This window comes from Mus musculus, chromosome 7, assembly GCF_000001635.26.
Source record: "Mus musculus strain C57BL/6J chromosome 7, GRCm38.p6 C57BL/6J".
NCBI lineage: Eukaryota > Metazoa > Chordata > Mammalia > Rodentia > Muridae > Mus > Mus musculus.
In genome coordinates this window covers 15,719,279-15,791,367 of record NC_000073.6, presented here as the reverse complement: position 1 = coordinate 15,791,367, position 72,089 = coordinate 15,719,279, and the positions used below count along the sequence as shown (strand labels likewise).

The window sequence follows — 72,089 nt, the reverse complement described above, 5'->3', positions numbered from 1 at the left end:
TTAACTTTAAGTTATTATACTTCAGTGCTCAGAGCTCTGAGGCCAGCTACTTAAATTTTCTTGTGAAGCACTAATGATAAATAATGTGGGCAAAGCTGCCAGGCAGTGACCAGAAAGAATGAAGTTACCCTTAACACAGTAGTTCTGCTAGCTTTCTGTTCCTGCACATTGCATACAACGACTCTCCTAAGAGTCCCAGTGATTTGACTTAGCTTTACTAATATAAGATTTTATATATTCTATACCTGTTTATCGAGGAATCACTTTCAAATGTTTTGAAAAATTTATTTCATAACTTAAATAGTTTTTGGGTGGTGGTGGGCTGATGAAATGGCTCAGAGTTTAAGAGCACCAACTGCTCTTCCAGAGGTCCTGAGTTCAAATCCCAGTAATCACATGGTGACTCACAACCATCTATAATGAGATCAGATGCCCTCTTCTGGTGTTTTCTGAAGACAGCTACAGTGAACTTACATATAATAAACAAACAAACAAACAAACAAACAAACAAATATTTTTTAAAAGTAGGGATTTTTCTTTCTTGGGGTCCCAATGTTTGCTCTATTTCATTCTAATAATTTCCTCAAACTTTATTTGCAATTCAAGCATTAATCTGGAAATACCATTGTGCAGTTATTACATTGTTTCCAAGATGAGAACACACAGCATGCATATGGGCCATTAGGACTGCTGTACTGTGCCCCATGCCTCAATTTTTTTTATTACGTATTTTCCTCAATTACATTTCCAATGCTATCCCAAAAGTCCCCCATACCCTCCCCCCCCACTTCCCTACTCACCCATTCCCATTTTTTTTTTTTTTTTTTTGGCCCTGGCGATTCCCTGTACCGGGGCATATAAAGTTTGTGTGTCCAATGGGTCTCTCTTTCCAGTGATGGCCGACTAGGCCATCTTTTGATACATATACAGCTAGAGTCAAGAGCTCCGGGGTACTGGTTAGTTCATAATGTTGTTCCACCTATAGGGTTGCAGATCCCTTAAGCTCCTTGGGCACTTTCTCTAGCTCCTCCATTGGGAGCCCTGTGATCCATCCAATAGCTGACGGTGAGCATCCACTTCTGTCTTTGCTAGGCCCCGGCATAGTCTCACAAGAGACAGCTATATCTGGGTCCTTTCAGCAAAATCTTGCTAGTGTATGCAATGGTGTCAGCGTTTGGAAGCTGATTATGGGGTGGATCCCTAGATATGGCAGTCTCTAGATGGTCCATCCTTTCGTCACAGCTCCAAACTTTGTCTCTGTAACTCCTTCCACGGGTGTTTTGTTCCCAATTCTAAGAAGGGGCAGAGTGTCCACACTTTGGTTTTCATTCTTCTTGAGTTTCATGCATTAAGCAAATTGTATCTTATATCTTGGGTATCCTAAGTTTTGGCCCATGCCTCAATTTTAACTGTTTAAGAATCATTACATTAAGGAAAATCTAGTTTCACAGAATGTACCAGAGCAGAAGAAAGAAGTAAGAAAGTCAGATATAATAGAACAAGTATGGACTCCAAGGCCAAATGAAAAGCAGTCATGCACAAATGAAACCTATATGACCCTTGTCTGGGCCTAAGGTTAGGAGAAATGGGAACACTTTTTTTTTTTTAACATGCTACTGAAATATCTCCATCCTGGCCTACTACAGGCAGTCCCTATACTTGTATGCTGTCCCCAGCAGACACCTAGGCTATTTCTAATTTCTGACTATTATGAATAGAGCATACACTGTTGATCAAGTGACCTTGTGGTGGGGAAAAGCACCCCTTTGATATATGCCCAGGAGTGGTACAGCTAAATCAAGAGAAAGATCCAACCCCATATTCTGACGAACCACTCCACTGAATTCCAGTGATGGAGGAGTGGCCCCTTGCTCAATAACAGCATAAGACATCAATGGTGTTATTGACCTTCGCTATCCTAATAGGTCTAATATGGAATCTCAAAGTAGTTTTGATTTGTATTTTCCTGACAGTTAATGAAGTTGAATATTTCTTTGTTTCTCAGACATTTGATGTTACACTATTGAGAATTCTCTGCTTGGATCTATACCCCATTTTAACTGGATTTTTGGGGTTTTAATGTCTAGAGTCCTGTGTTCGTTCTAAAATATTTATATTAGGTTTCTATCAGATGTGCAGTTAGCAAAGGTCTTTTCCTGTTTTGTAGGCTTCTGCTTTGTCTGAATGACAGTGTCCTTTGTCTTACAATAGATTTCCAGTTTCATGAGGTCCCGCTTATTGATTGTTGATCTTACTGGCTGCACTATCAGGGTTCTCTTCAGAAAGTCTTCCCCTCTACCAATGACTTCAAGTCTGTTGGAGTCCAGGAGTCACCTAGAAACCACACAAACACTGATCTCAGTCAGACAGGGATGGTCTATTGAACATACACCCTAAGACTGATCAATCAGAGCTGTAGCTCAGAATTCAAGGGCTGAGGCTACAACTGTCAACAATTTTCTGTGCCCTCTTATAAAGGCTAAAACCAAAACAACTACAATGAGCTCACATGCAAGTGCTGGAAGCACTGCTTTGTGGTTCAAGCCATGTTAGACATAGTAGTTGATATAGACTTTTAAAATTTAATTTTATTTGTAATTCATTTTTTACACTCCATATTCCATTCCCCACCCTGCCCCATCCATCTTCTGAGGACTTCCAGGTCTGTGTTCATTCATATAGACATTGAATACAATGGTGCTACATGAAGTCTATACTTGTGGAATTTCTTAAGTTTAACAAACCTCATAACATAAGAAGATAGGGTATGTGGTCAGCATGACCCTGATCTGAGTCTTTTTTTTTTTTGTCTTTGAAAATGACTGGCAGTCATTTTATAGCAACAATATGAAGTAGCTGGCAGGCATGGGACAAAATGTCTACAGCTATGCTTAGGGGGCAGGACTGAACAAATGCTATTCCCCATTTTCTCTTATATCTGGCTCAGTGTATATTGTAGAGATTATGTTCAGATCTATAATCCACTTGGATTTGAGTTTTGTACAGGGTGATAAGTGAGGGTCTCTTTTTTTATTCTTCTACATGTAGGTATCTAGTTTGACCAGCAGTAGATGATGACTTTTTTTTAGTGTGAATTTTTTGCTTCTTTATCAAAAAATAAGGTGTCCATATATGTGTGAATTTATGCCTCGGTCTTAAGTTTAATCTAATTGATAAATGTCTCTCTCTCTCTTTTTTTTTTTTTACAATGCCCACTATGCAGTCCAGGCAAGAAGTTCTCAATGTCACTAGGAAAAGAAAACGAAAAGAATCTATTCCACCCTCTTCTATAGCCCAGAGTCAGAGTTGCTCTAAAACTCCACGTGATGTTTCTGGTCTTTGTGATGTCAAGTTGGTGAAGAAAGCCAAGACTATGATGAAGAAAGCTCAGAAGAAGATGAATTGCTTGGGGAAGAAAGGGGAAGCAGATAGGCATGTGTTTGATATGAAGGCCAAGCACTTGTTTGGGAAGAGGAAAGCTGGTAAACAGGACAGGAGATAATGCCCTCTTCAGTTGTTACAGTTTAACTAGACTCTTGATTATTTTGGGGTGTGGTATGGTGTGTTTATAGAATTTGTAGTCACCATCTGTTAACCAAAAGAAACAAGAGTAATGACATTTATTTATTTATTTATTTATTTATTTAGGAATGGCTTTTAAATGCTTGTTGCTTTGCTGAAAACTGGTAAAGCTGACTAAGTGTGCAGTGCTGTGGTCACTGTGCAGTTCGGATGTTTACATACAGAGCGTTCTGTACTTGATGAGTTTCTTTCAACATTTTACAGAAAAGACTTATTGGTGTAAGGAGGCTGCTTGGGTGGTGGAAAAACTGTAGTGGGATTTTTGTCACCCAAAGTACCTATTTTTGTTAAGAAAGTATCCCTGCTGGGAAGTCTAAGCAGAAGGCTCTCCTCCTTACATTTAGGGTGTGTCAGAGCTTAAACTACTCTCTTAAATTATTTTCTAAACCTGTAGTACAATGTATTATTGTAACTCCAACCATTTTATCCAAAGTAAACATCCAGCAAAAACATAGTTTGATTACTTAACATTTTGTTTGATTTAATTGCAAGACACTTGAGGGCCAAAAGAAGGTGGGGCAGGGAATAGGACTTTGTTTTTTTGTTCTTAGAGCAGAAATACTTTTTATTTAAAAAGGGAATAAGTGGCTAGGGTATGGGTTCAAAACAACAACAACAAAAAAGACTTCTTTCATAAACAATTGCAGAATTAAGATTGATGTCCCAGAAAGTACAGAACCATCTATGAGAGGGACCCTGGTCTTCTTGGAGCTACAGCCTGTTCACAGATTAGAAGATTCTCTTCAAACTGTCAGTACTTCCTCTTAGAGTCACAGCTTCTGACCTTTATCAAAATCCAACAACTTACCAATGTATTACATACTCTATCCTAAAATTATATGGACTCGATTGAGAATTCTTTTTTTTTAGCTTGAAATTTAATTTATTATGAAAGGTGATTACAAAGTTTAGCTTTTTAAAATCTCAAATTCACAAGGCTTAATACTTTTTAAAGTATGAGTATAGAACAATAGTAGTATAACCTTTGGTATTCAGTTCTTGAACACAAATATTGAAATATTAATCTGATCTATCTATCTATCTATCTATCTATCTATCTATATGGTAATTATTTCATTTACATTTCCAATGCTATCCCAAAAGTCCCCCACCTGCTCCTCCATCCACTCCCCCACCCACCCACTCCCACTTCTTGGCCCTTCTTTTTTTAAATTGGTTTTTAATGTGTTTTAGTTCTGTAATGAAATTTATGTCTTGATCTATTTTTTAAATGTCTAGATGAATAAAATCTATAATCATTAAAAAATGTGTCTCTTTTATGATAACACTGTGTTGTTATTGTCATTACTCAGTGTGTAGTACAACTTGCTAGAGGTGAGATCTTCCACAGTTCTTTCATTGTTCAGGAGAGTTTTACATATCCTGGGGGTTTTATCTTTCCATAACTAAGTGGAAATTGTCCTCTCAAGATATTTGTCTTGGCATTTTATTGGGATCGCATTGAATCAGTAGAATCAATATGGAGGTGGATGCTCACAGTCAACCAACCATTGGACTGAGCACAGGGTCCCCAGTGGAGGAGTTAGAGAAAGGACTGAAGGAGCTGAAGGGGCTTGAAACACATAGGAAGAAAAACAGTGTCAACCAAACAGACTCCCCCAGAGTTCCCAGGGACTAAACTACCAACCAAAGAGTATACATGGAGGGACCCATAGCTCCATCCCCAATGTAGCAGAGGATGGCCTTGTTGAGCATTAATGGAAAGAGAGGTCCTTGGACCTGTGAAGGCTCGATGCCTCAGTGTAGGGGAATGTGAGGACAGGGAGGCAAGAGTGGGTGGATGGGTAGGGGCACATTCTCATAGAAGCAGGGAGAGGGGTGATGTGATAGGGGATTTCCAGCGGGGAGGGGGACCAGGAAAGGGGATAACATTTGAAATCTTACTTGCTTAGTTAGAGTTACTGTAAGATATTTCATATTATTTGGGGGCAATGTTAAAAGATGTTTTTCCCTAGTTTCTTTCTTAGTCAAATTCTTGTTTGTGTATAGTTAGGAAGGGTACTGATTTTTCTGAGTTAACTTTGCAATACAGCTAGTCAGTTGAAAGTGTTTATCAATCATAGGCATTCACCAGTGCAATTTCAGTTCAACTACTGAACACTATTATATCAGATGCAAAGAAAGATACTTTGACTTATTCCTTTCCCATATGTATCCCCTATACTTCAAGTAATGTATTGAATAGAAATGGAGAGAGTGGCAGTCTTGACTTTTTCCTTATTTTAGCAGAATGGTGTAAAAGGTAAACCTGGTTCTTCCTCCAAGCCCCATTCTTCCAGAAATAAGACTCAGACTCAAAATAACTTAAAAAATACCTTGACTATATAGCTAGGCTCTTCTTTGATTAGATAATAAATTACATAACTCAATTGTTTTAACCTATATTCTTCCATTAGGGTGGTAACCTGTGCTCAGCTACTATGCATCTGTCCCATCATCTTCCTTGGCAAATGTTCCCATTTTGTTCACTCCCAGAATGTTCTCTACCTACAAGATGTTTCCCCTTCCATTTCGTGCCTATGTCATAGACCACAGACTTTTTAAGTCATGGGTGAAGCATCCAAACATTACACAAGGCACTCACTACAGAATTACTTTGATTTCTGTTCCATTTAAGTTGATGTTGTCGATGGGCTTTTTGTAATCTGCCCTTATTATGTTTAGGTATCCCTTTAATCCCTTAGATCTCCAGAACATTTCTCATGAACAGGAATTGGATTATGTCAAACACCTTTCCTCCATCTATTGAGAAGAGTATTACACAGCTATTAAAAACAATGAATTATGAAATTCTTAGAAAAATGGATGGATCTGGAGGATATCATCCTAAGTGAGGTAGCCGAATCATAAAAGTACACACATGGGCTGGAGAGATGGCTCAGTGGTTAAGAGGGCCGACTGCTCTTCTGAAGGTCATGAGTTCAAATCCCAGCAACCATATGATGGCTCACAACTTCCTTAATGAGATCTGATGCCCTCTTCTGGGGTGTCTGAAGACAGCTACAGTGTACTTACATATAATAAATAAATAAATAAACAAACAAATAAATAAATAAATAAATAAATAAATCTTTAAAAAAAAAGAACACACATGATATGCACACACTGATAAGTGGATATTAGCCCAGAAGTTCAGAATACCCAAGATACAATTTGCAAAGTACATGAAACCCAAGAAGAAGGAAAACTAAACTGTGGATACTTCGATCCTTCTTAGAAGGGGGAACAAAATAGACACGGAAGAAGTTACAGAGACAAAGTTTGGAGCAGAGATTGAAGGAATGGAAATCCAGAGACTGCCCCACCTGGGGATCCATCCCATAAACAACCATCAAAGTCAGACACTATTGCATATGCCAACAAGATTTTGTTGACAGGAGCCTGATATAGCTGTGTCTTGAGAGGCTCTGCCAGTGCCTGACAAATACAGAAGTGGATGCTCACAGCCATCTATTGGATGAAGCTCAAAGTCCCCAATGAAGGAGCTAGAGAAAGTACCCAAAGAGCTGAATGGGTTTGCAGCCCCTTAGGAGGAACAACACTATGAACTAACCGGAACCCTCAGAGCTTCCTGGGACTAAACCACCAATCAAAGAAAATACATGTGGAACTAGTGGCTCTAACTGTATATGTAGCAGAGGATGGCCTAGTCGGTCATCAATAGGAGGAGAGGCCCTTGGTCCTGTGAAGGATCTATGCCCCAGTATAGGGGAATGCCAGAGCCAGTAATTAGGAGTGGGTGGGTTGGGGAGCAGAGGGAGTGGGGAGGGGATAGGAGATTTTCAGAGGAGAAACTAGGAAAGGTGATAATATTTGAAATGTAAATAAAGAAAATATCTAATTAAAAAAGAGGAGATCATGCAGTTCCTTTCTTTCTGATTGTTTGTTGATGATGAGTCACATTTATGAATTTTTTTCAAGACAGGGTTTCTCTGTTTAGCCCTGGCTGTCCTGAAACTCACTCTGTAGACCAGGCTGGGCTGGAACTCAAAAATCCTCCTGCCTCTGCCTCCCAAGTGCTGGGATTAAAGGTGTGCCTGGCCTTTTTTTTTTTTTTTTTTTTAGATTTATTTATTTATTAAGTACACATTGTTCTGCTTGCATTTATGCCTGCAAGCCAGGAGAGGGCACTAGTCCTCATTCCATATGGTTGTGAGCCACCATGTGGATGATGGGAATTGAACTTATGACCTCTGGAAGAGCAGACAGTGCTCTTAACCTCTGAGCCATCTCTCCAGCCATGAATTTTCTCATATTGAAACATCCATGCATCTCTGAGGTGAAAAGCCTACTTGATCATGGTCCATGATCTTTTGGATGTGTTTTCCTAAAAGGTCTGTTTATTGGTTTGACTAGGTTTGCATCCCCCCCATGTTTGAGTTCTTGGCCCATAAGGAGTTTCACTATTAGGAGGTGTGTCCTTATTGAAGGAAGTTGTGAAACAAGGGGAACATGTCTCCACTCCTGGTAAAAGTACAAACATGTACATACACTCTGGAAATCAAGGGTTCCATTGATGGGCATTGGGCTATACACAGACAGTCTGGTTTCCAGTCGACCTGAGGTGTGGAACCCCGGGACCCAGTGGTGATAATTCACCTCCATGGGATGGAAGGAGTTCCCTCATTGCTCATAGAAACCTGGCTCCTGTTGAAGTTACAGCCCCAGTAGCCCCCACAGGAGAAGTGTGGCTAATAGTCACGTAGACAATGTCCCAAGCTTCTGACCTTCAGGCTAACCTCCTCTCCAGTTACCTAGCAGTAAAGATAACAACATACCATAAGAAGGGCTGCTTTTCCCCTCCTCACACTCTTGCTCTCTTGCTCATACTCTCCTTATTCTCCTCTAACTTTCTCTCTCTCTCTCTCTCTCTCTCTCTCTCTCTCTCTCTCTCTCTCTCTCTCTCTCTCTCTTTCTCTTTCTCTCTTTCCCCTTTTCCCCTCCCCTCCCCTCCCCTCCTCTCCTCTCCCTCCCCTCCCCTCCTCTCCCTCCCCTCCCCTCCTCTCTTTTCTTCTTCTTCTTCTTCTTCTTCTTCTTCTTCTTCTTCTTCTTCTTCTTCTTCTTCTTCTTCTTCTTCTTCTTCTTCTTCTTCTTCTTCTTCTCTCTCTCTCTCTCTCTCTCTCTCTCTCTCTCTCTCTCTCTCTCTCTGTCTCTCTCTCTCTTTCCCCCTTTTCTTCCTTTTTTATTTTCAAAATTTAGACTGGCATTTTACATGTCCCTCACTTTCTGGATCCCACTATAATAACAAGCCAGCCCTCAATATCACAGAATCCCACGGCCAATGGGTCCGGAGAAATGGAGTAGTGTGCTCCACAAACCCAATATGGTTACCTCTTCTTGTTGAATTTAGGTCCTGTTTAGTCATAAAGCTGACAAGGTGTCACACTTTCCAGTCAAAATAAAACCACCATGCCTATTTTGGCCACCCCAGACCTCACTTTGGTCCCAAGACCACTGGAGATCTTATTGTGTGTTCATCCTAGTCCTGCATGCCCATTTGAAGGGAAATAAATCAGAGAAACCCCACAGTTTAAACCTCCTCTTGTCAAGCCTCTCCATCTAATGACTCAGGCTTTCTATACAATACAGACCTCAGACCAGTGCCTAGAATTCGGAACAGAGAATCTAGGAGCCTCCTTAAGCTCATTCACAGACTGCTTGAATCCCTGCACCTGACTGATCCTCAGCTCCCAATTTACATATTTTCTGCCTATCAAGCAACCATACAAGCCAAACAGTGTGATCCAAGTTCCCCTTCCACTTTCTCCCAGTATTACCCACCATGACACCCCCTTCACACAACAACCTGAAACACATCATGAGGCCCACTACCTCAACAGGTATCCAGTGGGCTGCTGTATCTTGGCCAATCCGCTATTTGACTTCTTTTCAGAGGACCTGCACTTACATATCTCTCCAAACTCACTCTTTGGAATCTTTGCACCCTACAAACTTTCAAATCCATTATCCGCATTCACATTTGGTGCCACACTGGTTTCAGAGTAACTGCTTAGAGCCCTACTCTTCTGGGTATAATTCTACTTGTTTTGTTGTCTTTTGAGTCAGAGTGTCTCTACTAGTTCAGGCTGTTCTAGACTTACTGAACATCAAAGGGCTCAGGTCTCTTCTTGGCTGGTACAAAAAAAGCACAGTAGCTGGGCCAGCAACATGGGGTCTTACCAGCCGTCTTGTTCTGTCATCTATGAGCCCTGCATGCTTATGTTTTCCAGTGTTAACATCTATGTGGAAACATCTGCACTGCTCCTGCATTTCTCCACACTTCCCACTCAACTCTGGGGATGTGTTGGACCTCAATATCAAAATATATACACCAGCTGCAGAATGATCACAAAAAGCTCTTCATCTGCTAGCTCCCTCTCTCCTCCATGAGATTAGCCACCCACAACATAGCCAACATATACAAAATATATTCAGGACAAACACTCATCTGACAAACACTAGTTCTCTTTATCTTGTTCAGATTTCCTTCTGTTTGTACACTTCTTCAGGGAACAGCCTTATATACCTTGTCTGGGCAGGAACCTCAAAGCTCCACCCACTCTTTGGCTCCTCCCACTCTGTGGACCTTCAAATTCAGTAGATAAACACACCCTTCAGTGCCACTGGGAATTTGGCCCCGCCCTAGGGAGTCCTTGTTTTATTGATTGAATTACTTTTTCATTTTTTTTTTTTGTTTATTTGTAAGTCAGGGTCTGTCACTGCAGGAAGTTGTCTTCACAGTCTATAAGGTGTCTAGTTCTCCCAAGAAAACAAATTCCTGGCTATTTAGGGGAAAACTTCCTACAATACATTGCATCAGCCTTGCTGGAGGTATACCTTAATTCAAAGTACTCAGGAGTTTGAGGCAGGTCATCTCTATAAAACCTCCTTTCTCTACATAACACTTTACAGAACAAATAGAGCTACACAGAATAAAAACCTCAAAATTACAAATATGCATCTAGAGAGATGGATATTTATGTAATCATAATCTTTCTCCTCCCCACGCTCTTATTCACATCTATACCCATCATACTTCAAGAGCATTCTCTTAGCCATTCTGACTGGTGTGAGGTGGAATCTCAGGGTTGTTTTGATTTGCATTTCCTGATGATTAAGGATGTTGAACATTTTTTCAGGTGCTTCTCAGCCATTGGGTATTCTTCAGGTGAGAATTCTTTGTTTAGCTCTGAGCCCCATTTTTTAATAGGGTTATTGATTTTCTGGAGTCCACCTTCTTGATTTCTTATATATATATTGGATATTAGTCCCCTATCTGATTTAGGATAGGTAAAGATCCTTTCCCTATCTGTTGGCCTTTTTTGTCTTATTGACTGTGTCTTTTGCCTTGCAGAAGCTTTGCAATTTTATGAGGTCTCATTTGTCGATTCTCGATCTTAACAGCACAAGCCATTGCTCTTCTATTCAGGATTTTTTCCCCTGTACCCATATCTTCGAGGCTTTTCCCTACTTTCTCCTCTATATGTTTCAGTGTCTCTGGTTTTATGTGGAGTTCCTTAATCCACTTAGATTTGACCTTAGTACAAGGAGATATGAATTGATCCATTCGAATTCTTCTACATGATAACCTCCAGTTGTGCCAGCACCATTAGTTGAAAATGCTGTCTTTTTTCCACTGGATGTTTTTTGCTCCCTTGTCAAAGATCAAGTGACCATAGGTATGTGGTTTCATTTCTGGGTCTTCAATTCTATTCCATTGGTCTACTTGTCTGTCGCTATACCAGTACCATGCATTGTTATCACAATTGCTCTATAGCACAACTTTAGGTCACCATGGTGAATCCACCGGAGTTTTTTTATCCTTGAGCCAAATTTTTGCTATCCTAGGCTTTTTGTTATTCCAGATGAATTTGCAGATTGCCCTTTTTAATTCGTTGAAGAATTGAGTTGGAATTTTGATGTGGATTGCATTGAGTCTGTAGATTGCTTTTGGCAATATAGCCATTTTTACAATGTTGATCCTGCCAATCCATGAACATGGGAGATCTTTCCATCTTCTGAGATCTTCTTTAATTTCTTTCTTCAGAGATTTAAAGTTCTTATCATACTGATCTTTCAGTTCCTTAGTTAGAGTCAGGCCAAGGTATTTTATATTATTTGTGACTATTGAGAAGGGTGTTGTTTCCCCAATTTCTTTCTCAGCCTGTTTATCCTTTGTGTAGAGAAAGGCCATTGACTTGTTTGAGTTAATTTTATATTCAGCTACTTCACTGAAGCTGTTTATCAAGTTTAGGAGTTCTCTGGTGGAATTTGTAGGGTCACTTACATATACTATCATATCATCTGGAAAAAGTGATATTTTGACTCCTTCCTTTTCAATTTGTATCCTCTTGATATCCTTTTTAAAAATTTTTATTATTTTTTTATTAGGTATTTTCCTCATTTACATTTTCAATGCTATCCCAAAGGTTCCCCATACCCACCCCCCAATCCCCTACCCACCCACTCCCCCTTTTTGGCCCTGGCGTTCCCCTGTACTGGGGCATATAAAGTTTGCAAGTCCAATGGGCCTCTCTTTGCAGTGATGGCCGACTAGGCCATCTTTTGATACATATGCAGCTAAAGACAAGAGCTCCCGGGTACTGGTTAGTTCATATTGTTGTTCCACCTATAGGGTTGCAGTTCCCTATAGCTCCTTGGGTAATTTCTCTAGCTCCTCCATTAGGGGCCGTGTGACCCATCCAATAGCTGACTGTGATCATCCACTTCTGTGTTTGCTAAGCCCCGGCATAGTCTCACAAGAGAGAGCTATAACTGGGTCCTTTCAGCAAAATCTTGCTAGTGTATGCAATGGTGTCAGCATTTGGAAGCTGATTATGGGATGGATCCCTGCATATGGCAGTCACTAGATGGTCCATCCTTTCGTCACAGCTCCAAATTTTGTCTCTGTAACTCCTTCTATGGGTGTTTTGTTCCCATTTCTAAGAAAGGGTAAAGTGTCCACACTTTGGTCTTCGTTCTTCTTGAATTTCATGCGTTTGGCCAGTTGTATCTTATATCTTGGGTATCCTAAGTTTCTGGGCTATTATCCACTTATCAGTGAGTACATATTGTGCGAGTTCCTTTGTGATTGGGTTACTTCACTCTGGATGATACCCTCCAGGTCCATCCATTTGCCTAGGAATTTCATAAATTCATTTTTTAATAGCTGAGTAGTATTCCATTGTGTAAATGTACCACATTTTCTGTATCCATTCATCTGTTGAGGGGCATCTGGGTTCTTTCCAGCTTCTGGCTATTATAAACAAGGCTGCTATGAACGTAGTGGAGCTGTGTTCTTCTTACCGGTTGGGACATCTTCTGGATATATGCCCAGGAGTGGTATTGCTGGATCCTCCGGTAGTACTATGTCCAATTTTCTGAGGAACTGCCAGACTGATTTCCAGAGTGGATGTACAAGTTTGCAATCCGACCAACAATGGAGGAGTGTTCCCCTTTCTCCACATCCTCGCCAACATCTGCTGTCACCTGAGTTTTTGATCTTAGCCATTCTGACTGGAGTGAAGTGGAATCTCAGTGTTGTTTTGATTTGTATTTCCCTCATGATTAAGGATGTTGAACATTTTTTCACATGTTTCTCTGCCATTCGGTATTCCTCAGGTGAGAATTCTTTGTTCAGCTCTGAGGCCCATTTTTTAATGGGGTTATTTGATGTTCTGGAGTCCACCTTCTTGAGTTCTTTATATATATTGGATATTAGTCCCCTATCCGATTTGGGATAGGTATAGATTCTTTCCCAATCTGTTGGTGGCCTTTTTGTCTTATTGACGGTGTCTTTTGCTTTGCAGAAGGTTTGCAATTTTATGAGGTCCCATTTATCGATTCTTGATCTTACAGCACAAGCCATTGCTGTTCTATTCAGGATTTTTTCCCCTGTACCCATATCTTCGAGGCTTTTCCCTACTTTCTCCTCTATAAGTTTCAGTGTCTCTGGTTTTATGTGGAGTTCCTTAATCCACTTAGATTTGACCTTAGTACAAGGAGATAGAAATGGATCAATTCGCATTCTTCTACATGATAACCGCCAGTTGTGCCAGCACCATTTGTTGAAAATGCTGTCTTTTTTCCACTGGATGGTTTTAGCTCCCTTGTCAAAGATCAAGTGACCATAGGTGTGTGGGTTCATCTCTGGGTCTTCAATTCTGTTCCATTGGTCTACTTGTCTGTCACTATACCAGTACCATTTGAGTTGAAAATCTTAATTCTCATCTACTCCTATTATCCGTAGGTTTGGTCTTCTCATTGTGTCCTGGATTTCCTGGATGTTTTGAGTTAGGATCTTTTTTCATTTTCCTATTTCTTTGATTGTTTTGCAGATGTTCTCTATGGAATCTTCTGTACATGAGATTCTCTCTTACATCCCTTGTATTCTGTTTCTGATGCTCGCATCTATGGCTCCAGATTTCTTTCCTAGGTTTTCTATCTCCAGCTTTGCCTCACTTTGGGTTTTCTCTATTGTGTGTACTTCCCTTTTTAGGTCTTGGATGGTTTTATTCAATTCCATCACCTGTTTGATCATGTTTCCCTGCAATTCTTTAAGGGACTTTTGTGCTTCCTTTTTAAGGTCTTCTACCTGTTTAGCAGTGTTCTTCTGTATTTCTTTAAGTGAGTTATTAAAGTCTTTCTTGATGTTCTCTACCATCATCATGAGATATGCTTTTAAATCCGGGTCTAGCATGTTGGTTGTGTTGGTGTGCCCTGGACTGGGTGAAGTAGGAGTGCTGGGTTGTGATGATGGTAGTGGTCTTGTTTTCTGTTAGTAAGATTCTTACGTTTACATTTTGCCATCTGGTAATCTCTGGAGTTAGTTGTTATAGTTTTCTCTGGTTACAGATTGTTCCTCTAGTGATTCTGCTAGCCTCTATCCCCAGACCCGGGAGACTAACTCTCCTTTCAGTTTCAGTGGTCAGAGTACTCTCGGCAGGCAAGCTCTCCTCTTACAGGGAAGGTGCACAGATATCTGGCATTTGGACCTCCCTCCTGACCGAAGTTGAAGGCCCAAATCATGACCTGTCCCAGAAGCTGTGTTGCTTTGGCCTATCACAGAAGCTGTTAGCTTCTGTATTCTGCACTCTCACCTATGCAGCATACTCTCCCCGGAATCCCGGAACCACGATGTCTGCTGCTGATGCTCAGGCAAATCGCTCCCGGGCTGGAAGGACCCCTATCCTCTGGCCAGGAAAGAGGCTGGATGTCTGGGGCCCGAAAAGGGGGCTGCCCTAGAAGCTCTGTGGCTCCTGCCTGTCCCAGAAGCTGTTAGCTTCTGTATTCCGCACTGTCACCTATGCAGAATACTCTCGGGAGAGTCTGAAACCATGATGTCTGCTTCCAATGCTCAGACAAAGCGCTTCTGGCCTTTCTTTCATTTTTTGAGAAAGTGTTTCTCTGTGTATGCCTGGCTCACCTAGAAATTGCTCTGAAGATCATGCTGGTCTCAGACTCACAGAGATAGAACTGCCTATTCCTCTCAGGTGCTGGGAATAAAGTCCTCAGCCTCCCCTGCCCAGTCTTTATCCAGATTCTTAGGCTTCTACAAAGACACTGGTCCTACAACTGATCTTGTTATAAGCCAGAGCATTTATATTGTAGAAGACTTGACCAGTGTACTTTCTATTGAAAAAATTCTTACCAATACTTTTATTTTATGTCATGCCTTTCATATCCTAAATGGGCCTCAAAATTGCTGGATAGTTGATGATGACCCTGAGAAACTTGGATGATAGTATGTCTCACCACACAGTAAACTGGCTAGTAAAGATGGTGCTATTTTACACACAGAGCTGCAACACAATCCTTTTTTTGGGTTGATTTGCTGAGGGACCAAGGTGGAGGGATAAGGACATTAAACAATCCATGGAATTTTTTACCCAAAATTTGTCAGGTCTAAAAGAAATTCACGACAAAGATGGACCAGAGGAAAAAAAAAACCAGCCCAATTTGAGACTCATTCCATGGGCAAGGAATGTTAAATCCCTAACAACATTATGCTTGCACACAGGATCTTAGCATAACTCTCTTCTGAGAGGCTCCATCCTGTAGCTGAAACAGAGGCAGAGAACCAGAACCAAACACTGAATAGAGCTCAGGGACTCTAATTGAAATGGTGGGGAAAGATTGAAGGCTCTGAAGGGTATAGGGACTCCAGAGGAAGAGCAACAGAGTCAACAACCTGAATATTTGAGGGCTTCCAGAGACTGAAGCACAAACCCATAGCTACCTTGTGATAGACCTAAACCCTGCACATATGTAACAGATAGGCAGCTTGGATTTCATGCATGTCCCCAAACAACTGGAGGGGAGACTGTCCCTCAATATGTGTTGTATCTGTAGATCTCATTTTCCTAGTTGGGATGTCCTACTTGGCCTCAGTGGGAAAGGATAAGCCTAGTGGGCAGAAATTTGATGTACTGGGTTGTAGTGATCCTCAGTTGGGTCTCCCTCTACTTAGGAGAGCCTAGAAAGAGAGAATGGGGTGAGAAGTTGTGGAATATGTGGAGACTGGGAGGAGGAAGGGGTGATATTTAGGTTAAAAGAGAATAAATAATTAACAATAAAAGAAAGAAAATATCACATTAGAATCAATCTGCAGTACTACCACATATTTTACCCATGGAATGTCAGGTGCTTTCTCTGTCTCTCCTTCTCTCACTTTCTCTATCTCTCTTTCTTAAATCATTTTATTCATTTACATTCCAAATGTTGTCCCCTTATCCTGATCCGCCCTCCTAGAGTTCTTCACTTCTTCACCCCTCACCTTTGGCTCTGAGATGGTGCTCTTCTATCTTTACTCCCTATATGCTCCCAGCCCTCACTTCTCCATTCCTCCTGACACTACACGCCCCTCCCATATTCCCCTTACCTGGGGCATCAATGATCTACAGATCAAGCATATCCTCTCCCACTGAAGCCAGACAAGGCTACTATGTGCCAGGAAATATGGAGCATCACATGTATGCTTTTGGGTTGATGATTTAGTCTCTGAGTCAGGGTTAGTTGACACTGTTGATCTTCCTATGGGGTTACCATCCCCTTTGATTCCGCATGCCTTCCCCTAGGTCTTCAATCGGGGTCCCTGACTGATCTCAGTCCAGTAGTTGGCTGTACATATCTACACATGTCTGAGTCAGCTACTGGTAGATCCTCTCAGAGGACAGCCATGCTAGGCTCCTGTGTTCAAGCACAACCAGACATCAGTAATAGTATTAGTGTTTGGTGCCTGCCCATGGGATAGATGCCAAGTTGGGCTAGTCACTTGATGGCCTTTCCTTCAGTCTCGGTTCTAATTTTACCTCTTTATTTTTTAGACAGGAAAAATTCTGTGTCAAAATTTTTGAAGGTGCCTGGTGGTTCCATCCCTCCACTGAGGGTCGTGGCTCGAGGTGGTCTCTTCTGTTCCCATCTCAGCACTAATGAGCATTTATGCAGAGGTCATCCCCATTGAGTCCTGGGAGCCTCTCACATTCCAGGTCTCTGGTACTTTCTAGAGGTTCCACCCAACTCCTTTAGCTGCATATTTCCATGCATTCTCCTCACCCACTGCGCTTCTCTTCTGTCTTCTCCCATACTGGATTCTTCCCCTATTTCTGCCCTTCACCCTCCCACCAGTTCACCTTCTTCCTTCCATCTCCTGTTATTATTTTGTTACTCCTTCTAAGAGGGATTATAGTATACTCAATGGGGCCTTCCTTTTTTTAAACTTCTTAGTGTCTGTATCCAAGGTATTTTGTAGTTTATGGCTAATATCCACCTATACGTGAGTACATACGATGCATAATCCTTTAGGTCTGTGCACCTTCAGTCAGGTAGATATTTTGTAGTTCCATCCATTTGCTTGCAATATTCATGATGTCCTTGTTTTTTCATATCTGAATAGTACTCCATTTTGTAAATAAACCACGTTTTCTGTATCCATTCTTAAACTGAGGGATATCTGGGTTGTTTCCAGCTTCTAGCTATTACAAATAAGGCTGCTATAAAAATATTGGAATACCTGTCGTTTCGGTATAGTAGAGCATCTTTTAGGTATGTGACCAGGAGTGATATTACTAGGTCTTCAGGTTCCTCTTTCATCACATCCTAGACAGCATGTGCGTGCACTTGAGTCTTTGATCTTAGACATTGTGGTTGCTGTAATGTGGAATCTTATGGTTATTTTAATTTCATTTCCCTGATGACTAAAGATGTTAAACATTTCTTCTCTGCCATTTGATATTACTCTGTTGAGAATTCTGTTTACCGTTGTACCCAATTTAAAAAATAATTTTACTTATTCATATTCCAGCCATTGGGAGAAGACAGGAAGGCCAGAAGAATCAATGAAAGTATGCAGCCTCTGGGTTTAGAATGTACAGGGACCCTCTGGAAAATACCATAGAGGAGGTGAGAAACTCTCAGGACTCAATGGGAGTGACCTTTTCCAAAATGTCCCACAGTGGGCAGAGGGAACTCCAAGAGTTCACCTCCAGTAGATAGTAAGGACCTCAAGTGGAAGGATAGTGTTCCCAACTTCACAGTCAAAATTTCTGACCCCAAATTGTTCCTGTCTAAAAGAACTATAGGGATAAAAATAGGAAAGTAAATGAAGAAAAGGAGGTCCAGTGGTCAGCCCAAATTGGGATCCATCTTATGTGCTGCTACCAATGCCTGACACTCATACTGATGTTATGATGTGCTGACATGGGCCTAGCATGCCTGTCCTCTGAAAGGCCCTACAAGCAGCTGACTGAGGGAAATGCAAATACTTATCCCAACCATTGGACTGAAGTCTGGAACCCCTAAGGTTGAATTAGGAGAAGGACTGAAAAAGCAAAAGGGGAGGGCAACCACATAGGAAGGACAGCAGTCTCAAATAACCTGGATGCTTGAGAGTTCCCCGAGACTGAGCCACAATCATGTAGCAGACATGAGCTTGTTTGAGGTCCCCAGCACATAAGTAGTAAAGGACTTCCTGGACTGGCTTTGCTGGGTGAAAATTAGTTAGATCCTTTAGAGACTTGAAGCCTCAGTGAAGAAGCATGCATTATTTAGCTTTTTGAAATCTAACTTCTTGAATTCTTTATATATTTTGGATATTGCCCCTCTAACAGATGTAGGGTTACTGAAGATGTCCTATTGGCAGAATCTTTTAAATTTCATGAGATTCCATCTGTCATTTTTGATATTAGAGTTTGAGCCATTGGTGTTCTTTTCAGGAAAATTTCCCCTGTGCCACTGAGTTCAAAGCTATTTTACATTTTGTCTTCTATTTGATTCAGTGTATCTGGTTTTATGTTGAAGTCCCTGATCCATTTTGAATCGTGGTTTGTATAAGATGATAAATAAGATAAGATGTACAAATATGGATCAGTTTGCATTCAGGTACAGGCAGAACTCCAATTAGGCCAGCATCACTTGTTGAAGATGCTTCCTATTTTCCCACTGCATGTCTTCGGGTTCTTTGTCAAAGATCAAGTATGCACAGCAGTGTAGGTATATTTCAAGACCTTCAACTGCATTTGATTTATCAACAGGTCTGTGTCTATACCAATACCATGAGGTTTTATCACTACTGCTCTGTAGTACTGCCTGAGGTCGGGGATGATGGTTTCCCTATAAGTTCTTTTATAGTTGAGATAACTTTTGGGTACCTTAGGTTTTTTGATTTGCCATATTAAGTTGAAAATTGTTCTTTTCATGTTTGTTAAGAATTATGTTGGAATTTTGATATGGATTACTTTGAATCTGTAGATTGCTGTTGGTTGTGTTCACCATGTTAATCCTCCCTATACCTGAGCACGGTAGATCTTTCCATCTTCTGAGATCTTCAGTTTCTTTCTTCAGGGATGTGTAGATCTTGTCGTATAAATCTTTCACTTGCATGGTTAGAGTTACACCAAGCTGTTTTATATTACTTGAGGCTATTCTGAAGGGATGTAGATTCCCTAAGTTCTTTCTCAGCACATTTATTATTTGTATCAAGGAAGACTACTGATTAATTTGAGTTAATTTTATAATGAGCCACTTTCCTGAAATAATTTTTCATCTGTAGGTCTTCTTTGGTAGAACTTTGGGGGTTGCTTTTGCATCCTATCATATCATATCATATGCAAATAATGATATTTTGCCTTATTCCTTTCCAATATGTGTCTCCTTTACCTCTTATTGTTCTCTAACTTCTCTAGCAAGAACTGTGGATGCTATATTGAATAGATAGGCATAGTTTGGGTATCCTTGATTGTCCCTGATTTTAGTGGGATTGCTTCACGTGTCTCTTTAATTTTATGTTGGCTGTTGGTTTCCTTATGATTGCTTTATGTTTAGGTGTGTGCAATGAATTCCTAATCTCTGTATGACTTATAACAGGAAAGCATGTTGCATCTTTCCAAAGGCTTTAAAGGCATCTAAAAATATAAGCGTAAAAGTTTTTGGAGTTTATTCATATAGTGGATTGTGTTGATGGATTTTTGTATACTGAACCATCCCTTCCTTCCTGGCATGAGGCCTACTTGACCACAGTGAATGATGTTTTTAATGTGTTCTTAAATTTGTTCTGAGAGAATTTTATTGAGTAGTTTTGCATTGCTATTCCTAAGCAAATTTGGTCTGAAGTTTTCTTTGTTTGTTGGGTCTTTGTATCATTTAGGTATCAGAATAAATGTGGCTTCAAGAAATGAATTAGGTAGTGGACTTTTTGTGTCTGTTTTGTGGAATAGTTTGAGGAGTATTGGTATTAGTTCTATTTTGAAGGTCTGGTAGAATTCTGCCATAAAACCATCTGGTCCTGGGATTTCTTTAGATGACAGGCTTTGAATTTCTACTTCTGTTTCCTCAGGTGTTGTGGAACTCTTTAGATAGTTTATCTGATGTTGATTAACATTGGTAGGTTTTGTCAGTCTAGAAAATGATCCCATTTCTTCTAGATTTTCCAGTTTTGCTGCATATAGGATTTAGTAGGAAGATCTCATGATTCATTGAATTTCCTCAGTTTCTGTAATGTCTCCCCCTTATGATTTTTTTAACTTGGGTACAGTCTCTGTGCTCTTTAGTCAGTTTTGTCAAAAGGTGTATTTATCTGTGAATTTTCTCCCAGAACCATGTCCCAGTTTTGTTGATTCTTTGTATCATTCCCTTACTTTATTATTGGTTGATTCCAGCCCTGACGTTGTCCATTTTCTTCCATTTACTGCTCTTAGGTGTGTTTGCTTTTTTCATAAATATAGGTAAATACAGAATTAAATAAATCATACCCAAAATGTACAAAGAAAAACACACACAGGAATAGAGAGAGGGAAGACAGACAGACAGACAGACAGAGACAGAAGACAGAGGCAGAGAAACTGACATTGTGTCCAATAAACCAACAATTAATGAATTGACCATGGTGCTTACATAACAGGATGTTTCTTATATTCAGTGTTGAACAATCTCTAAGTAACCCTATAGGTAAAACAACAATATGAACTAACCAGTACCCCCAGAGCTTGTGTCTCTAGCTGCATATGTAGCAGAAGTTGGCCTAGTCGGCCATCATTGGGAAGACAGGCCCATTGGTCTTGCACACTTTATATGCCTCAATACAGGGGAATGCCAGGACCAAGAAGTGGAAGTGTTTGTGTACAGGATCAGGGTGGCGGAGGGTATAGGGGACTTTCAGGATAGCATTTGAAATGAAAATAAAGAAAATACCTAATAAAAATTAAAAAAAAATCTCAATAAAATCCTCACAAAGTGAATCCAAGAACACATCAAAATGATTATCCCTCATGATCAAGTATGCTTCATCCCAGGGATCCAAGGATGGTTTACTATAAGGAAATCTATCAATATAATCCACTATATAAACAAACTCAAAGACAAAAACCACATGGACATCTTGTTAGATGCTGAGAAAGCAGTTGACATAATCCAACACCCATCCATGATAAAAGTCTTGGAAAGTTCAGGAAATCAAGGCCCATACCTAACAATAATAAAAGCAATATACAGCAAACCAGTAGTCACCATAAAACTAAATGGAAAGAAACTTGAAGCAATCCCACTAAAATCAGGGAGTAGACTAGGCTGCCTACTTTCTCCCTACCTATTCAATGTAGTACTGAAATTCCTAGCCAGAGCATTAGACAACAGAAGGGCATCAATATGATACTATTTGGAATAGAAGAAGTAAAACTATCACTATTGCAGATGATATGATAGTATATATAAGTGACCCTAAAAATTCCACCAGAGAACAACTTAACCTGATAAACAGCTTCAGTGAGGTTGCTGCATATAAAATTAACTCAAACAAGTCAATGACTTTCTCTACACAAAGGAAAACAGGCTGAGAAAGAAATTAGGGAAACAACACTCTTCACAATAGTCACAAAAATATAAAATACCTTGGTGTGACTCTAAATAAGGAAGCGAAATATCTGTATGGTAAGAACTTCAATTCTCTATAGATAGAAATCGTAGAAGATCTCAGAAGATGGAAAGATCTCCCTTGCTCATAGATTGGAGTGATCAATATAGTAAATATGGCTATCTTGCCAAAAGCAATCTAAAGACTCAATGCAATCCCCATCAAAATTCCAACTCAATTCTTCACAGAGTTAGAAAGGGCAATTTGCAAATTCATCTGGAATAACAAAAAAACCTAGGATAACAAAAACTATTCTCAACAATAAAAGAACCTCTGGTGGAATCAGCATGCCTGACCTCAAGCTGTCCTACCAAGCAACTATGGTAAAAACGTCATGGTACTGGTACAGCGATAGGCAGGTAGATCAATGGAATAGAATTGAAGATGAAGAAATGAACCCACACACCTATGGTCACTTGATCTTTGACAAAGGAGCTAAAACCATCCAATGGAAAAAGACAGTATTTTCAATGAGTGGTGCTAGCTTACCTGACTGTTATCATGTTGCAGAATGTGAATTGACCCATTCTTATCTCCTTGACAAAGCTCAAGTCTAAGTGGATCAAGAAACTCCACCAAAAACCAGAGACAGGGAAACTTATAGAGGTCAAAATGTGAGGAAAACCTTGAAGATATTGGTCAGAGGAAAATTCCTGAACAGAAGAACAGCTGTGGCTGGTGCAATAACATGGAAAATTGACAAATCGGATCTCATAAAATTGCAAAGCTTCTGTAAGGGAAAAAATACTGCCAATAAGATAAAAAGGCCACCAACAGTTTGGGAAAGGATTTTTACCAATCCCAAATCCGATAGGATTATCCAATATCCAATATATACAAAGAACTGAAGCTGAACTCTAGAAAAATCAAATAACCAAATTTAAAAATGGGGCATAGAGCTAAAAAAAGAATTCTCAACTGAGGAATACCGATGGCCTGAGAAGCAGCTGAAAAAATGTTCAACATCCTTAATCATCATCGAAATGAAAATCAAGACAACCCTGAGATTCTACCTCACATCAGTCAGAATGGCTAAGATCAAAAATTCAGGTGACAGCAGATACTTGCGAGAATGTGGAGAAAGAGGAACACTCCTCTATTGCTGGTGGGATTGTAAACTTGTACAACCAATCTTGAAATCAGTCTGGCGGTTCCTCAGAAAATTGGATATAGTAATACTTGAAGATCCAGAAATACCTCTCATGGGCATGTACCCAGAAGATGTTCCAACTGGTAATAAGGACGCATGCTCCACTATGTTCTTAGCAGCCTTATTTATAATAGCCAGGAGCTGGAAAGAACCAAGAGATCCCTCAACAGAGGAATGGGTATAGAAAATGTGGTACCTTTACACAATGTAGTACTGTAGAGCTATTATAAACAATGAATTTAGGTAATTCTTCAGCAAATGGATGGGTCTGGAGGATATCATCCTGAGTGAGGTAACCCAATCACAAAAGAACTCACATAATATGCACTCACTGATAAGTGGATATTAGCCCAGAAACTTAGACCATCCAGGAAACAATTTGCAAAACATATGAAACTTTAGAAGAAGGAAGAACAAAGTGTGGATACTTCGTTCCTACTTAGAATGGGGAACAAAATACAAATGGATGTAGTTACAGAGATAAAGTTTAGAGCTGAGTTGGAAGGAAGGACCATGCAGAGTCTGCCCTGACTGGGGATCCATCCCGTAAACAACCACCAATCGCAGACACTATTGCATATGCCAGCAAGATTTTGCTCACAGGACCCTGATATAGCTGTTTCTTGTGATGCTATGCCAGTGCCTGGAAAATATAGAAATGGATGCTCACACTCATCTATTGGATAGAACACAGGGCCCACAATGAAGGAGCTAGAGAAAGTACCCAAGGAGCTAAAGGGCCTGCAACGCTATAGGTCGAACAACAATATGAACTCGCCAGTAGCCCCCAGAGCTTGTGTCTCTAGTTGGGTATGTAGCAGAGGATGGCCTAATTGACCATCAATGGGAGAAGAGGCCCTTGGTATTGAGAAGAATATATGCCCCAGGACAGGGGGATGCTAGGACTAGGAAGTGGTAGTGGATAAGTTGGGGAGCAGGGTGGGGGAGGGTAAGGGGACTTTAGGGATGGCATTTGAAATGTAAATTAAGAAAATATCTAATAAAAGAGGCTCCTGCCTCTTCAGAGACTAGCAGGTCTCCAAAGAGTGGATTTGAAGGCTTAGTCACCAAAAAGGATGGAGAGTGGATGTGTGCTGTTTATATTGTACAAAATGAGAGCTCTTTCAAAAAATGTGTGGCTTGTGAAGCCTCCAAGCCAACTCATAAACCACATGAAGCTCCTGCAGCTTTCACAGTGGGCTCAAAATCATAGTCAAGTGAATCTGCAGGAAGTCAAGTGGGAACAGAATTGAAAAGTAACTTTCCAGAAAAGAATTTTAAAATTGGCATTTCAGAGAAGAAATTAAATTTGAGCATGTGGATCCAGAAAAAAAAAAACACCTTCTTTTGCCTTTCAGGGTGGCTCTAATTCAGTATTTAAGTCAATCAAGGATGGATTTATTGGAGAGATCAGGAATTTATTTCCCATTTCTAAACATCCTAGAAGCAAATTACTGCAAACAAACATCCAATATCAAATTAAATGTAGAGATACTTGAAGCAATCCCTTAAATCAGGGACAAGACAAGGATGCACTCTCTCCATATATATTCAATATAGTACTCAAAGTTCTAACTAGGGCATTAAGACAATAAAAAGGGATTAAGGGGATGGCAAAGAAGAATTAAAGGTATCACTGATTGCAGATGACATAAGAGTGTCCATGAGTGACCCCAAAAATACTACCAGAGAACTTCTACATCTGATAAACAGCAAAGTGACTGAATGTGAAATTAACTCAAATAAATCAGTAACTTTGTTTATTCCAATGATAAACAGGCTGAGAAAGAATTTAGCAAACAACACCCTTCACACTAGCCATAAATAATATAAAATCTTAGGGTAACTCTAACCAAACAAATGAAAGATCTATATGACAATGACATCAAGTCTCTCAAGAAAGAAATCAAAAAAGTTCTCAGATTATGGAGAGATCTCCCATGCTCACGCATTGGCAGAATTAATATAGTAAAACTGGCCATCCTACTAAAGGTAATCTACAGATTCAATGCAATACCCCAAAACTTCCTGACACAATTCTTCAAAAACATGTAAAGAGAAATTCTCAAATTCATCTGGAAAGACAAAAAACCAAGAATAGCAAAAATAATTCTTTGTTTGTTTGTTTGTTTGTTTGTTTTTTTCAAGACAGGGTTTCTCTGTGTAGCCCTGGCTGTCCTGGAACTCACTTTGTAGACCCGGCTGGCCTCAAACTTAGAAATCTGCCTGCCTCTGCCTCCCAAGTGCTGGAATTAAAGGCGTGTGCCACCGAGCCCAGCTACAAAAATAATTCTTAGAAATTAAAGAAAGCTGGGCATGGTGGCATACACCATTAATCCCAGCAATCACGAGGCAGAGGCAGGCTAATTTCTGAGTTCGAGGTCAGCCTGGTATACAAAGTGAGTTCCAGGATAGCCAGGGACTTAGAGAGAAACCCAGTCTCGCGAAAAAAAAAAAAACCCAGAAATTAAAGAACTTCTGGGGGAATCAACATCCTTGACTTCAAGCTAGACTACACTGAAATAGTGATAAAAAACTGTATTGAGTTGGGACAGAGATAGGCATGTTGAAAAATGAAATAGAATTGAAGATGCAGAAATAAAACCACACACCTATGGACAATTGATCTTTGAGAAAGAAACCAAAAATTTACAATGGAAAAAAGAGAGCAGAGAGCCACAGAATTCTGAGGTGGTGCCAATTTTGGCTCCAGACAACCAGCCACCTTCCTGGTCAGAGCACAGGTGTCCGCTCGGCCGGGAGGCTTCTGTCTCAGGTTCCACGGGAGCCACCTTGGTTCCGGGACTTTGTGGTGGGCAGTATGCAGGTGAGAGTGTGGCATACAGAGGCCAGCAGTTTCTGGGACAGGCGAGAGCCACAGAGCTTCTGAGGCTGCGCCATTTTTGGCTCCAGACAACCGGCCACCTTCCTGGTCAGAGCACAGGTGTCTGCCCGGCCCGGGAGGCTTCTGCCTCAGGTTCCGCGGTAGCCACCTTGGTTCTGGGACTCCGCGGAGGGCAGTCTGCACAGGTGAGAGTGTGGTCTACTGAAACAATGGCTTCTGTGACAGGCCAAAGCAACACAGCTTCTGGGAAAGATCTTGTTTTGGGCCTTCATCTTCAGCCAGGAGGAGGTCCAAATACCAGATAACTGTGCACCTTCCCTGAAAGAGGAGAGCTTGCCTGGAGAGACTGCTCTGACCACTGAAACTCAGAGGAGAGAGCTAGTCTCCCAGGTCTGCTGATAGAGGGTAACAAAATCACCAGAGGAACAATTTCTAAACAGAGGCAACTATAACAACTAACTCCAGAGATTACCAGATGGCGAAAGGTAAACGTAAGAATCTTACTAACAGAAGCCAGGACCACTCACCATCATCAGAACACAGCACTCCCACTTCGCCCAGTCCAGGGCACCCCAACACACCTGAAAAGCTAGACCTGGATTTAAAAGCATATCTCATGATGATGGTAGAGGACATCAAGAAGGACATATATAACTCACTTAAAGAAATACAGGAGAACACTGCTAAAGAGTTACAAGTCCTTAAAGAAAAATAGGAAAAGAGAACCAAACAGGTAGAAGTCCTTATAGAAAAACAGGAAAACACATCCAAACAGGTGATGGAAATGAACAAAACCATACTAGACCTGAAAAGTGAAGTACACACAATAAAGAAAACCCAAAGTGAGGCAACGTTGGAGATACAAAACCTAGGAAAGAAATCTGGAAACATAGATGCCAGCATCAGCAACAGAATACAAGAGATGGAAGAGAGAATCTCAGGTGCAGAAGATTCCACAGAGAACATCAGCACAACAATCAAAGAAAATGGAGAATGCAAAAAGATCCTAACTCAAAACATCCAGGAAATCCAGGACACAATGAGAAGACCAAACCTACAGATAATAGGAGTGGATGAGAATGAAGATTTTCAACTCAAAGTACCAGCAAACATCTTCAACAAAATTATTGAAGACAACTTCCCAAATCTAAAGAAAGAAATGCCCATGAACATACAAGAAGCCGACAGAACTCCAAATAGACTGGACCAGAAAAGAAATTCCTCCCGACACATAATAATCAGAACAACAAATGCACTAAATAAAGATAGAATACTAAAAGCAGTAAGGGAAAAAGGAAAAGTAATATATAAAGGCAAGCCTATCAGAATTACACCAGATTTTTCACCAGAGACTATGAAAGCCAGAAGAGCCTGGAAAGATGTTATACAGACACTAAGAGAACACAAATGCCAGCCCAGTTTACTATACCCAGCCAAACTCTCAATTACCATAGATGGAGAAACCAAAGTATTCCATGACAAAACTAAATGCATGCATTATCTCTCCACGAATCCAGCCCTTCAAAGGATAATAACAGAAAAAAACCAATACAAGGACGGGAAACACTCCCTAGAAAAAACAAGAAGGTAATTCCTCAACAAACCTAAAAGAATACAGCCACAAGAACAGAATGCCAACTTTAACAACAAAAATAACAGGAAGCAACAATTACTTTTCCTTAATATCTCTTAATATCAATGGACTCAACTCCCCAATAAAAAGACATAGACTAACAAACTGGCTATACAAACAAGACCCAACATTTTGCAAGGTAGCCCGGGGCTCGAGTCTCGAGTCGAGCGGAAGGGACTTGTGCCCCAGATCAGGCCCGGTTAGCCTGCTTCCCTATGTACTGCAGTCTCAAGTTCTGCGAGATTGGATTGGGCAGGCGCTGTGTTCCACTCACCAGAGGTCTTAGGATCCCGTGGGGAGTCCCGTGTGGGCCCTTGCGGGTGTTGGGCAAGACTCTGCTGGCAAGGTAGCCCGGGGCTCCAGTCTTGAGTCGAGCGGAAGGGCCAGCATTTTCAACAAATGGTGCTGGCACAACTGGCGGTTATCATGTAGAAGAATGCGAATTGATCCATTTGTAACTCCTAGTACTAAGGTCAAATCTAAGTGGGATAAGGAACTCCACATAAAACCAGAGATACTGAAGCTTATAGAGAAGAAAGTAGGGAAAAGCCTTGAAGATATGGGTACAGGGGAAAAATTCCTGAATAGAACAGCGATGGCTTGTGCTGTAAGATTGAGAATCAATAAATGGGATCTCATAAAATTGCAAAGCTTCTGCAAAGCAAAAGACACCGTCAATAAGACAAAAAGGCCACCAACAGATTGGGAAAGGATCTTTACCTATCCCAATTCAGATAGGGGACTAATATCCAATATATATAAAGAACTCAAGAAAGTGGACTCCAGAAAATCAAATAACCCCATTAAAATGGGGCTCAGAACTGAACAAAGAATTCTCACCTGAGGAATACCGAATGGCAGAGAAGCACCTGAAAAAATGTTCAACATCCTTAATCATCAGGGAAATGCAAATCAAAACAACCCTTCATAGAATTGGGACCAAAACACCCATGGAAGGATTTACAGAGATAAAGTTTGGAGCTGAGATGAAAGGATGGACCATCTAGAGACTGTCATATCCTGGGATCCATCCCATAATCAGCCCCCAAACGCTGACACCATTGCATATACTAGCAAGAATTTACTGAAAGGACCCAGATAGAGCTGTTTCTTTTGAGACTATGCTGGGGCCTAGCAATCACAGAACTGTATGCTCACAGTCAGCTATTGGTTGGAACACAGGGCTCACAATGGAGGAGCTAGAGGAAGTAACCAAGGAGTTAAAGGGATCTGCAACCCCATCGGTGGAACAACAAAATGAACTATCCAGTACCCCCCAGAGTTTGTGTCTCTAGCTGCATATATAGCAGAAGATGGCCTAGAAGGCCATCATTGGGAAGAGAGGCCCCTTGGTCTTGTAAACTTTATATGCCTAAGTACAGGGTAACGCCTGGGCCAAGAAGTGGGAATGTGTGGGAGTGGAGTAGGGAAGGAGGGTTTGGGGGACTTCTGGTGTAGCATTAGAAATGTAAATGAAGAAAATACCTAATAAAATAAGAATTAATTATTTGAATAAACACGACAGTAACTGTCAAAAAAAACCCATTAATGCCCCACTTATTTGTCATGAGAGAAGAGTAAGGAAGTATTCCCTGACAGCTTTGGTCAGTTGTAAAAATACACAAGCTTCTGATAGCACAAGTTCCTTTTCCCAGGTCAGAAAGGTTTCTTTCCAGCTGCATGGTTCTCCCCAATGTTTGACCAACCTTATCAGTTTTGAAGAATATCATTCCTTTACCCTCTCATATAATGCCAAGGCTTGGAAACCCAGCTTGTGGTTTTTCTTTCCTTTATAAAATGCGTTCACTTAGACTTGGCGGTTCACTCAGGAAGGTTGGTGGCCCAAGCTTGAGCTTGAATAAAGACCCTCATGCAATTACAGCAGGTTGTGATTCCTGGTGGTCCCTTCAGGGTTTTTACAATCTGAGCACAACAATAGCAGAGGGGTAATGATTAGAATATACAAAACATCTTTTAAAATGGGGAGTAAGAACAAGTAGCCATCATAGTGTGTGTGGAGGCAGAGGCAAGTAGATCTCTATGAGTTCCAAGCCATCCTGATCTAATTAAAATGCCTAGAAAAGCCAGGGGTACAAAGACAGACTAAGTTTCAAAACTGAGCAATCCATGCCTGATGGTGCATGCCTTTAATCCCATCATTCAGTAGGCAATCTCAGGCTGATCTAAATAGGGGAAAGGTGAGGAGAGCTATGGCTCATACAGGAAAAACCCTGTCCCAAAATAAAAAACAAAACAACAAAAAATAAAGAAAAACCAAGAAAACCAGTAATCAGATTTTTAAAATGTATAGAACTAAAGTGAAATTATTAAAAGATAAACAAAAATCTCTGAGAAACCCTTTAATAAATTTTAAACACGCTAGGATTGTTAAAACAGAGCATTTATCCCATGCCTTAGGAGATATGGACAGGAGGACCATTGTGAAGTTCATTCCAACTTGACTTACCAAAAGAGGTCCAGTACCTCCAGGACTTATTATAGAGAAGCATTGTATCAAAATATCAAACAAGCAAACTTAAAACATGTTTAGCAATCAGAACAAAGCAAATTATAACTAATTGACAAGTTATCTTACCTTGTCAGAATGGTAAAGATCGATAAAACCAATGAAAATTAATGATGGAGTAGTTGTCAGCAAGGAGGAACATTTGTGCACTGCTGGTGGGGTGAAACATAGCCCAGATACTAAAGAAATAATGGGGTTGGTAGGATCTCTCCAGTTTCCTTACAAGGGAACATTGTGCTACAGATTTTTCCCTTGGCACTGCTTTCATTGTGCCCCATAAGTTTGGCTGGTCTAGATGTCTCTGTCTGTACCCTGCCTCCTATGTGCCTTGGGTGTAGCAGAACTCCTGGGAGCACTGCAAACTATGCCGCAGTAAGAGAGAGTGGGAGACAGGCTGATCTCCCCCTAAGCAGAATTTAACAGATGGAAATGAAGAGGAGACTGAGGAAAAGAAGGTTCAGCAACAGGCCCAAAGTAGGCTACAGCTCAAGGGGAGGCCCCAAAGCCTGACATTATTAATGAGTCTATGGAGCACTCACACAAAAGGACCTGTCATGACTGCCTTACAAAAGACCCAACAAGCAACTGAAATTGCCAGATACAGATATTTGCACCCAACAATTTTAGAGAAGCTGCTGACCCCAGTGGTTGAATTAGGGAAAAGCTGGAAGAAGCTGAGAAGGGAGAACCTGTAGGAGGACCAGCAATCTCAATTAACCTGGACCTCCAAGATCTCTCAAGTACTGGACCACCAATCAAGCAGTGTGCACCAACTCATATGAAGCCCCCAACACATATGTAGCAGAGGACTGCTGATTCTGGGTTCAGTCAGAGAAGATGAACGTAATCCTCAAGAGACTGGAGGTCCCAGGGAGTTTAGAGGTCTGGATGGATCCAGGATGATTGGTGGGGACATCATTGTGGAGACTGAGGGGTAGGGAGGAGCTATGGGATGTGAAACAGTCAGAGGGTAGATGAAGGTTGGGAGGGAAATAAAATCGGGAGTGTAAATAAATAAATATATAAATAAAGAAAAAAAGAAGAAAAATTTTAAAAAGAAATAATGGGGTTATTCCTCAAAATCAGAAAAATCAGGTATTGGTTCAGATCTGGAAGACCAGCCACTCCAGGTTGAGGAAGCCAGAAAGCAAATCGAGGCAGGCTTGTTAGGTCAGTGAGACCCATATCAAAGTAAACAGCAGCAGTGCAGGAGGTCCCTACAGGTGGCTCCTGTGGTCAAGCATGTTCCTACAATCCCTGAACTTGTGTTCCAGCCTTGAGAGTAACAAGGCTGAAAGAGAAAAATAACCCCTGCCAATTTTCCTCTGACCTCTTATTCACATATAATTGCAATTAGTGCTGAAAATAAACAAAATTATTTTGTACATAAGAAATGAGATATAGTTCTATGGGGAGGTGGCTCACAGTATTTATTTATCAGATTTATTGTTTTTCTATTATATGATTGCATGTTCTACATGTATATGAGGGTTCCTGTTGCATGTAGTGACCTTTGAAGCAAGGAGAGGGCTTAGGAACTCATATAACTTGAGTTAGACTTGATAGTGGGTCCCTATGTTGCATGAATACACAGCCACCCCAAATATATACTAAACAAAGTATCATTTTCTACCAATGGACTCTGAATTATGTGTTCTTAGAGTGATTACTCCACATGATTTATATCATGCAGATGATCAGAGTTGACTTCCAAACGAACACCTGTGAGAATGCCACTGTCTATAGTGTCACTCCAGGAGAGACTACACTCTTTTATGACTCCAACTCCAAAGACACTTGCATACATGCATTCTTGCCTTTGCATGCATAAATATTAGAGGAAGATGTCTGACAGAATGGGTTGGATGTGGAACTCTGGGTCAGGGAGACTAAGGGAGTAATGACTGCAAAAATGAATAAAATAATGAATTAAAAGAAATTTAAATTTACTATTTTCTCCTTTTATTTAATGAACATATACTCTAACAATAAAAAAATAATAGGCTAAACTGACTTTAAAACAATCGCACTACATAAAACACAGTGGTATGTTGCTTCTACAGATAAGACTGGTTATTTCTCCAAATACTGAGAATAAAGGTGTGTATAACACACTGCTCCATGGCTGTAAGGCCTGGACTCATCAAAGACCTGAAAGGTGTCAGCTGGGGTGGAGGGGTTTCTCAGAGTAAGCCAGTCATCTGATATGTCAAAAGTCTTCAAGGATCCTTTGCCAGAGCTCGTCTGCAGATGGACCGGAATTGTGAGCATCCTCTGGGGCTTGGGCAGCATATGCCAGCCTGACTGGAGCTTCAGCTACTGCTATGTCAGTCTGATATTCAACTGCTGCTGATTGACCAGAGTTCCAAGCTGTAACAGGGGCATGGCCATCAAGCAGGTATTCTTGTGGACAACACATGTCCCCATCACAGGCCTGAAAACAATACAGGGAAGATTCCTGGCTGCAGTTGAATTTGGGCATGGAATCCTCACCAAATGTGCCTGAACACATGGACTCTCCATTGTCAGAGGCAACAACAGGTATGGAACCAGGAAAATGGGTTGACTCAGAAACCGCTTTAGAGATTCCATTTGACTCTGGCAGTGCTTGTTTAATATTCTGGAGGTTCATCCGCCTGTACTTAGCTCGGTTGTTCTTGAACCATATCTGAAAAACAAAGCAAACATCAAAAGAGTACCTCTTTGCCCCCAACTGGACCACAAGGTGAAACTTTTGAATCAGATTTTCTATAACAATACTTCACAAGTCACCAGGAGAAAGCATGAGACTCAAGATCCCTAGGAGGTTGTAATAAGGTAGACTGTGTATGAACTGACATCCCCCCTCTCAAAAAACAAACAAACAAACAAACAAACAAACAAACTGGGGAGATTGAGCTAGTATGCCCTGTGTTTTAGTAGGATATCTGATATCTAGGTCACTGAGACCCTACATGGGAATAATGTTCTTTGATACTGGTACTCGGTTACTGGAGAATGGATGCATCAATATACACCACCTATATCTGTCCACCCTCCCCTAAGCCTTTCAGAAGCACACAATACAAGTGCCTAATGAGAAAGGGGACATTGCTGCTGTTGGATTGAGGAAAAAGAGAAAAGCTAACCTTGATCTCCATCTTTGTAACACCAACTGATACTGCCAGCTCCATAATTTTCTTCTCGTTTGGGTACTGGCACTCATCAAAATGTTTTTGCAGCAGGCGCTGCTGTTCTTTGGTGTACACAGTGCGTTCTTTTCGAAACTTTCTTGAAGCCATTGGGCCAGTTTGTTTGTTAACATATTTATCTGACAGTGGCATAGAACCTATGGGAACATGCAAACAAGAATTCACTGAGGGTCTTTTAAGTATCTGTTGACTTGGATGCCCTGAGAGTCTTCTCAGAGTTGGTAAATATGGCCCCTTACAGCACCTGGTTTCATTTGGATACCTGATTGTCTTGATGATCCTTCAGACTCTTGCTGAAGTAGGTTCCTTTCAGGGACTGAAAGACTTGATTGCATTGTACTTCCTGGGGTCACTAGGGGACTCTGACTCATTTGAAAAGCTAAGTTCCTTGCCGGTTCTTGAGGTATTTGGGATCTGATTTCTATGGGTATATTTGAAGCCACTTGAAGTTTTGGATGCAAGGAGGGACCTTCTGCCATATGTGTGTTCTGAACTTATTGGAGTATGTTCCTGTACTGGAGAACCTGGTAAAAGGAAACACAAGAGAAAAGCTCCAGATAACCCCCATTTACCCATCATGCCAGCCAGCATTTGTTGTGGACATTTTGGAGCAGGAATCCATCAGGAACCTCATTCTTTCTGAACAACTGCCTCTGTTTCTCAATCTTACAAGTATTTTCAGTATTGCAATAAATATGCATTAAACAGCAGTGTTAATAAGAGACTGTTAGTTCAGATGGGCTGACAATTGGATGTTCTCCCCCTATGTTTAAATATTCTAGCTCCTGCCCTTCTGGCAGGCAAATTCTGCTAAGGCAGACCACCAACTAGTCTGCCCCTTCCATGTAAAAACACAGCCTGAAGGCATCCCAAGAGTTCCTGTGCATGCAGGGAACTCCCACCAGCTTCTCTGCTCTACTGAAAACACCATAGCCTAAAGACATCTCAGAAGTTCAACTGCACACAAAACAACCGATAACCAGCTCATCTGCAACCCACCCCTGAAAAAACACAGCCTGAAGTAATCCCAGGCATTGTGCTCAAAACACAGTCACTGACACAAATGACTAATCACATCCCAGGAGTTCTTCTAAAAAAAAGCCAACATCAATGGGGAAACTGAATAACACTCTTCTCAATGATACCTTGGCCAAGGAAGGAATAAAGAAATATATTAAAGACTTTTTAGAGTTTAATGAAAATGAAGCCACAACATACCAAAACCTATGGGAAACAATGAAAGCATTTCTAAGAGGGAATCTCATAGCTCTGAGTGCCTCCAAGAAGAAACGGGAGAGAGCACATACTAGCAGCTTGACAACACATCTAAAAGCTCTAGAAAAAAAAGGAAGAAAATTCACCCAAGAGGAGTAGACGGCAGGAAATAATCAAACTCAGGGGTGAAATCAAGCAAGTGGAAATAAGAAGAACTATTCAAAGAATTAACCAAACGAGGAGTTGGTTCTTTGAGAAAATCAAGAAGACAGATAAACCCTTAGCTAGACTCACTAGAGGGCACAGGGACAACATCCTAATTAAGAAAATCAAAAATGAAAAAGGAGACATCCAAAACACCATTGATCCTTCTACAAAAGGCTATACTCAACAAAACTGGAAAACCTGGACAAAATGGACAAATTACGAGACAGATACCAGCTACCAAAGTTAAATCAGGATCAAGTTAACGATCTAAACAGTCCCTTATTCCCTAAAGAAATAGAAGCAGTCATTGATAGTCTCCCAGCCAAAAAAAGCCCAGGAGCAGATGGGTTTAGTGCAGAGTTCTACTAGACCTTCAAAGAAGATCTAATTCCAGTTCTGCACAAACTATTCCACAAAATAGAAGAAGAAGGAACTCTACACAACTCATTCTATGAAGCCACATTTACTCTGATACCTAAACCACAGAATGATCCAACAAACATAGAGAACTTCAGACCCATTTCCCTTATGAATATTGATGCAAAAATCCTCAATAAAATTCTCGCTAACCAAATTCAAGAACGCATTAAAGCAATCATCCATCCTGACCAAGTAGGTTTTATTCCAGGGATGCAGGGATGTTTTTAATATATGGAAATCCATCAACGTAATCTATTATATAAACAAACTCAAAGACAAAAACCACATGATAATCTGGGTAGATGCGTAAAAAGCATTCGACAAGATCCAACATCCATTCATGATAGAAGTCTTGGAAAGATCAGGAATCCGAGGCCCATACCTAACCATGATAAAAGCAATCTACAGCAAGTCAGTAGCCAACATCAAAGTAAATGGTGAGAAACCTGAAGCAATCCTACTAAAATCAGGGACTAGACAAAGCTGTCCACTCTCTCCATACCTATTCATCATTGTACTTGAAGTCCTAGCCAGAGCAATTAGACAACAAAAGGAGATCAAAAGGATACAAATTGGAAAAGATGAAGTCAAAATATCACTTTTTGCAGATGATATGATAGTATATATAAGTGACCCTAAAAATTCCACCAGAGAACTTCTAAACCTGATAAACAGCTTCGGTGAAGTAGCTGGATATAAAATTAACTCAAACAAGTCAATGGCCTTTCTGTACAAAAAGAATAAACAGGCTGAGAAAGAAATTAGAGAAACAACACCCTTCTCAATAGTCACAAATAATATAAAATATCTTGGCGTGACTTTAACTAAGGCAGTAAAAGACCTGTATAGTAAAAACTTCAAGTCTCTGAAGAAAGAAATTAAAGAAGATCTCAGAATATGGAAAGATCTCCCATGCTCATGGATTGGCAGGATCAACATTGTAAAAATGGCTATCTTGCCAAAAGCAATCTACAGATTCAATGCAATCCCCATCAAAATTTCAACTCAATTCTTCAACGAATTAGAAAGAGCAATCTTCAAATTCATCTGGAATAACAAAAAACCTAGGATAGTAAAACCTCTTCTCAAGGATAAAAGAACCTCTGGTGGAATCACCATGCCTGACCTAAAGCTTTACTACAGAGCAATTGTGATAAAAACTGCATGGTACTGGTATACTGACAGACAAGTAGACCAATGGAATAGAATTGAAGACCCAGAAATGAACCCACATACCTATGGTCACTTGATCTTCGACAAGGGAGCTAAAACCATCCAGTGGAAGAGAGACAGAATTTCAACAAATGGTGCTGCCACAACTGGTTGTTATCATTTAGAAGAATGTGAATCAATCCATTCTTATCTCCTTGTACTAAGGTCAAAACTAAGTGGATCAAGGAACTTGATGGGGGGACTTTTGGGATAGCATTGGAAATGTAATTGAGGAAAATATGTAATAAAAAATATTAAAAAAAGCTGGTTGTTTGAGAGAATAGACAAGATAGGTAACCCCCTAGCAAGTCTAACAAAGGGCACAGAGACTGAATTCTAATTAAGAAATTCAGAAATGAAAAGTTAAACATAACAACAGAAACTGAGGAAATTCAAAAAGTCATCAAGTCCTACTACAGATGCCCATACTCAACAAAACTGGAAAATCTAGATGAAATGTATAGTTTTCTAGACAGATACCACATTTCAAAGTTAAATCAAGGGTAAGTAAACCACTAAACAGACCCACATACCCTAAGGAGAAAGAAGAAGTAGTTAAAATCTCCCAACCAATAAAATCCAAAGTTCAGATGGCTTTAGCCCAGAAGTCTACAAGACATTCAAAGAAGAACTAATAACAATATTCCTCAAACTATTCCATAAAATGGAATAGAATGAACACTATAGAATTCATTCTAGGAAGCTAATTACTCTAATACATACACCACACAAAGACACACTTAACAAATGGAACTTCAGTCCAATTTGCTTCTGAATATCTGTGCAAAATTACTCAATAAAATTCTAGTAAACTCAATCCAAGAACACATCAAAACCATCATTCACCATGATCAAGTAGGCTTCAGCCCTGGGATGCAAGGTTGGTTCAATATGTGAAAATCCATTAATGTATACTACTATTTAAACAAACTCAAAGAAAAAAATCACATGATAAGCTCTTTAGATACCCAAAAAGAATTTGACAAAATACAACACACCTTCATGTTAAAATTATTAGACAGATCAGGAATTCAAGACCCATTCCAAAAAATAATAGAAGCAATTTACTGCAAATCAACAACCAATATCATATTAAATGGAGAGATACTTGAAAGCAATTCCACTAAAATCAGGAACAAGACAAGGATGCACATACTCTGAATATGTATGCATTCAATATAGTACTCAAAGTTCTAGCTAGAACAATAAGACAGCCAAAATGGATAAAGAGGATACAAAATTGGCAAAGACATATTAAAGGTATCACTCTTTGCAGAGTGTGGCAGTATACATGAGTGACCCCCAAAATAATACCAGAGAACTTCTACAGCTGATAAACTTAATTAAAGTGACTGGATAAGAAATTAACCGAAATAAATCATTAGCCTACCTTTATGTCGATGATAAACAAGCTGAGAAAGAAATTAGGGAATCAACACCCTTCACAAGAGCCACAAATAATATAAAATATCTTGGAGTAAGTGACCAAACAAGTGAAAGATCTGTATGACAATAGCTTCAAGTCTCTCAAGAAAGAAATTGAAGAAGATCTCAGAAAATGGAGAAATCTCCCATGCTTATGGATTGGAAGAATTAACTTTTTAAAAATGGCTATCCTACCAAAGGCATTCTGTAGATTCAATTCAATCCCCATCAAAATCCCAACACAATTCTTCAAACAAATGGACAGGGAAATTCTCAAATTCATTTGGAAAAGAAAAAAAAACCCTAAGAATAGTGAAAATAGTTTTTAAAAATAAAAGAACTTCTGGGGGAATCATCATCCCTGACCTCAAGATACACTACAGAGCAATAGTGATAAAAACTGCATGGTATTGGTACAGAGCCATACATATTGATCAATGGAATAGAATTGAAGACCCAGAAATGGAACCACACACTTATGGACACCTAATCTTTAACAAAGAACCCAAAAATGTACAAGGAGAAAAATGAAAGCAACTTCAATAAATGATCCTGGAGTAACTGGCAGTCTGTATGTGGAAAAAGGAAAATAGATACATATTTGTCACCATGCACAAACCTCAAGTCCAGGTAGATTAAGCACCTCCATATAAAATCAAACACACTGTATCTAATAGAAAAGAAAGTGAGAAAGCCTTGAACTCATTGGCACAGGAGAAAATTTCCTACAGAGATCTCCAAACGCTCAGGCTCTAAGATCAAGAATTGATAAATGGGACCACTTGAAACTGGAAAGCTTCTGTAAGTCAAAGGACATAGTCAATAGGACAAAACAACAACCTACAAATTGGGGAAAAAAACTTCTCTAATACCACATCCAATAGATGGCTAATATCCAAAATATAAAAGAACTCAAGAAGTTAACTACCAGAAAAACTGAACAACCCAATCAAAAATGAGGTATAGAAGTAAACCGAGAATTCATAACAGAGGAAACTCGAATGACTGAGAAACACTTAAAGAAGTGTTCAAATTCTTAGTGATCAGGGAATCGCAAATCAAAGTGACCCTGAGATTCCACCTTACACAATCAGAGTGGGTAAGTTTAAAAACTCTGGTGACAGCAATGTTGGAGAGGAACACGCTTCAATTGCTGCTGGGAATGCAAACTGGTCCAACCATTCTGTAAATCAATCTGGGCTTTCCTCAGAAAATTGGAAATAGATCTACTTGAAGATGCAGCTATACCAATCTTGTACATATACCCAAAAGATGCCAGACCAAGGCACAGGGACACATGCTCCACTATGTTCATGAAAGCCTTATTTGTGATAGTCAGATATTAGAAACAACCCAGATGCCCCACAATATAAGAAAGGATACAGAAAATGTGGTTCATTTACACAATAAAATACTACTCAGCTATTAAGAACAAGGACATCCTGAGTTTTGCAGGCAAAAACAAAAAGGAAGGAACTAAAAATTATCATCCAGAATGCCATAAATCAGATCCAAAAGGGTATGCACGGTATGTAATCACTAATAAGTGGATATTAGCCAAAAAAAGTAGAGAATACCCAGAGTACAATCCACAAAACTCAAAAAGTTTAACAAGCCAAAGGGCCAAAGTGAGGATGACTCAATTCCACTTGGGAGGGAGAAGAAACATTCACAGGGGGGGTGAAGGGTGGACCTGGGTGAGAGAGTGGAAAGAGAGGGGAAGAGGGGAACATGATCAGGTATTGGGTTGGGAGAACAGGACTGAAACCCTGAGGACCAGCAAAAGAATGGAAAGAGGTAAGCTTGGGAGGTAGGAGCTAGGGGGACACTCCAGAATAGCAGAGGCTTGGGAGTTTAGAAACTCTTAAGACTCAAATGGAGGGACTGTAGATGAATTACCTACAGTGTGGGAACTTGTAGAGCCAACCTCCAGCAGAAAGATAGGGCATCAAGTGAGGGAAGGTGTTGTTTTTCCACAGCTGACACAGACTTGTTCTTGTCTGAGAAAACTGCAGAAACAAAAATGGCGAAGAGCCTGAGGAAAAGGGGATCCAGTTACAGGGCCCGAATTGGGATCCAGCTCAAGGGGAGGCACCAAGGACTGACACTATTACGAAGAACATGGTGTGTTAAAAAAAGGAGGCCTATCATGACTGCCTCCCAAAAAGACCTAGCAAGCAGATGAAAGATTCAGATGAAGATATTTATACCCAACAAATTGACAAAAGCTGCTGACCCCTGAGGTTGAATTAGGGAAAAGCTAGTAGAAACTGAGGAGGAAGAGGGCAACCCTATAGGAAGTCCAGCAGTCTCAACTAACCTGAACACCAGAGATCTCACAAAAAATTGGGCCACCAATAAGGCAGCATACACCAGATGATGTGAGGCCAACAACACATATTTAGCAGGAGACTTCGGGTCTGGACACAGTCAGCAAAGACACGCCTAACCCTCAAGAGACCGGAGGACCCAGGGAGTGGGAAGGTCTTGTAGGGTAGGGAGCGGGGATAAGGGACATCCTTTTGGAGAAGGAAAGAAGAGGTATGGGATACAGAACAGTCAGTGGGTGGAACAGAAGGGGGATAAAATATAGCCTAAAAATCTTGGTAAAAAAGTTTAAATAAAATTTATTTTTTTAAAAAAGGAATATTATAGTAAATGTAAAAAAAAAAAAAAAAGGAGAGAGAGTCCTAGATTCTCCTTCTTTCTTCTGGACAATCTGTTTCAAAACAACTAATGAAGGGCCATGAAACTGGCAAGATCCAATAGATCCCATTCCACACTCATCCATCTAAGTGCTTTGATGATTTAATTACTCTGGATATCAGAAGACTCTTACACCTCACCCAGATAACCCCTGTTATTGAATTTCAATAAAGTCAAATAGCCTTAAATGAATCTCCCTATATAGGACCCTCCCACAGGCTCTACCTTTCATCCTCTCACAGCCAGGAGACATTCACACCTAGTGGCCACACCCAGTCTTCTGCCTATGCACAGGGCAAATTTTAGGCTTCACCAATCAAAAACCCATACAAACTACAAAAACTTACCAAGGCTCCAACATGATATCCCCTTCACACAGCAACCTTAAATATTTCACGCAGTCCACCAACTCACCAGGAATCCAGAGGGTTGCTATAACTTGCTAAATCCTATGTCTGTTTTAATTCTACTCAGAAGACCTGCCCTTATATATCTCTGCAAACTTGGAATTCAATGCTCCTCCTTCACGTTGGCTCCACCCACTTGCAATATTCAAATCCTTAATTCTCACCCACCATTTGATGCTCTGAAAGTTCCTGACAGAATGTAAAAAGTCACAGCAGCTCAAATTGTCAAGATAGATGTCACTGTTAGCAGAACTAGCTTCACTGTTTTAGAAAAATAGAGGTGCACAATGCTCTGGCCATTCCAAGAAACTTTGTGTCTCCCAATGTTTTGACCGTTCCTTGAACCCATGTGTGTGCCCACTGATGAAGCCCATTGCCAGGTGTTTATGATATTGGTTGCTGAGAAAGAGTCAGAAAATCTCCCCAGCAACCACAGCCCTCCCACTCCTGAGTTGCTACACCTGCACCAGACTCTTTCCTTGAACCCTTCCCATACCCATTTCTTGAGAATAGACATCGTTCAGATCTGGAAATCTCCTACTCCCCCCTTCTCCTTTCTCCCCTGAGGGCCTATAAAAACTGGGACCTCTTTCCTCTTGAGGTCGACCTCTCTACCCCAGCTTGGGATTTGAGTTGTCCCTTCCACTAGGAAACTGTTTCCATCTGTGTACCAGTTTGGAACACCTGGCCATGGCTGGTCCCGTAGATCACTTCGAATCCCAATTTCCTCCCAAAGGATGTCTGCACAGCTGTGAACGGGTGAGGAATCATCCATTTCAGGCAGGAAGGTAGCAGAGTTGAGAATAGCAGGAGGAGCAAACACTCCCCGTTCAGGCAGCAGCAGACTCTGGTAGTGAGTCATCTGGGCATTTGTCATCCATCAGTCTGGGGGCTGACGGATAATGCCAGTTCTGCTAGCACTCTCTTGGTCCCCTGCCAGCATTCTCTCTCTGTGGCTGCAGCATAGTGCAAGTCATCAACATATTGAAGCAGAGTAATCTGTGAGTTTTCAGCTCAGAAGGAGGCTAAATCTCGATGTAAAACCTTATCAAAAAGGGTGGAGGAGTATTTGAACCCCTGGGGTAACCGAGTCCAGGTCAATTGTCCTGTTTGTCCAGTGTCAGGATCTCTCCACTCAAAGGCGAATATGGGCTGACTGGAGGGATGTAACTTCAGGCAAAAGAAAGCTTCTTTTAAATCAAGCACTCTGTACTATTTTTTGCTCTGGGGGGAGTGAGCTGAGGAGGTTATATGGATTAGGAACAGTTGGATGTATATCTTGGACCCTCTTATTGACCTTTCTTAGGTCTTGGAATGGTCGATAGTCACTCGTGCCAGGTTTCGTTACCAGCAGTAGAGGAGTATTCCAGGGTGACTGGTAAGATATCAAAATACACAGTTGTAATAGTCTCTGAATATGTGGCCTGAGTCCATCTCTTGCTTCAGGGCTCATTGGGTATTGTCGCATATCTATAGGGTTTGCATCCATTTTCAGTCCCACAACCACAGGGGGAAATCATACAGCCATTCCCATACCTCCAGTCTCTGCCCATACTCTAGGGAAAGCAATCAACCAATCTTTTAGGTCTGGCACCTCCGTTTGCTTTATGCCTTCATGCAATCTGTATTCTTCCTCAAGCTGCAGGGCTAAGACTACGGAGCTGGGAGATTCTCAAATTACTCTCGGCCCTTCTTGGGTAAATATTATCTGGGCCTTTAATTTAGTCAGAAGATCTCTTCCTATAAGCATTGCGGGACACTGAGGAATGACCAAGAAGGAATGACTCACTTGGCCTTTCCCCAGATCTACAGTGCGCACAGTGGTCCAGGGGTATTGTTTCTGACCAGTGGCTCCAATCACTATGGTTCTTTTATTATTTAATTTTCCCAGTGGATGTTTCAACACAGAATGCTCTGCCCCTGTGTTAATTAAAAAGTCCATGGGAGTCCCCTCCACTATCAGGGTTACCCTAGGCTCCAGGAGGGGTTCCAAGCCCTGTCTCCCTTATTCATCATCTTTCAGAGTCAGGACATTATGGGCCCTTCCCTTCTTCTTTGGGCATTCCCGTGCCCAATGTCCTTTTTCCTTTCAATAGGCACATTGGTCCTTCTCTAAAAGCTTCTGGACAGATCTTCCTCCTTCAGGTCTGTGTTCCTGGTTGCCCAGGTAGCCTGTCTGTCTATTCTCTGGCTTGTTCCTTCCTTCACGTTCCCCTACTACTGCAGCCAAAATCCTGCTTGAATTCCTCTCCTGTCTTCTTTCCCTCTTATTCTCCCTCTCTTGTGATACACCTTTTCTGCCTCCCTGACTAAATCTTGTAAAGCCATGGCATGTAATCTTTAAAAGCAATAGCAACCTCGACTTGTTGGTTAAAAGAGTATAGTATCTATAAGCTTCTATCAATCTTTCTAGAAAAACAGACTGAGGCTCTGTAGGGCCCTGCATCACTTCTCTTACTGGAGCCAAATTGGTGTGGAGTCTCATCACTCCCTTTTGGGGTCCATTTGCTTGCATAACCTTTTCTAATTTTTTTACTCTGAGATAGTCTATCTTTGTTGGTTGGAATCTAAAGAACATCCCTATTGATATTGAATGTCTACTGCTAGGACTTGGCTGTAATTGAATCTCCACTTAGGAAAATCTCAGCAGCTCCAATTTCATCCCTGAATATCCAGTGGATACTCTCCCTGTCCCATTGTGTGGCCCCACTATGTATGGTCAAGGTGAGGACATCAATCTTTTTTTGGTTTTTGGTAGTTTTCTATTTATTTGTTTCTTTCCTGTTTGTTCTTTTTGAGAGGGGATTTCATTGGATAAACTCCCTGGCTGTCCTGTAACTCAATTGATAGAAAGGGCTAACAAGGAACTCAAAGATCTGCGCACCTCTGATTCCTCAGAACTGGGATTAAAGGTGTGATCCACCACATCTGATTTTGAGGACATCATTATTACTTCAGCAGACATACTCAATTCAGATTTGATTGTGTCTGAGAAAATATCACAGCTTTTGCCCCATCATTAGGGGTTTCCAGTTCAGTAGAAATTAGGCCTTCCCTCTTCAATAAATGAATCGAGAAATGGGTGTCATCTCATTCTGTCATGCAGGGGTTTCTTGCCCACTGGGGTCACCTCTTAATTTTTCCCTTCTTTCTAAACAGTTCATGTAGTCGTCAACTCGCCAGGAAACAAGTGGTCTGCTCCAGCTTCCCCAGTCCTGTCTGTTTGAACTCTACTCAAAGAACCTGCACTTAAATATCTCTCCAAGCTTGAAACTCATTTTTTTCTCCCAATATTTCCATCCACCCACTCCACAGAACCTCAGACTGTCATGCTTACCCACACTTTGGTGCCATTCAGGTTTCATCCTTACCTCATGTAGGCCTAGTCTTGTAGATTTAATTACTCCTGCTTATTTTCCTTTGTTTTTGTTTTGAGACAGTCTTTCTGTTATTATAGCCCATTCTACAGATGACCTGGGGTCAGCCTCCTGAGTCCTAGTTGTGGGTCAGGACAATGTTCAAGACTTAATCATTGTTCCAGAGCAATTATAGGGTGACAATGGGTTCGTGTAGAAATTGAAAATTAAGGGAACATTGGCATTTGTCTCATGAAGATCCAGCCTGGTAGACACTGGGGCTGCATCTCTAGTTACTTTCTCAGGAAATAGATTTCTACATAGTCTACTTCCTTGGTTCCTACCCTTTATTCCTCATAGTAAGCACCTATCCTTAGAGGCCAACATCCTGTTCAGTGTTCAACCACCTTTTTTGCCCCCCTTATTCAAGCTCCCTCTCCATCCTGGGCAATCTCCAATATCTAAATGGCCCTTGGAAATCTCTGTTAACATTGTGGTATTTATGCAGATGCTTCACGGCTCCTCAACAGAGGGCTGAAGGTTTTGAGATTTTGGTGCGTAGGTCTCTGCTCCCAGATTGTCCCCAGGCTAGATAGCATTAACTAGAAAATGCTGGTGTCTTTTTGTGAAGGAATGAACTGTTTTTAAATCAATGCCTAGGAAACTCAGCTTGTTTCCCAGGAGTCCAGCTACTCACAAGTGGAAGAATACAGAATCTCCAGCTGGTCCTTTACTTATTCTCAAAACTTGTCTTTGGGATGACCTTACATTGCTAGGCCAAACCCTGGGAAGCTTTCTTGACATATACAAAGGATTACAATTAATCACAAAAGCAACTGCAAATTCTCCAAAAAAGGATAAGGTGAGGTCTTTGTCATGGTATTGGCCTACATCTTCATGAGATTCTAAGAACAAAAGTCAATATTTTGAGGGAACAAGAGGAAAAATAGGAAGTTATTTTTTCTTATGCCATGTCTTATTTTGTGTATGACTTTGGTCTTGATCTTACCAGGGTCCTCGTGTGGATATTAGAAAAGAACATTTGGAAACTGGTTTTGCCTTTGCACTATGTGGACATAAAACTCGGGGTTGATGGTTCAGTCTTTGGTTGTGTTATCACACCAGCTTCAGATTTTTTTTTTTTATTTTTAGGATGAGCTCAAACTCACTGTATGACTGAATTTCTCATTTAATTCCTGAACAAATGGTGCCATTAGAGATCAAGATCTCTTGCTTGAGCCTTTATAATACCTTTTCCCTTATATTGAGTATTTCATGGTGACATTCTGCCTATATGAATAGTTCATTTCTTTTTGCTTAGAAAACTTGTGCCTTCAGGGGACAATTTGTCCTGCATACTTTTATTGTCACTGTGTCTTTGTCTCTGTCCCTGTATCTGTCCCTGCCCCTTTCTGTTTTGTTCCTTCCTTTTTGTTCCTTCCTTCCTCCCTCCCTCCCTCCTTCCTTTCCTTCCTTCCTTCCCTCCCTCCCTCCCTCCCTCCCTCCCTCCCTCCCTCCCTCCCTTCTTTCTTTCTTTCTTTCTTTCTTTTTTTTGAGAAAGTGTTTCTCTGTGTATGCCTGGCTCACCTAGAAATTGCTCTGAAGAACATGCTTGTCTCAGACTCACAGAGATAGAACTGCGTCTTCCTCTCAGTTGCTAGGAATAAAGTCTTCAGCCTCCCCTGCCCAGTCCAGATTCTTTGGCTTCTACAAAGACACTGGTCCTACAACTGATCTTGTTATAAGCCAGAGCATTTATATTGTAGAAGAATTGACCAGTGTACTTTCTATTGAAAAAAATTCTTACCCATACTTTTATTTTATGTCATGCTTTTTATATCTTAAATGGGCCTCAAAATTGCTGGAGAGTTGATGATAACCCTGAGAAATTGGGATTATAGCATTTCCCACCACACAGTAGATTGGCTAGTAAAGATGGTGCTATTTTACACACAGAGCTCCAACACAATACTTTTTTTTTTTGGTTGATTTGTTGAGGAACCAAGGTGGAGGGATAAGGACATTAACCAACCCATGGAATTTTTTTACCCAAAATTTGTCAGGTCTAAAAGAAATTCACGACAAAGATGGACCAGAGAGGAAAAAACCAGCCCACTTTGAGACTCATTCCATGGGCAAGGATTAAATCCCTAACAACATTATGCTTGCACACAGGATCTTAGCATAACTGTCTTCTGAGAGGCTCCATCCAGTAGCTGAAACAGAGGCAGAGAACCAGAACCAAACACTGAATAGAGCTCAGGGACTCTATTAGAAAAGGTGGGGAAAGATTGAAAGCTCTGAAGGGTATAGGGACTCCAGAGGAAGAGCAACAGAGTCAACAACCTGAATATTTGAGGGCTTTGAGAGACTGAAGCACAAACCCATAGCTACCTTGTGATAGACCTAAACCCTGAACATATGCAACAGATAGGCAGCTTGGATTTCATGCATGTCCCCAAACAACTGGAGGGGAGACTGTCCCTCAATATGTGTTGTATCTGTGGATCTCATTGTCCTAGCTGGGATGTCCTACTTGGCCTCAATGGGAAAGGATAAGCCCAGTTCTGCAGAACCCAGTCCTGCAGAAATTTGATGTACTGGGGTGTAGTGATCCTCAGTTGGGTTTCCCTTTTTCCAGGGGAGACTAGAAAAAATGAATTGAGTGAGAAGTTGTGGGATATGTGGAGACTGGGAGGAGGAAAGGGTGATTTTTAGGTGAAAAAAGAATAAATAATTAACAATAAAAGAAAGAAAATATTACATTAGAAAAAATCTGCAGTTCTACCACACATTGTACCCATGCAATCAGGTGCTTTCTCTCTTTCTCGCTCTCTTCCTCTCTCACTTTCTCTATCTCTCTTTCTTAAGTCATTTTATTTCTTTACATTCCAAATGTTGTTCCCCAATTCTGATCTCCCTCCTAGAGTTCTTCACTTCATCACCCCTCACCTTTGGCTCTGAGATGGTGCTCTTCTATCTTTACTCCCCATATGCTCCCAGCCCTCACTCCTTCATTCCTCCTGATACTACATGCCGTTCCCATATTCCCCTTACCTGGGGCATCAATGATCTACAGATCAAGCAGTTCCTCTCCCACTGAAGCCAGACAAGGCAGTCCTCTGCTACTATGTGCCAGGATATATGGAGCAGCACATGTATGCTTTTGGGTTGATAATTTAGTCTCTGGGTTAGGGTTAGTTGACAATGTTGAGCTTCCTATTGGGTGCCATCCACTTTGATTCCTCATGCCTTCCCCTAGCTCTTCAATAGGGGTCCCTGACTGATCTCAGTCCAGTAGTTGGCTGTCCATATCTACACATGTCTGAGTCAGCTACTGGTAGATCCTCTCAGAGGACAGCCATGCTAGGCTCCTGTGTTCAAGCACAACCAGACATTAGTAATAGTATTAGGGTTTTGTGCCTGCTCATGGGAGAGATACCAGTTGGGATAGTCACTTGATGGCCTTTCCTTCAGTCTCTGTTCTAATTTTACCTCTTCATTTTTTACACAGGGAAAATTCTGTGTCAAAAATTTTGAAGGTAGGCTGGTGGCTCCATCCCTCCACTGAAGGCCGTGCCTGGAGTTGGTCTCTTCTGGTCCCATCTCTCCACTATTGAGCATTTCTGCAAAGGTCATCCCCATTGAGTCCTGGGAGCCTCTCACATACCAGGTATCTGGTACTATCTAGAGGTTCCACCGAACTCCTGCAGCTGCATATTTCCATTCATTCTCCTCACCCACTGGGCTTCTCTCCTGTCTTCTCCCATACTGGATTCTTCCCCCATTTCTGCCCTTCACCCTCCCACCATTTCCCTCCTTCCTTCTACCTCCTGTTATTATTTTGTTCCTCATTCTAAGAGGGATTGTGGTATACTCACTAGGGCCTTCCTTTTTAAACACTTCTTAGGCTCTGTATCCAAGATATTTTGTAGTTTATGGCTAATATCCACCTATACGGGACTACATACCATGCATACACTTTTAGGTCTGTGCTCCCTCAGTCGAGTAGATATTTTCCTGTTCCATCCATTTGATTGCAAAATTCATGATGTCCTTCTTTTTCATAGCTGAGTAGTACTCCATTTTGTTAATGAACCACGTATTCTGTATTCATTCTTAAATTGAGGGGCATCTGGGTTGTTTCTAGCTCCTGGCTATTACAAATAAGACTGCTATAAAATAGTGGAATACCTTTCTTTTTGGTATAGTAGAGCATCTTTTAGGTATATGACTTGGAGTGACATGACTAGGTCTTCAGGTTCCTCTTTCATCACATCCTAGACAACATGTGCTGGCACTTGAGTCTTTGATCTTAGACATGCTGGTTGCTGTAATGTGGAATCTTAAGGTTATTTTAATTTTCATTTCCCTGATGACTAAGGATGTTAAACATTTCTTAAAGTGCTCTCTGCCATTTGATATTACTCTGTTGAGAATCTGTTTACCTTTGCATCCAATTTTAAAAACAATTTTATTTATTCATATCCCAGATAGTGGGAGAAGACAGGAAGGCCAGAAGAATCAAAGGAAGTATGCAGCCTCTGGGTATAGAATGTACAGGGACCCTCTGGAAAATACCATAGAGGAGGTGAGAGACTCTCGGGACCCAACGGCAGTGACCTTAGCCAAAATGCCCAACACTGTGAAGAGGGAACTCCAAGAGAGATAGCAAGGACCTCCAGTAGATAGTAAGGACCTCAAGTGGAAGGATAGTGTTACCAACTTCACAGTCAAAATTTCTGACCCCAATTTGTTCCTGTCTAAAAGAACTGTAGGGACAAAAATAGGAAAGTAACAGAAGAAAAGGACGCCCAGTGGTCGGTCCAAATTGGGATCCATCTAATGTGCTGCTACAAATGCCTGACACTCATACTGATGCTATGATGTGCTGACAGGAGCCTAGCATGGCCGTCCTCTGAAAGGCCCTACAAGCAGCTGACTGAGGGAGCTGCAAATACTTATCCCAACCATTGGACTGAAGTCTGGAACCCCTAAGGTTGAATTAGGAGATGGATTGAAAAACTGAAGGGGAGGGCAACCACATAGGAAGGACAGCAGTCTCAAATAGCCTGGATGCCTAAGTGTTTCCAGAGACTGAGCCACCAATCATGTAGCAGACATGGGATGGTTTGAGGCCCCCAGCACATAAGTAGTAGAGAACTGCCTGGACTGGCCTTGCTGGATAAAAATTAGTCTGATCCTTGAGAGACTTGAGGCCTCAGTGTAGAAGCATGTATTATTTTGCTTTTTGAAATCTAACTTCTTGAATTCTTTCTATATTTTGGATATTGGCCCTCTAACAGATGTAGGATTTGTGAAGATGTCCTATTGGCAGTGTCCTTTACCTTACAGAAGCTTTTAAATTTCATGAGATTCCACATGTCATTTTTGATATTAGAGTCTGAGCCATTGGTATTCTTTTCAGGAAATTTTCCCCTGTGCCACTGAGATCAAGGCTATTTTACATTTTCTCTTCTATTGGATTCAGTGTATCTGGTTTTATGTTGAAGTTCCTGATCCATTTGGACTTGTGGTTTGTATAAGATGATAAATAAGATAAGATGTACAAATATGGATCAGTTTGCATTCAGGTACAGGCAGAATTTCAATTAGGCAAGCACCACTTGTTGAAGATGCTTCCTATTTTCCCACTGTATGTCTTTATGTTTTTTGTCAAAGATCAAGTATGTACAGCAGTGTAAGTATATTTCAAGACCTTCAATTGTATTTGATTTATCAACAGGTCTGTGTCTATGCCAATACCATGAGGTTTTATCACTACTGCTCTGTAGTACAGTGAGGTCAGGGATGATGATTTGCCAGAAGTTCTTTTATAGTTGACATAACTTTTGGGTACCTTAAGTTTTTTGATTTGCCATATTAAGTTGAAAATTGTTCTTTTCATGTTTGTTAAGAATTTTGCTGGAATTTTGATATGGATTACTTTGAATCTGTAGATTGCTGTTGGTTGTGTTCACCATGTTAATCCTCCCTATCCATGATCCCAGTAGATCTTTCAATCTTCTGAGATTTTCTTCAGTTTCTTTCTTCAGGGACATGTAGTTCTTGTCATATAGATCTTTCACTTGCATGTTTAGAGTTATATCAAGATGTTTTATATTACTTGTGGCTATTCTGGAGGGATGTAGATTCCCTAAGTTCTTTCTCAGCACATTTATTATTTATATAAAGGAACACTACTGATTTGTTTGAGTTAATTTTATAATGAGCCACTTTTCTGGAATTATTTTTCATCTGTAGGTGTTCTTTGTAGAACTTTAGGGGTTGCTTTTGCATCTTATCATATCATATCATATCATATCATATCATATCATATCATATCATATCATCTGCAAATATTTTGCCTTATTCCTTTCCAATATGTGTTCCCTTTACATCTTATTGTTCTCTAACTTCTATAGCAAGAACTGTGGATGCTATATTGAATAGATAGGCAGATGTTGGGTATCCTTGATTGTCCCTGATTTTAGTGGGATTGCTTCATGTGTCTATTTAATTTTATGCTGGCTGTTGGTTTCCATATAATTGCAATGTGTGTGCAATGAATTCCTAATCTCTGTATGACTTATAACAGGAAAAGGTGTTGCATATTTTCTTTTTTTTTTTTTTCCATTTTTTATTAGGTATTTAACTCATTTACATTTCCAATGCTATACCAAACGTCCCCCATATCCACCCACCCCCACTCCCCTGCCCACCCACTCCCCCTTTTTGGCCCTGGTGTTCCCCTGTACTGGGGCATATAAAGTTTGCAAGTCCAATGGGCCTCTCTTTCCAGTGATGGCCGACTAGGCCATCTTTTGATATATATGCAGCTAGAGTCAAGAGCTCCGGGGTACTGGTTAGTTCATAATGTTGTTCCACCTATAGGGTTGCAGATCCCTTTAGCTCCTTGGCTACTTTCTCTAGCTCCTCCATTGGGAGCCCTATGATCCATCCATTAGCTGACTGTGAGCATCCACTTCTGTGTTTGCTAGGCCCCGGCATAGTCTCACAAGAGACAGCTACATCTGGGTCCTTTCAATAAAATCTTGCTAGTGTATGCAATGGTGTCAGCGTTTGGATGCTGATTATGGGGTGGATCCCTGGATATGGCAGTCTCTACATGGTCCATCCTTTCATCTCAGCTCCAAACTTTGGCTCTGTAACTCCTTCCATGGGTGTTTTGTTCCCAAATCTAAGGAGGGGCATAGTGTCCACACTTCAGTCTTCATTCTTCTTGAGTTTCATGTGTTTAACAAATTATATCTTATATCTTGGGTATCCTAGGTTTGGGGCTAATATCCACTTATCAGTGAATACATATTGTGTGAGTTTCTTTGTGAATGTGTTACCTCACTCAGGATGATGCCCTCCAGGTCCATCCATTTGGCTAGGAACTTCATAAATTCATTCTTTTTAATAGCTGAGTAGTACTCCATTGTGTAGATGTACCACATTTTCTGTATCCATTCCTCAGTTGAGGGGCATCTAGGTTCTTTCCAGCTTCTGGCTATTATAAATAAGGCTGCTATGAACATAGTGGAGCATGTGTCCTTCTTACCTGTTGGGGCATCTTCTGGATATATGCCCAGGAGAGGTATTGCTGGATCCTCCGGTAGTACTATGTCCAGTTTTCTGAGGAACCGCCAGACTGATTTCCAGAGTGGTTGTACAAGCCTGCACTCCCACCAACAATGGAGGAGTGTTCCTCTTTCTCCACATCCACGCCAGCATCTGCTGTCACCTGAATTTTTGATCTTAGCCATTCTGACTGGTGTGAGGTGGAATCTCAGGGTTGTTTTGATTTGCATTTCCCTGATGATTAAGGATGTTGAACATTTTTTCAAGTGCTTCTCTGACATTCGGTATTCCTCAGGTGAGAATTCTTTGTTCAGTTCTGAGCCCCATTTTTTAATGGGGTTATTTGATTTTCTGAAGTCCACCTTCTTGAGTTCTTTATATATGTTGGATATTAGTCCCCTATCTGATTTAGGATAGGTAAAGATCCTTTCCCAATCTGTTGGTGGTCTTTTTGTCTTATTGACGGTGTCTTTTGCCTTGCAGAAACTTTGGAGTTTCATTAGGTCCCATTTGTCAATTCTCGATCTTACAGCACAAGCCATTGCTGTTCTGTTCAGGAATTTTTCCCCTGTGCCCATATCTTCAAGGCTTTTCCCCACTTTCTCCTCTATAAGTTTCAGTGTCTCTGGTTTTATGTGAAGTTCCTTGATCCACTTAGATTTGACCTTAGTACAAGGAGATAAGTATGGATCGATTCGCATTCTTCTACACGATAACAACCAGTTGTGCCAGCACCAATTGTTGAAAATGCTGTCTTTCTTCCACTGGATGGTTTTAGCTCCCTTGTCGAAGATCAAGTAACCATAGGTGTGTGGGTTCATTTCTGGGTCTTCAATTCTATTCCATTGGTCTACTTGTCTGTCTCTATACCAGTACCATGCAGTTTTTATCACAATTGCTCTGTAGTAAAGCTTTAGGTCTGGCATGGTGATTCCGCCAGAAGTTCTTTTATCCTTGAGAAGACTTTTTGCTATCCTAGGTTTTTTGTTATTCCAGACAAATTTGCAAATTGCTCCTTCCAATTCGTTGAAGAATTGAGTTGGAATTTTGATGGGGATTGCATTGAATCTGTAGATTGCTTTTGGCAAGATAGCCATTTTTACAATGTTGATCCTGCCAATCCATGAGCATGGGAGATCTTTCCATCTTCTGAGATCTTCCTTAATTTCTTTCTTCAGAGATTTGAAGTTTTTTTTTTTTTTTTTTTTTTTTTTTTTATTTCTTTTTTTTTTTTTTTTCCATTTTTTATTAGGTATTTCGCTCATTTACATTTGCAATGCTATACCAAAAGTCCCCCATAGCCACCCACCCCCTCTCCCCTACCCACCCACTCCCCTTTTATGGCCCTGGCGTTCCCCTGTACTGGGGCATATAAATTTTGCGTGTCCAATGGGCCTCTCTTTCCAGTGATGGCCGACTAGGCCATCTTTTGATGCATATGCAGCTAGAGTCAAGAGCTCCGGGGTACTGTTTAGTTCATAATGTTGTTCCACCTATAGGGTTGCAGATCCCTTTAGCTTCTTTGGTACTTTCTCTAGCTCCTTCATTGGGGGCCATGTGATCCATCCAATAGCCGACTGTGAGCATCCACTTCTATGTTTGCTAGGCCCAGGCATACTCTGACAAGAGACAGCTATATCAGGGTCCTTTCAGCATAATCTTGCTAGTGTATGCAATGGTGTCAGCATTTGGAAGCTGATTATGGGATGGATCCCCGGATATGGTAGTGTCTACATGGTCCATCCTTTTATCTCAACTCCAAACTTTGTCTCTGTAACTCCTTCCAAGGGTGTTTTGCTCCCACTTCTAAGGAGGGGCATAGTGTTCACACTTCAGTCTTCATTTTTCTTGAGTTTCATGTGTTTAGGAAATTGTATCTTATATCTTGGGTATCTTAGGTTTTGGGCTAATATCCACTTATCAGTGAGTACATATTGTGTGAGTTCCTTTGTGAATGTGTTACCTCACTCAGGATGATGCCCTCCAGGTCCATCCATTTGGCCAGGAATTTCATAAATTCATTCTTTTTAATAGCTGAGTAGTACTCCATTGTGTAGATGTACCACATCTTCTGTATCCATTCCTCTGTTGAGGGGCATCTGGGTTCCTTCCAGCTTCTGGCTATTATAAATAAGGCTGCTATGAACATAGTGGAGCATGTGTCCTTCTTACCAGTTGGGGCATCTTCTGGATATATGCCCAGGAGAGGTATTGCTGGATCCTCCGGTAGTACTATATCCAGTTTTCTGAGGAACCGCCAGAGTGATCTCCAGAGTGGTTGTACAAGCCTGCAATCCCACCAACAATGGAGGAGTGTTCCTCTTTCTCCACATCCACGCCAGCATCTGCTGTCACCTGAATTTTTGATCTTAGCCATTCTGACTGGTGTGAGGTGGAATCTCAGGGTTGTTTTGATTTGCATTTCCCTGATGATTAAGGATGTTGAGCATTTTTTCAGGTGCTTCTCTGCCATTCGGTATTCCTCAGGTGAGAATTCTTTGTTCAGTTCTGAGCCCCATTTTTTAATGGGGTTATTTGATTTTCTGAAGTCCACCTTCTTGAGTTCTTTATATATGTTGGATATTAGTCCCCTATCTGATTTAGGATAGGTAAAGATCCTTTCCCAATCTGTTGGTGGTCTTTTTGTCCTATTGACGGTGTCTTTTGCCTTGCAGAAACTTTGGAGTTTCATTAGGTCCCATTTGTCAATTCTCGATCTTACAGAGCAAGCCATTGCTGTTCTGTTCAGGAATCTTTCCCCTGTACCCATATCTTCAAGGCTTTTCCCCACTTTCTCCTCTATAAGTTTCAGTGTCTCTGGTTTTATGTGAAGTTCCTTGATCCACTTAGATTTGACCTTAGTACAAGGAGATAAGTATGGATCGATTCGCATTCTTCTACATGATAACAACCAGTTGTGCCAGCACCAATTGTTGAAAATGCTGTCTTTCTTCCACTGGATGGTTTTAGCTCCCTTGTCGAAGATCAAGTGACCATAGGTGTGTGGGTTCATTTCTGGGTCTTCAATTCTATTCCATTGGTCTACTTGTCTGTCTCTATACCAGTACCATGCAGTTTTTATCACAATTGCCCTGTAGTAAAGCTTTAGGTCAGGCATGGTGATTCCACCAGAGGTTCTTTTATCCTTGAGAAGAGTTTTTGCTATCCTAGGTTTTTTGTTATTCCAGATGAATTTGCAAATTGCTCCTTCTAATTCGTTGAAGAATTGAGTTGGAATTTTGATGGGGATTGCATTGAATCTGTAGATTGCTTTTGGCAAGATAGCCATTTTTACAATGTTGATCCTGCCAATCCATGAGCATGGGAGATCTTTCCATCTTCTGAGATCTTCTTTAATTTCTTTCTTCAGAGACTTGAAATTTTTATCATACAGATCTTTTACTTCCTTAGTTAGAGTCACGCCGAGATATTTTATATTATTTGTGACTATTGAGAACGGTGTTGTTTCCCTAATTTCTTTCTCAGCCTGTTTATTCTTTGTGTAGAGAAAGGCCATTGACTTGTTTGAGTTAATTTTATATCCAGCTACTTCACCAAAGCTGTTTATCAGGTTTAGGAGTTCTCTGGTGGAATTTTTAGGGTCACTTATATATACTATCATATCATCTGCAAAAAGTGATATTTTGACTTCCTCTTTTCCAATTTGTATCCCCTTGATCTCCTTTTGTTGTCGAATTGCTCTGGCTAATACTTCAAGTACTATGTTGAAAAGGTAGGGAGAAAGTGGGCAGCCTTGTCTAGTCCCTGATTTTAGTGGGATTGCTTCCAGCTTCTCTCCATTTACTTTGATGTTGGCTACTGGTTTGCTGTAGATTGCTTTTATTATGTTTAGGTATGGGCCTTGAATTCCTGATCTTTCCAAAACTTTTATCATGAATGGGTGTTGGATCTTGTCAAATGCTTTTTCTGCATCTAACGAGATGATCATGTGGTTTTTGTCTTTGAGTTTGTTTATATAATGGATTACATTGATGGATTTTCGTATATTAAACCATCCCTGCATCCCTGGAATAAAACCTACTTGGTCAGGATGGATGATTTCTTTAATGTGTTCTTGGATTCGGTTAGCGAGAATTTTATTAAGGATTTTTGCATCGATATTCATAAGAGAAATTGGTCTGAAGTTCTCTATCTTTGTTAGATCTTTCTGTGGTTTAGGTATCAGAGTAATAGTGGCTTCATAAAATGAGTTGGGTAGAGTACCTTCTACTTCTATCTTGTGAAATAGTTTGTGCAGAACTGGAATTAGATCTTCTTTGAAGGTCTGATAGAACTCTGCACTAAACCCATCTGGTCCTGGGCTTTTTTTGGTTGGGAGACTATTAATAACTGCTTCTATTTCTTTAGGGGATATGGGACTGTTTAGATGGTCAACTTGATCCTGATTCAACTTTGGTACCTGGTATCTGTCCAGAAATTTGTCCATTTCATCCAGGTTTTCCAGTTTTGTTGAGTATAGCCTTTTGTAGAAGGATCTGATGGTGTTTTGGATTTCTTCAGGATCTGTTGTTATGTCTCCCTTTTCATTTCTGATTTTGTTAATTAGGATTTTGTCCCTGTGCCCTTTAGTGAGTCTAGCTAAGGGTTTATCTATCTTGTTGATTTTCTCAAAGAACCAACTCCTCGTTTGGTTAATTCTTTGAATAGTTCTTCTTGTTTCCACTTGGTTAATTTCACCCCTGAGTTTGATTATTTCCTGCCGTCTACTCCTCTTGGGTGAATTTGCTTCCTTTTTTTCTAGGGCTTTTAGATGTGTTGTCAAGCTGCTAGTATGTGCTCTCTCCCGTTTCTTCTTGGAGGCACTCAGAGCTATGAGTTTCCCTCTTAGAAATGCTTTCATTGTGTCCCATAGGTTTGGGTACGTTGTGGCTTCATTTTCATTAAACTCTAAAAAGTCTTTAATTTCTTTCTTTATTCCTTCCTTGACCAAGGTATCATTGAGAAGAGTGTTATTCAGTTTCCACGTGAATGTTGGCTTTCCATTATTTATGTTGTTATTGAAGATCAGTCTTAGGCCATGGTGGTCTGATAGGATACATGGGACAATTTCAATATTTTTGTATCTGTTAAGGCCTGTTTTGTGACCAATTATATGGTCAATTTTGGAGAAGGTCCCGTGAGGTGCTGAGAAGAAGGTATATCCTTTTGTTTTAGGATAAAATGTTCTGTAGATATCTGTCAGGTCCATTTGTTTCATAACTTCTGTTAGTTTCACTGTGTCCCTGTTTAGTTTCTGTTTCCACGATCTGTCCTTTGAAGAAAGTGGTGTGTTGAAGTCTCCCACTATTATTGTGTGAGGTGCAATGTATGCTTTGAGCTTTACTAAAGTGTCTCTAATGAATGTGGCTGCCCTTGCATTTGGTGCGTAGATATTCAGAATTGAGAGTTCCTCTTGGAGGATTTTACCTTTGATGAGTATGAATTGTCCCTCCTTGTCTTTTTTGATAACTTTGGGTTGGAAGTCGATTTTATCCGATATTAAAATGGCTACTCCAGCTTGTTTCTTCAGTCCATTTGCTTGGAAAATTGTTTTCCAGCCTTTCACTCTGAGGTAGTGTCTGTCTTTTTCCCTGAGATGGGTTTCCTGTAAGCAGCAGAATGTTGGGTCCTGTTTGTGTAGCCAGTCTGTTAGTCTATGTCTTTTTATTGGGGAATTGAGTCCATTGATATTAAGAGATATTAAGGAAAAGTAATTGTTGCTTCCTTTTATTTTTGTTGTTAGAGTTGGCATTCTGTTCTTGTGGCTGTCTTCTTTTTGGTTTGTTGAATGATTACTTTCTTAGTTGTTCTAGGGCATGATTTCCGTCCTTGTATTGCTTCTTTTCTGTTATTATCCTTTGAAGGGCTGGATTCGTGGAAAGATATTGTGTGAATTTGGTTTTGTCGTGGAATACTTTGGTTTCTCCATCTATGGTAATTGAGAGTTTGGCCGGGTATAGTAGCCTGGGCTGGCATTTGTGTTCTCTTAGTGTCTGTATAACATCTGTCCAGGCTCTTCTGGCTTTCATAGTCTCTGGTGAAAAGTCTGGTGTAATTCTGATAGGCCTTCCTTTATATGTTACTTGACCTTTCTCCCTTACTGCTTTTAATATTCTATCTTTATTTAGTGCATTTGTTGTTCTGATTATTATGTGTCGGGAGGAATTTCTTTTCTGGTCCAGTCTATTTGGAGTTCTGTAGGCTTCTTGTATGATCATGGGCATCTCTTTTTTTATGTTTGGGAAGTTTTCTTCTATTATTTTGTTGAAGATATTAGCTGGCCCTTTAAGTTGAAAATCTTCATTCTCATCAATTCCTATTATCCGTAGGTTTGGTCTTCTCATTGTGTCCTGGATTACCTGGATGTTTTGAGTTAGGATCCTTTTGCATTTTGTATTTTCTTTGACTGTTGTGTCGATGTTCTCTATGGAGTCTTCTGCACCTGAGATTCTCTCTTCCATTTCTTGTATTCTGTTGCTGATGCTCGCATCTATGGTTCCAGATCTCTTTCCTAGGGTTTCTATCTCCAGCGTTGCCTCGCTTTGGGTTTTCTTTATTGTGTCTACTTCCCCTTTTAGTTCTAGTATGGTTTTGTTCATTTCCATCACCTGTTTGGATGTGTTTTCCTGTTTTTCTTTAATGATTTCTACCTGTTTGGCTGTGTTTTCCTGCTTTTCTTTAAGGGCCTGTAACTCTTTAGCAGTGCTCTCCTGTAATTCTTTAAGTGACTTATGAAAGTCCTTCTTGATGTCCTCCATCATCATCATGAGAAATGTTTTTAAATCTGGGTCTAGATTTTCGGTTGTGTTGGGGTGCCCAGGACTAGGTGGGGTGGGAGTGCTGCGTTCTGATGATGGTGAGTGGTCTTGATTTCTGTTAGTAGGATTCTTACGTTTGCCTTTCGCCATCTGGTAATCTCTGAAGCTAGCTGTTTTAGTTGTCACTGTTAAGAGCTTGTTCTTCAGGTGACTCTGTTAGCCTCTATGAGCAGACCTGGAGGGTAGCACTCTCCTTAGTTTCAGTGGGCAGAGTATTCTCTGCAGGCAAGCTCTCTTCTTGCAAGGCAGGTACCCAGATATCTGGTGTTCGAACCAGACTCCTGGCAGAAGTTGTGTTCTACTCACTAGAGGTCTTAGGATCACGTGTGGAATCCTGTGTGGGCCCTTGCGGGTGTCAGGCGACTCAGCTGGCAAGGTAGCCCGGGGCTCGAGTGGAGTGGAAGGGGTTTGTGCCCCAGATCAAGCCCGGGTAGCCTGCTTCCCTATGTACTGCAGTCTCAAGTACCGCGCGATTGGATTGGGGCAGGCGCTGTGTTCCACTCACCAGAGGTCTCAGGGTCCCGTGGGGAGTCCCGTGTGGGCCCTTGCGGGTGTTGGGCAAGACTCTGCTGGCAAGGTAGCCCGGGGCTCGAGTCTCGAGTCGAGCGGAAGGGACTTGTGCCCCAGATCAGGCCCGGGTAGCCTGCTTCCCTATGTACCGCAGTCTCAAGTTCTGCGCGATTGGATTGGGGCAGGCGCTGTGTTCCACTCACCAGAGGTCTTAGGATCCCGTGGGGAGTCCCGTGTGGGCCCTTGCGGGTGTTGGGCAAGACTCTGCTGGCAAGGAAGCCCGGGGCTCGAGTCGAGCGGAAGGGACTTGTGCCCCAGATCAGGCCCGGGTAGCCTGCTTCCCTATGTACCGCAGTCTTAGGTTCCGCGCGATTGGATTGGGGCAGGCGCTGTGTTCCACTCACCAGAGGTCTTAGGGTCCCGTGGGGAGTCCCGTGTGGGCCCTTGCGGGTGTTGGGCAAGACTCTGCTGGCAAGGAAGCCCGGGGCTCGAGTCGAGCGGAAGGGACTTGTGCCCCAGATCAGGCCCGGGTAGCCTGCTTCCCTATGTACCGCAGTCTTAGGTTCCACGCGATTGGATTGGGGCAGGCGCTGTGTCCCACTCACCAGAGGTCTCAGGGTCCCGTGGGGAGTCCCGTGTGGGCCCTTGCGGGTGTTGGGCAAGACTCTGCTGGCAAGGTAGCCCGGGGCTCGAGTCTCGAGTCGAGCGGAAGGGACTTGTGCCCCAGATCAGGCCCGGGTAGCCTGCTTCCCTATGTACCGCAGTCTCAAGTTCTGCGCGATTGGATTGGGGCAGGCGCTGTGTTCCACTCACCAGAGGTCTTAGGATCCCGTGGGGAGTCCCGTGTGGGCCCTTGCGGGTGTTGGGCAAGACTCTGCTGGCATGGAAGCCCGGGGCTCGAGCGGAAGCGACTTGTGCCCCAGATCAGGCCCGGGTAGCCTGCTTCCCTATGTACCGCAGTCTCAAGTTCCGCACGATTGGATTGGGGCAGGCGCTGTGTTCCACTCACCAGAGGTCTTAGGGTCCCGTGGGGAGTCCCGTGTGGGCCCTTGCGGGTGTTGGGCAAGACTCTGCTGGCAAGGAAGCCCGGGGCTCGAGTCGAGCGGAAGGGACTTGTGCCGTGTTGCATATTTTCAAAGGGTTTTATGGCATCTAAAAATATGAGCATATAATTTTTGGAGTTAATTTATATAGTGGATTGTGTTGATGGATTTTTGTATTCTGAACCATCCCTTCCTTCCTGGGATGAGGCCTACTTGACCACAGTGAATGATGTTTTTAATGTGTTCTTAAATTTGTTCTGAGAGAATTTTATTGAGTAGTTTTGCATTGCTATTCCTAAGCAAATTTGGTCTGATGTTTTCTAGTTTGTTGGATCTTTGTATCATTTAGGTATCAGAGTAACTGTGGCTTCATGCAATGAATTAGGTAGTGGTCTTTCTGTTTCTGTTTTGTGGAAGAGTTTGATGAGCATTGGTATTAGTTCTTTTTTGAAGGTCTGGTAGAATTCTGCAATAAAACCATCTGGTCCTGGGATTTCTTTAGATGACAGGCTTTGAATTTCTGCTTCTGTTTCCTCAGGTGTTATGGAACTTTTTAGATAGTTTATCTCATGTTGATTAACACTGGTAGGTTGTGTCAGTCTAGAAAATGATCCCATTTCTTCTTGATTTTCCAGTTTTGCTGCATAGAGGCTTTAGAAGCAAGATCTCATGATTCATTGAATTTTCCCAGTTTCTGTAATGGCTCATCTTTATATTTTTCTTAACTTTGATACTGTCTCTGTGCTCTTTAGTCAGTTTTGTCAAAAGGTGTACTTATCTGTGAATTTTCTCCCAGAACCATGTTCCAGTTTTGTTGATTCTTTGTATGTTTCCCTTACTTTCTTATTGGTTGATTCCAGCCCTGAGGTTGGCCATTTTCTTCCCTTTACTGCTCTTAGTTGTGTTTGCATTTTTTCATAAATATAGGTAAATAGAGAATTAAATAAACCATACTCTGAAACATACAAAGACAAACATACACAGGAATAGAGAGAGAAGATGACAGACAAACAGACGACAGAGAGAGACAGAGGCTGAGAATCTGAAATTGTGTCCATTAAGCCAACAGTTAATGACCTGACCATGGTGCTTACACAACAGGATGTTTCTTATACTCAGTGTTGAACAATCTTTAAGTAACCCATTAGGTGGCACAACAATATGAACTAACCAGTACTCCCAGAGCTAGTGTCTCTAGCTGCATTTGTTTCAGAAGATGGCCTAGTCGGCCATCTTTGGGAAGACAGGCCCCTTGGTCTTGCATACTTTATATGCCCCAATACAGGGGATTGCTAGGACCAAGAAGTGGAAGTGGGTAGGTAGGGGAGCAGGGCATGGGGAGGGTATAGGGGACTTTCAGGATAGCATTTGTAATGTAAATAAAGAAAATATCTAATAAAAAATTAAAAAAAATAAAAAATTCTCAATAAAATCCTCACAAACCAAATCCAAGAACACATCAAAATGATGATCCATTGTGATCAAGTAGGCATCATCCCAGGAATGCAGTGATGGTTTTATATAAAGAAATCCATCAATATAATCCACTATATAAACAAACTCAAAGACAAAAACCACATGAGCATCTTGTTAGATGCTGAGAAAGCATTTGACAAAATCCAACACCCATCCATTTTAAAAGTCTTGGAAAGCTCAGGAATTCAAGGCCCATACCTAAAAATAATTAAAGCAATATACAGCAAACCAGTAGTCAACATAAAACTAAATGGAATGAAACTTGAAGCAATCCCACTAAAATCAGGGACTAGACTAGGCTGCCCACTTCCTTCCTACCTATTCATTATAGTAGTGAAAGTCCTAATCAGAGCAATTAGACAACAGAAGGGCATCAAAGTGATACATATTGAAAAGAAGAAGTCAAAATATCACTATTGCAGATGACATGATACTATATATTAGTGACCCTAAATATTCCACCAGAGAACCCCTTAACCTGATAAACAGCTTCAGTGCAGTAGCTGGATATAAAATTAATTCAAACAAATCAATGGCCTTTCTCTACACAAAGGATAACCAGGCTGAGAAAGAAATTTTGGAAACAACACCCTTCACAATAGTCACAAATAATATAAAATACCTTGGTGTGATTCTAAATAAGGAAGTGAAATATCTGTATGATAAGAACTTCAAGTCTTTATAGAAAGAAATCATAGAAGATCTCAGAACATCACAAGATCTCCCTTGCTCAGGGATTAGAGTGATCAATATAGTAAAAATGGCTATCTTGCCAAAAGCAATCTACAGATTCAATGCAATCCCCATCAAAATTCCAACTCAATTCTTCACAGAGTTAGAAAGGGCAACTTACAAATTCATCTGGAATAACAAAAAACCTAGGATAAAAAAATATTCTCTAGCTCTTCCATTAGGGGCCGTGTGACCCATCCAATAGCTGACTGTGATCACCCACTTCTGTGTTTGCTAGGCCCTGGCATAGTCTCACAAGAGAGAGCTATAACTGGGTCCTTTCAGCGAAACCTTGCTAGTGTATGCAATGGTGTCAGCATTTGGAAGCTGATTATAGGATGGATCCTTGCATATGGCAGTCACTAGATGGTCACTAGAGCTAGAGAAATTACCCAAGGAGCTATAGGGAACTGCAACCCTATAGGTGGAACAACAATATGAACTAACCAGTACCCGGGAGCTCTTGACTTTAGCTGCATATGTATCAAAAATGGCCTAGTGTCCATCACTGCAAAGAGAGGCCCATTGGACTTGCAAACTTTATATGCCCCAGTACAGGGGAACGCCAGGGCCAAAAAGGGGGAGTGGGTGGGTAGGGGATTGGGGGGTGGGTATGGGGGACCTTTGGGATAGCATTGAAAATGTAAATGAGGAAAATACCTAATAAAAAAAAAGAAAAAAATTCTTAAAAATAAAAGAACCTCTGGTGGAATCACCATGCCTGACCCCAAGCTGTCCTTCAGAGCAACTATGGTAAAAACTGCATGGTACTGGTAGAGCTACAGACAGGTAGATCAGTGGAATTGAACTGAAAACCCAGAAATGGACCCACACACCTATGGTCACTTGATCTTTGACAAAGGAGCTAAAACCATCCAATGGAAAAAGACAGTATTTTCAATGAATGGTGCTGGCTTAACTGATTGTTATCATGTAGCAGAATGTGAATTGAGCCATTCTTACCTCCTTGCACAAAGCTCAAGTCTAAGTGGATCAAGGAACTCCACCTAAAACAAGAGACAGAAAAACTTATAGAGGACAAAATGAGAGGAAATCCTTGAAGATATTGGCACAGGGGAAAAAATTCCTGAACAGAAGAACAGCTATGCCTGGGCAGTAAGATGGAAAATTGACAAATGAGATCTCATAAAAGTGCAAAGCTTCTATAAGGGAAAAGGCACTGTTAATAAGACAAAAAGGCCACCAACAGGTTGGGATAGGATTTTTACCAATCCTAAACCCTATAGGATTATCCAATATCCAACATATACAAAGAACTCAAGAAGCTGAACTCCAGAAAAATCAAATAACCCCATAAATATGGGGCACAGAGCTGAACAAAGAATTCTCTACTGAGGAATACTGATTGCCTGAGAAGCACCTGAAAAAATGTTCAACATCCTTAATCATCAGGGAAATGTAAATCATGACAACCCTGAGATTCTACCTTACACCAGTCAGAATGGCTAATATCAAAAATTCAGGTGACTGCAGATGTAGGCAAGAATGCGGAGAAAGAGGAACACTCCTCCATTGCTGGTGGGATTGTAAGCTTGTACAACCAATCTGGAAATCAGTCTGTTGGTTCCCAGAAAATTGGATATAGTACTACCTGAAGATCCAGCAATACCTCTTCTGGGCATATACCCAGATGATTTTCCAACTGGTAATAAGGACACATGCTCCACTTGTTCTTAGCAGCCTTATTTATAATAGCCAGGAGCTGGAACCAATCCAGATGTCCCTCAACAGAGGAATGGATACAGAAAATGTGGTACATTTACACAGTGGAGTACTACTCAGCTATTAAAAACAATGAATTTAGGAAATTCTTTAGAAAATGGATGGGTCCGGAGGATATCATCCTGTGTGAGGTAACCCAATCACAAAAGAACTCACATAATATGCACTCACTGTTAAGTGGATATTATTCCAGAAACATAGACCACCCAAGATACAATTTGCAAAACACATGAAACTCAAGAAGGAAGAATAAATTGTGGATACTTCGTTCCTTCTTAGAATGGGGAACAAAATACAAATGGAAGGAGTTACAGAGACAAAGTTCAGAGATGAGATGAAAGGAAGGACCATGCAGAGGCTCCCCCGACCTGGGGATCAATCTGATAAACATCCACAAAACCTAGTCATTATTGCATATGCCAAGAAGATTTTGCTGACAGGACCCTGATATAGCTGTCTCTTGTGATGCTATGCCAGTGCCTGGAAAATACAGAAGTGGATGCTCACAGTCATCTATTGGATAGAACACAGGGCCCCCAATGAAGGAGCTAGAGAAAGTACCCAAGGAGCTAAAGGGCCTGCAACACTATAGGTCGAACAACAATATGAACTCACCAGTTGCCCCCAGAGCTTGTGTCTCTAGTTGGGTATGTAGCAGAGGATGGCCTAATTGACCATCAATGGGAGAAGAGGCCCTTGGTATTGAGAAGAATATATGCCCCAGGACAGGGGGATGCTAGGACCAGGAAGTGGTAGTGGATAAGTTGGGGAGCAGGGTGGGGGAGGGTAAGGGGACTTTAGAGATGGCATTTGAAATGTAAATTAAGAAAATATCTAATAAAAGAGGCTCCTGCCTCTTCAGATACTAGCATGTCTCCAAAGAGTGGATTTGAAGGCTTAGTCACCAAAAAGGATGGAGAGTGGAAGTGTGCTGTTTATTCTGTACAAAATGAGTTCTCTTTCAAAAAATGTGTGGCTTGTGAAGCCTACAATCCAACTCATAAACCACATGAAGCTCCTGCAGCTTTCACAGAGGGCTCAAAATCACAGTCAAGTGAATCTGCAGGAAGTCAAGTGGGAACAGAATTGAAAAGTAACTTTCCAGAAAAGAATTTTAAAGTTGGCATTTCAGAGAAGAAATTTAAATTTGGGCATGTGGATCCAGAAAAAAAATAAAACACCTTCCTTTGCCTTTCAGGGTGGCTCTAATACAGAATTTAAGTCAATCAAGGATTGATATATTGGAGAGATCAGGAAATCAAGGCCCATTCCTAAACATCCTAGAAGCAAATTACTGCAAACGAACATCCAATAGCAAATTAAATGTAGAGATACCTGAAGCAATCACTTAAATCAGGGACAAGACAAGGATGCACACTCTCCCCATATATATTCAATATAGTACTCAATGTTCTAACTAGAGCATTAAGACAATAAAAAGGGATCAAGGGGATGGCAAAGAAGAATTAAAGGTATCACTGATTGCAGATGACATAAGAGTGTCCATGAGTGACCCCAAAAATACTACCAGAGAACTTCTACATCTGATAAACAGCAAAGTGACTGAATGTGAAATTAAATCAAATAAATCATTAGCTTTCTTTATACCAATGATAAACAGGCTGAGAAGGGAATTAGGAAACAACACTCTTCACACTAGCCATAAATAATATAAAATCTTAGGGTACCTCTAACCAAACAAATGAAAGGTCTATATGACAATGGCATCAAGTCTCTCAAGAAAGAAATCGAAAAAGATCTCAGATTATGGAGAGATCTCCCATGCTCACGCATTGGCAGAATTAATATATTAAAACTGGCCATCCTACTAAAAGCAATCTGCAGATTCAATGCAATCCCTCCAAAAATCCTGACACAATTCTTCAAAACCTGTAAAGAGAAATTCTCAAATTCATCTGGAAAGACAAAAAACCAAGAATAGCAAAAATAATTTTTCTTTTGTTTGTTTGTATTTTCCAGACAGGGTTTCTCTGTGTAGCCCTGGCTGTCCTGGAACTCACTCTGTAGACCAGGCTGGCCTCAAACTTAGAACTCTGCCTGCTTCTTTCTCCCAAGTGCTGGAATTAAAGGCGTGTGCTTCCAAGCCCGGCTACAAATATAATTCTTAGAAATTAAAAAAAACTGGGCATGGTGGCATACACCTTTAATCCCAGTAATCAGGAGGCAGAGGCAGGCTAATTTCTGAGTTCGAGGTCAGCCTGGTATACAAAGTGAGTTCCAGGATAGCCAGGGACTTAGAGAGAAACCGAGTCTCAGGAAAAAAAAAAAACTCAGAAATTAAAGAACTTCTGGGGGAGTCAACATCCTTGACTTTAAGCTAGACTACACTGAAATAGTGATAAAAACAACTGTATTGTGTTGGGACAGAGATAGGCATGTTGAAAAATGAAATAGAATTGAAGATGCAGAAATAAAACCACACATCTATGGACACTTGATCTTTGAGAAAGAAACCAAAAATATACAATGGAAAAAAGAAAGCACCTTCTATAAATGGTCGTTTTGTAACTGGCAGTCTGTACACTTAAAAATAAATATAGAGACATATTAGACACAGTACACAAAGCTCAAGTCCAAGTGGATGAAGGACCTAAACATAAAACCAGACACATGAAATCCAATCTAATGGAAAAGAAAGTGAGAAAGAGCCTTGAACTCATTGACACAGGAGGAATTTTTCTAAAGAGAAATCCAAAATGGGACCTCTTGAAACTGGAAAGCTTCTGTAAGTCAAAGGACATAGTCAATAGGTAAAACCGGACACCTACAGACTGGGAAAAAAATCTTCACTAACCCTACATCCCAGAGAGATAATCTCCAAAATATATAAAGAACTCAAGAAGCTAACCACACACACAGATAAAAAATAAAAAAAAATGGGATATAGAACTAAAATGAGAATTCACAACAGAGGAATCTGAAAAGGCTGAGAATCACTTGAAGAAATGTTCAAAACCATCAGTGAACATGGAAATGAAAATCAAATAGACCTTGAGATTCTACCTTATTATAACCAGAATGGGTAAGATCAAAACCTCAGGTTACAGCACATGTTTGAGAAGATGAGAAGAGAGAGGAAGACTCATCATTTGCAAGTGGGATTGCAAACTGTTACAACAACTCTGCAAATCAATCTGGAGATTCCTCAAAAAATTAGAAATAGATCTACATGTAGACAAGCTATACCACTATTGGGCTTATACCAAGAATATGCCACACTATGCCACAGAGACACATGTTGCACTATGTTCATGGTTTCCTTATTTGTGATAGCCAGATGGTGGAAACAACCAGGATATCCCACAATAGAAGAATAGATACAGAAAACATGGTCCGTTTACACAATGAAATACTACTCAGAAATTAAGAACAAGGATATACTGAGTTTTGCAGGCTAAAGGAGGGAAATAAAAAGTATCATCCTGAAAGCCATAATTCAAAACCAAAAGGATATGCATTGTATGTACTCACTAATAAGTGGATATTATCCAAAAAGTACAGAATGCCCAGGATACAATCCACAGACGCAAAGTTTAGCAACCCAAAGGTCTAAAGTGAGGATAATTCAATCCCACTTGGGAGGTAAAAGAAAGCAATCAGAGGAGCTAGGACAAAGAGACCTGGGACAGAGGGACCTGGGTTTGAAAGGGGACAGAGAGAGGTAGAGGGGGACATGACAAGGTATTGGGTGGGGAGAATACGAATGAAGCCCTGAGGGCCAACATAATAATGGAAACAGGCAACTTTTAGAAGTAGGAGGTATGGGGACACCCCAGAAAGTAGCCATGTCCTGGGGGTGAGAGACTCTCAGGTCTCAAAGGGAGGAACCTGAGATGAAATGCCTTACAGTGAGGTGAGGGAATTTGTAAAGCCCACTTCAAGCAGAAAGAGAGGACATCAAGTGAGGGATGGGATTACAATCCCACAGCAAAAAACTGTGACTCAGAATTGTTCCTGTCTGCAAGAACTGCAGGGACAAAAAAATGGAAAAGATCCTAAGGAGAAGCAGGTCCAGTGACAAGGCCAAATTGGAATACAGCTCCAGGGGAGGCACCAGAGACTGCCACTATTACTAAGGCAATGGTGTACCTACAAAAGGGGGCTTATCATGACTCCACCTGGAAAGACCCAACAAGCACTTGAAAGAGTCAGGTGCAGATATTTATGCCCAATAATTGATAAAAGCTGCTGACACTTGTGGTTGAATAGGGAAAAAGCTGAAAGAAGCTGAGGAGGAGATTGACCCTATAGGAGGGCAGAAGTCTCAACTAACTTGGATCCCCAAAATCTCTCAAAAAACCAGGCCATCAGTCAGGCAACATACACCAGCTGACATGAAGCATTCAACATATACAGCAGAAGAGTGCTGGGTCTACACTCAGTCAGAGAAGATGTGTCTAATTCTCAAGAGACTAGAGGAACTAGGGAATGGGGATGTCTTCTATGATAGGGGTGAGGGGGGTAAGGTGGGGACATCCTTGTGGAGACAAAAGGAGGAAGTATGAGATATGGAACAGTCAGTGGGGTGATTAGGAGGGATATAAAATCTGGACTGTAAAAAGGATTACATAAAGTTTACATTAAAAAGGAATATTATCATAAATGTAAACAGAGAGTCCCAGAATCTCCTCCTTTCTGCTGGACAATCAGTCTCAAAACATCTAATAAAGGGCCATTGAACAGTCAAGATCCAATGGACCTCATTCCACCCTCTTCTTCTAAACAAGATCATTCATAACGTAATTACCCTGGATATCAAAAGGCTCTTACACCTAACACAGATGCTCACTGTTATTAAACTTCTATACCAAGGACTTAGCCTTAATTGAATCTCCCTATACAGGACCCTCCCACAGGCTCCTCTTTGCATCCTCTCACAGCTAGCTGACTTTCACACCCTGTGGCCACACCCAGTCTGTAGCCACACCTTAACACCAATGGAAACCTGGCCAGATGAAAGACAATATTTTGTTTGCTTTTCTTTCTTTTTTTTCTCTTCTTTTCTTCTGAGACAGAGTTTCTCTGTATGTAAGTCAAACTGAAGACAAGGCTGAACTAGAACTCAAAGGGATGCACCTGCCTGTTCCTTACCCCACAGGCCTAGGATTAACAGTATGCAACAAACAACTGACTCATCCTTTGGGATTTACTCCCCTCTCAGGCTCCATCCAGAAAAAAAATGTCCCTACTCTATAGTCACCATCGGAAGAAATGGGTCTTTTCTCATGCTGCTGCCCAGAGGACATGCACATTCCTGCTCACTTCAGTCACCTCTTTATTTCTCCAATCTTTCTCTTTTTAGACTGGGGAAAGATCCCTGTGCATGTAACTGACTTCCTGGATCTCACTATACAGACAAATGTGGCCTCATTATCACAAAAACCCACATGCCACTGGTTCTTAAGTCCTGGGATTAAAGGGGTCTCAATCAGCTGCTTGATGGGCCTCTCAAAGGATAGCCATGTTAGGCTGCTGTCTGTAAGCACCCCATAGCATTCAATCATAGTGTCAGGCCTTGGAGCCTCCTCTTGACATGGATCCCAAGATGGGCCAGTCACTGGCCCTCCTGTTGCTTAGTCCCTTCTCCATTTTAGTCCCTGAAGGTTTTTTTGGCAGGAACAATTCTGGGTCAGTGGTTTTTTTTTTTTTTCTGTGGGATAGCAATACCATCTCTCCACTGGATGACCTGTCTTTCTACTGGAGGTGGACTGACGACTTCCCTCTCTCCACTGGTGAGGATTTTATCTAAGGTCCTGCCCTTTGATTCCTGAAAGGCACTTACCTCTAAGGTCTTTTGAACTTTCTACAAGGTCCCCCCTCCCACCCTCAGAGGTTGCATGTTTCCATTCATTCTTCTGGCTCTCAGAGCTTATCTCATCTCTATTCCACTCACTGCCTATACTAGATCATGATTAACTTTTGTCCTCCCCTTATCCTCTAACACCCAGATGCTGCCTTTGTCTCCTGAATGCTGAGATTAAATGTGTGGTAAAACACAACCAACTTTCGCCACTATTTATACTGTATAAATGCCTGCTTCTGAATTCTGTCTTCTCAATTGAGTGTATGACAGCAGTATGTGCATTTTGGAATGAATGAACACATAAGCCTAGAAGAGGTGGAAGAGGCTGTACTGGATGTTCTCAAAGAAGAGAAACAAAGAACAAGAAAGTGATAACTGAAATCTGCTCTCTGAACTGGTACCCAAGATTTTAATTTTCTGATTTTGTGGCACAGTATAAAGTAGTATGGGAGAGAAGTAGAGTTTTATTCAAATCACATTTTTTATTTTAAGGATAAAGTATAAATAACACAATAGGAGATTACTTCAACTCATTAATTGACTATAGATGATAGTGAAACTAGTGAGTTAGTACACATTTTGAATCTCCACACTTAGGAGAAGAAAGACATAAGGTTAGGCCATTCTGGGGTCAGCAGGCATTCCTGCAACTGGAAGACCATATTGATGTGAGTGGCCTGTACTTTCTCCTAAGTCAATGTCAATGGTTCTGCCTGCCTCTGTGAGCCTTGTCTGGTTCCATCATTCTCCTCCTGCTGGGGGCCATGTTCCTGCTGTGTGTTTGCTCAAGGACGCATGTGGATGCCAATGATATATGCTCCCATTGACTATGAAGAGCAACAAGGATATTATTGCTGTGATATCAGTATCTGCATCCTTACAGTTGAGAGGGAATGGCATTGAAATAATCTTTGTAAGCAATAACCACATCCCATCCCAATCCATCCCTTAAAACTAATGAACTAGACAGGAATTCAACAAAAAAGAACTCTTAAAATGTGGTAGGATAATGAAGTGTAGCTTTCCACAGTTCATGACTTCTGGCAAGAGTGTTGGAGGGCCAGCACACTGTTCTATTTAAGGAGCAGTTCATGAAGACTATGACCATGCTCCAGTGAGTATGTAGGTGATAAAAAAAACTTACCCAATTCTTTTTTTTCTGCATCCTACATCCTGTATTCCTTGGATAGAGCTCCATAGAGACTTGACCAATGCTGGAGAAGATACATTGCTGGTCTGAGAAATTAATCTAAGTGCTGTATTCAGGAAGAAGGCTCAAAACAGATGGTCTCTGACACATGAAGAAGGTGGATTCTGAGTTTTTAGCAAGAGTTGAAAAACTGAGCAGGGGAGGAGTGCTGATACCCAATGGCCTATCATACATAGAAACTGAACTGGCTGACACAGTAAGGGTGGTACAAAATTTGGGAAATCCAGAACTGCCACTAGATAGTTGGTCTTGCTTTGCAGACAGTTAACTACCCTTCTGCCTGTGTGGCTGCTGCCTAATATGGCTCTTCCTGAAGCAGTTCTTTTTCAAGATTTGAACAATCGGGTGAAGTTTGATTTCTAGTCTGAAAAGGTAATCAATGGACGGATTATCAAAGGACAGGTGATTTCGAATTGTGTCTGGTGGTGCACAGAATCTGTGCTGGCAGAGAAAACAGGAAGTTTAGAGTCATTAGTTTAGGCCTATCTTGATTTCCACATCCAGGATTGGGATGGCAGGAGAAGTTTGTGACTTGGTAGACCAAAAGCAACTTGAGAATCTTCCTACTCTGGGTTCACTGGAGACCTAAAGCATTTGTTACTTCGAGTGTCAGTGTCCTCTGATTTTTTTGTGAATCAAATAACAATGGGAATCCAGAGCAGACCAGAGATCTTAACATTGCATGAAAATCTTGTCCCATTTGGAAACCTCAGTACACACAAGATCCTTGGAATAAAGAAAAAACAGATCAGAGAAGTTCCACAGTCCCTAAATTCTATACTCAAGCCACCACATCAATTCCTGGACACATCTTACATAACATGAAGCTAATGCCTCATGTTAGAC

General features: G+C 41.0%; 1 protein-coding gene and 1 pseudogene across 1 annotated transcript; both read right to left on the bottom strand.

Annotated features, from left to right (window-relative positions):
- Positions 1-32,093: 32,093 nt before the first annotated feature.
- Obox5 (oocyte specific homeobox 5) lies at positions 32,094-40,998 on the bottom strand. The gene is made up of 4 exons (NM_145709.2): positions 40,885-40,998; positions 33,615-33,876; positions 33,290-33,489; positions 32,094-32,829 (listed from the first exon to the last, which is right to left on the bottom strand). The coding sequence occupies exons 2-4, from the start codon at positions 33,829-33,831 to the stop codon at positions 32,371-32,373; spliced, it is 876 nt and encodes a 291-aa protein (NP_663755.2). The 5' UTR covers positions 33,832-33,876; positions 40,885-40,998; the 3' UTR covers positions 32,094-32,370.
- Obox4-ps34 (oocyte specific homeobox 4, pseudogene 34) lies at positions 71,236-71,602 on the bottom strand (annotated as a pseudogene).

Excerpts from the sequence above, each read along its gene's own strand:
- Obox5 (NM_145709.2), bottom strand. The coding sequence starts at position 33,831 with ATGGCAGAAGGTCCCTCCTTGCATCCAAAACTTCAAGTGGCTTCAAAT. Across the intron at positions 33,490-33,614 it reads AGGATCATCAAGACAATCAG|GTTCTATGCCACTGTCAGAT; the intron begins GTATCCAAATGA and ends ATGTTCCCATAG. Across the intron at positions 32,830-33,289 it reads TTACAAAGATGGAGATCAAG|ATATGGTTCAAGAACAACCG; the intron begins GTTAGCTTTTCT and ends TTTGTTTTTCAG.